This window comes from Triturus cristatus, chromosome 5_1 (assembly GCF_964204655.1).
Source record: "Triturus cristatus chromosome 5_1, aTriCri1.1, whole genome shotgun sequence".
Lineage (NCBI taxonomy): Eukaryota > Metazoa > Chordata > Amphibia > Caudata > Salamandridae > Triturus > Triturus cristatus.
In genome coordinates, this window is record NC_140587.1 from 86,837,943 (window position 1) to 86,910,031 (window position 72,089).

A 72,089-nucleotide genomic window follows, 5' to 3' on the forward strand; every position below is an offset into this window, starting at 1 on the left:
TTCTCGACGTCTGTTTCGGCCTTTCGTTTGAGTGATCTACTATCTTTTGGCAGCAGGAAACGATCCATGTCAAATGTGTGTTTGACCTATGATACTAAATTTCAAAGCCCAACATTAATGATTACCACAGACTTGCTGCTGTATGCTGTATGGTTGTCATTTAAAAAAAAAACTCTTGGCATTTTCACAAGAAGTGTAAAAATCTTCTTATTTTATCTAAAATGCGAATAACACATCAGGTTTCTTCCACGTGCTTAAAACAGAAATAACGCTTTTCGCCCTAAGTGGGATGGGTATTCCCAGACGTGGGACCCGTGCTTACTACGCCACTGGAGTCAAGCTATCCTGGCTGATGACGGCTGATAGCCAGAATCCGGTCCTAGGATGCTTGATTCCGGTCCAGGGAAGACATGGCTTGGCAGTTCGGGCTGGACTGTTCCCATGAGGCACAGGGTCAAGACTGATTTGCATCTGGCCATGTCTAAACTGGGGTGGCGTAGTGGGCAAAAGAACGATGGATTTAACCCAGATCTCTTGACTGGGGGAGAATGTCTGCATTGTCAGCATTCCGTCCATCATTTGTTTGTTGTAACGCTTTTCGCCCTAAGTGGGATGGGTATTCCCAGACGTGGGACCCGTGCTCACTACGCCACTGGAGTCAAGCTATCCTGGCTGATGACGGCTGATAGCCAGAAACCGGTCCTAGGATGCTTGATTCCGGTCCAGGGAAGAAATGGCTTGGCAGTTCGGGCTGGACTGTTCCCATGAGGCACAGGGTCAAGACTGATTTGCATCTGGCCATGTCTAAACTGGGGTGGCGTAGTGGGCAAAAGAACGATGGATTTAACCCAGATCTCTTGACTGGGGGAGAATGTCTTCATTGTCAGCATTCCGTCCATCATTTGTTTGTTGTAACGCTTTTCGCCCTAAGTGGGATGGGTATTCCCAGACGTGGGACCCGTGCTCACTACGCCACTGGAGTCAAGCTATCCTGGCTGATGACGGCTGATAGCCAGAAACCGGTCCTAGGAGGCTTGATTCCGGTCCAGGGAAGACATGGCTTGGCAGTTCGGGCTGGACTGTTCCCATGAGGCACAGGGTCAAGACTGATTTGCATCTGGCCATGTCTAAACTGGGGTGGCGTAGTGGGCAAAAGAACGATGGATTTAACCCAGATCTCTTGACTGGGGTGAATGTCTGCATTGTCAGCATTCCGTCCATCATTTGTTTGTTGTAACGCTTTTCGCCCTAAGTGGGATGGGTATTCCCAGACGTGGGACCCGTGCTCACTACGCCACTGGAGTCAAGCTATCCTGGCTGATGACGGCTGATAGACAGAAACCGGTCCTAGGATGCTTGATTCCGGTCCAGGGAAGACATGGCTTGGCAGTTCGGGCTGGACTGTTCCCATGAGGCACAGGGTCAAGACTGATTTGCATCTGGCCATGTCTAAACTGGGGTGGCGTAGTGGGCAAAAGAACCATGGATTTAACCCAGATCTCTTGACTGGGGGAGAATGTCTGAATTGTCAGCATTCCGTCCATCATTTGTTTGTTGTAACGCTTTTCGCCCTAAGTGGGATGGGTATTCCCAGACGTGGGACCCGTGCTCACTAAGCCACTGGAGTCAAGCTATCCTGGCTGATGACGGCTGATAGCCAGAAACCGGTCCTAGGATGCTTGATTCCGGTCCAGGGAAGACATGGCTTGGCAGTTCGGGCTGGACTGTTCCCATGAGGCACAGGGTCAAGACTGATTTGCATCTGGCCATGTCTAAACTGGGGTGGCGTAGTGGGCAAAAGAATGATGGATTTAACCCAGATCTCTTGACTGGGGTAGAATGTCTGCATTGTCAGCATTCCGTCCATCATTTGTTTGTTGTAACGCTTTTCGCCCTAAGTGGGATGGGTATTCCCAGACGTGGGACCCGTGCTCACTACGCCACTGGAGTCAAGCTATCCTGGCTGATGACGGCTGATAGCCAGAAACCGGTCCTAGGATGCTTGATTCCGGTCCAGGGAAGACATGGCTTGGCAGTTCGGGCTGGACTGTTCCCATGAGGCACAGGGTCAAGACTGATTTGCATCTGGCCATGTCTAAACTGGGGTGGCGTAGTGGGCAAAAGAACTATGGATTTAACCCAGATCTCTTGACTGGGGGAGAATGTCTGCATTGTCAGCATTCCGTCCATCATTTGTTTGTTGTAACGTAAAACAGAAATTGCAGCTGGTCCTGACTTCCATTACGTGAGCTGGTGTTGTGGGCCGTTACCAAGGTTCTCCTTCCCTCGAGTGCACACACATTGATAGCAATAGGTAATATGGGTGGTCAAAATGTGTAAAATCCATCACCTACTTGTTAATGAGATTAAAAATCTGCTATTTGTGCCCAAATTGATTATTGTAGTGCTCTCTGTGTAGGGCAGTCCAACTCATGATCTCCTGACACCTTCTTCAAGAAAAGTAGAAGGACTCCAAGGTTGTTGCCTGTGTCATAATTGATCTCAGAAGGAAGACCACTGCTATCCAGTAAAAGACAGCCTTGCGGTGCTTGCTTGGAAGCCCTGCCAGACAAGTGTAGGCTGTTGTATAAATAAATATTTTAAAAACACTGAACTAAATCTTCTCATGTCTTGTTTCTATACTTTTGAACAATCTGCCAGAGGACACAGTGCTATGGTTCAGGAGAAACCAGAAACCCCAACTATTCAGATTCTATTTCAAAGACTACATTTAACTATGGGACCCTAAAGACCACATGTATACCGTCTTTGTTTTAAGTATCAATATTGTTACTTTGTCTTGCACATATATTCCAATGCATTTTTTGTTCCTTGGAAGCACTCAAATGCACATGTGGTTACGTTAGTGATAAACAAATGCGTTTAATAAAAAATATTGTTGGGAGCCAAAACCCTTTTAATGTTGTTTTACACATTTCACTGCTAGAAATACAGTATCATTGCCATGACAAAAATATATCATAAACGCATTTTAATAAACACATAAAACAGTTAAAAAAGGAAATATCCATTATGCAATAAAAAGAAGCATTAGGGAAAGGACAATAAGAAATAGAAGTCTTGTACAGTTAACCAAACTGCTAGAGGCTCAGTCACAGGGGCCCAAAATACCATCCCTAGACAAAGCATTCAAGAAAGTCCACACAGCATCAAGTGATAAAGCAAGGGCAATTAAAAAATACAGTGGTATTATATTCAAATTGACTATGTTATTCATGTGGGGCTGTGGTTAGCAGCACCTATGTAAAAGTAATTTGGGGTTGACATGGTTTCAGTTTGCAACTCGAGTTATCCACACTCTTAATCTGCCATTCATAATTTGTTGTCCCCTTTTTAGGTTTAGCTTGATACAGCAGTTGTGCATTTTGAGAAATCTTATGTTGAAAAAACCCCCACCATTTACACATTAAACTTGAAATAAAATGAATATTCTTTCTACATGGTCAGTATCTCCACTTTAGGCATGTGTACACACGCACTCACAATGATGGGACTCGACAATTCTCAAGTCAAGACATGCTGATAACATGTCCTTCTCCTCTGCATATGACAATACCATATCCTCGTAACCTTCCTCTGTACAGTGCGCAGATTCTAGCCCTAGGACTTGGGGTCTTTTAAATTTCAAACTCAAAGCCTGTGTAATATAGGTGTCAGCAGAGCTAAGGTTCAAAATCTACAGCTAGGCACTTTGAATAAAATGGTCAATTTTCACTGTGAAAATGTTGCTTTTCCATGTTGCATTTTGGGCCGTGTACTGTCCTGGGCACAAAGCCTACCCACACAATTGAGGTACCATTTTTCTCGGAAGACATTGGGGGAGGGGGGATGAGTGAAGTTTTGTGGATCCAAGCAGATTCCAGAACTTTCCACCACAGAAATGTGAGGAAAATGTGTTTCTTTTCATAAAGTTTGAGATTTAGCAAGGTATTCTGGGTAACAGAATCTGGTGAGAGCCAGACAAGTCACCCCATCCTGGATTTCCCTGGGTGTCTAGTTTTAAAAAATGTATAGGTGTGCTAGGTTTCCCCAGGTGCCAGCAGAGCTAGGGTTTAAAATCTACAGCTAGGCACATTGCAAAAAAAGGGTTAGTTTTCACTGTGAAAGTGTGGTCTGCCCATGTTGTGTTTTGGCCCGTTTCCTGTCATGGGCACTAAGCCCACTCACACAAGTGATTACCATTTTTCTCAGACAACTTTGGGGAAGGTGGGGTGGGTGGAATTTTGTAGATCCACACAGAACCAAGAACTTTTTACCACAGAAATATGAGAAAAATGTGTTATTTTTACAAAATTTGAGGTTTGCAAGGGATTCTGGGTAACAGAACCTGGTGAGAGCCAGACCACTCATCATATACTGTATTCCCCTAGGTGTCTAGTTTTAAAAAATGTACAGGTTTGCTAGGTTTCCCTAGGTGCTGGCAGAGCTAGGGTTCAAAATCTACAGCTAAGCACTTTGCAAATAAAGGGTCTGTATTCATTGTGAAAATGTTGCGTGTCCACGTTCCATTTTGTGCTGTTACCTGTCAAAAAGAGGTACCATTTTTCTAGTAAGACTTTGGGGAGTGCGTGATGTGTGAAATGTTGTGTATGCACACGGATTCCAGAACTTTCCACCACAGAAATGTGAGGAAAATGTGTTTTTTTTTTTAATTGAAGTTTGTTAGGGATTCTGGGTAACAGAACCTGGTGAGAGTCACCCCATCCTAGATTCCTCTGGTTGTCTAGTTTTCAAAATAGATTTGCTAGGTTTCCCTAGGTGCCAGCAGAGCTAGGGTTCAAAGTCTACAGCCAGTTTTCACTGTAAAAATTAAGTGTGTCCACGTTGCGTTTTGAGCCGTTTCCTGTCACGGGCACTAGGCCTACCCACACAAGTTAGGTACCATTTTTTTGGGGAGAGTTAGGGTAACACAGAATTGTAGAGCAACTGTTATTACCTATTGACTTTCGACGCATTTCTGCCTTCCAAATGAAGGACAATGTGTAAAAATGAAGTCACTTTGAAAAATGTCCTATAATTCTCATGCTAGTATAGGTTCTCACAATTTCAGAAACTTGCAAATAGCTACTGTTTCTAAACTCTATAGTTTGTTCCAATTTCAGAAATACATAGGTGACTTTCATCCCAATTTTTCACTGTATATATTTTCCCAAATGAAGTGCTATATACCCAGTACATCATAAAAAAAACCATTGCAAGATGCTGCTCAGTTATTGGCTCTGGGTTTGTCCGGTTATTGGTGAACCTACAAGTCCTATATATCCCCACAACCAGAACGATTTAGTGGATGTAATGATTTTCTGCTTCCAAACATTTGTCATAATTAGAAGTTACAGGTGAAAACTTTGGTTTCTATAAAACCTTGAGGGATCTACACAAATGTCCCCTTGCTGAGTTCAGAATTCTGTGTATAGCTTTCCAGGATCCATTATTGCTTTCATACCCATTCCTACCATTAACTGGAAGAAAGTTAAATGCGCAAAAATAACAAAAATAGGCTATGTCAAAGTAAAATGCAAAAACGGTGTAATAAATGTTGGTTTTCTGACAAACGTCTGTCAGTCCCTGAAAGCTGGGAAAATGGTGATTTCAGCCCCACAAACCTTTTGTTGATACTATTTGCAGGGACAAAAATAGACGCTTACATGTGCAGCACTTTTTTCCCATTTATCAAAAAACAAAAACAACATTTAGCTGTATTTTGGCTAATTTATGGGTCCCCTCAAGGGGAATCTACAAACCCTGGATACCTTTAGAATACCCAGGGTGTTGGAAGAAAAGGACGCAAATTTGACGTTGATACCTTATGTGGTCAAAAAGTTACAGGGGCCTAAACACAAACTACAACAAATAGCCAAAAAAAAGGCTTAGCACAGGAGAGGAAAAGGCCTAGCAGTGAAGGAGTTAATTATTATTATTATTATTATTATTATTACTAAAGACTACAGGTAAGGTGATCATATGGTTAGGATTTGTTGAACCACTTTAATGTATTTTTACAAACCATCGGAAATTCCCTCTAAATAAATACAGTAAAAAATTCGGGTTTACTACAGATTTTACAAACATGTCGTTTGCAGCTCAAGTTGATGGAAATAATGTTTCCAGAGAAGGCCCTGAATAATTTGGAATTTTGCCTCATAATTTAGATCTCTTAGTCACATAATTTGATCCTCGATGCTGCATATTTCTGGTACTGCTGAAAATGGTGAAGCTCTGCAGGAAATCATACATTTCTCATACACCTGTGAAGTATTTTCACATTTCATGGTTCCCTGTGATATGTGGGCCTTTATACCATTGAGTTTTGCATAGTCAAAATGTGAAAGGATGTTCATTAAACAATAGTCTCAAACTTTGATTTATATATATATATATAATATATTACAAATGAGGAAATCCATTGCTTTTGAGCATGTGCCATATTTTAGAAACAGAAGCATAAAGACTGTCAGTAATCTCACAGAAAGTGTGTGCCACTTAGAGGTGGCAAACAGTCAGTGAGCCTCTGAAGGTGCCCCTTCGAGTGGAGTGCAGTCATATTTGAAGTTACAATTTTGAAAAAAGCCACTTTTCGACAGTTTGTATTTTTCTGCCCAAAACCAATTGTGGATTTCTGCCATTGTTCTGGGTCACATTACTGTGAATGGCTCCTCCTGTTGTGGGTTGTGTATTGCTACAAGACATTGAAATATAATAGGTATAGGTGTGAGAGGAGAGGCCTTTCTGACCGAATGGCAGAGAAGGAGTTGTGCCTGCCCTGATTACACTTCAAATGGCCCTACCTGCAGCACACATGAAGGGATCTGCCTGTCCTTGTCTTTGTTTGGAGGCAGGATCAGGAAAAAGGGAGTAGAACCATTTTTGGGGGTAGGTCCGGGAATTCGCCACACACAGAATGGCACCAGGTATAAAAGTGGGATCTTTAGAACCTCTCATTGGAACCTTTCAGGAACTGTAGGAGATTAAGAAGAAGGACTGCCTAGCTGTCTGAAGAAGGAGGATTGGACCTGCTTTGCTTGAACCCATGCTACCTAGACTTGACTCCAAGAGTAAGTTGGAGGACCTCCAGAGGCCTTTTCTGCAACTGCCCAGTTGACCAGCAACAACTAGACCTGATTCGACATGCCTGAGCCCTGCTGCTGGCCTATGCTGGAGTAAGTCCAGATCCTCAAGAGGTACCCCTCAGGTCCACAACTCTTTCCAGGTTCCGTCAGACCTGTGGCAAAGTGACTTGGGGCCTGCAAAGCTGTACAACTCCAAACCCAAGGCTTCACCTGAACCACCACAAAGTGATGCAGGACCATGCTGGGCAGATCCCATCTGAAAGTTATACTTATCCCAACAAAGAGCAACACCTAGCCCAGCAGAGCCTCACAGTTCCTACCCGAAGGCATCAACAGGTTCAATGCCAAGCGATGCAGAACTCTCAGAGCCCCACTGCACATCTGAGAGCATTACTGGCTTCAAATGTGACTGATGAAGAGCCTAGCAGGACCACACTGTGCAGATCTCATATCAAGGACAAAAAGGCACAACCCCTAGTCAGTTGAACCCGGTCCTGTACCAAGCCTGCGCTTCTCCGTGGTCCGCCTCAACGGGTGACCCGGTCGAGCAAGACCTGTTAACTACAGCTCGTGCTTTGTGATTCTTGGTCCTATTTTCACACACACCATTAAAAATTCATATCGCTGGTTCTGTTGATTGGATTATTGTTGTTTTGGGCATTGTTTTATTGAATAAAATGTACTCTAACTTTCTAAATTGCTTTGGGATTTTTTTTGGTGTGTTTTCATTGTATAACTGTTGACTGCTTTTGTGCCTAGCTACCGGGGGGTTAAGCACAGTTTAATTTAGTAACTTTGGTGATTCACTCTGACACAGATTCTGGTTATTATTCAGCCCTCTCAACTAATAAACCAGGGCCAGATTTACTAACATATATGTGCCGATTCCGATCCTGTAAAACCCGGGAGCGAACCGTCGTACGGAGCGTTTTCTCCGTCCTACTCGTACCCGGGAAAACCACCTTACAAACTCGCAAGTACGATTCGTACAGAAATACCATTTCCGTACGAATCGTACAAAACACCGACCGGCTAAAATATACCCACAATTCCGATCCGGGGCACCGCGTATGTGACGTCCGGACGGAGTTAGGCAGCGTTTTACGAACCAGCAAGTACAATTCGTACCCACAGCACTCCGCACGGCTATATTTTTACTGGAGCCAAAAAGTGCCAGAAAAGCTAAGTACGCCGCGATGCATGAGGAAAAGGGGGCCCGGTACGCGCCGTACCCCCACCACCCCCCCCGTAGGTACGCGCCATCCCCCCACCCCCCGTAGGGACGTGCCGTCCCCCCACCCCCATAGCTACGCGCCGTCCCCCCAACCCTGTAGGTACGCGCCGTACCCCCACCCCCGCCGTAGATACGCGCCGTCCCCCCACCCCCGTAGGTACGTGCCGTACCCCCACCCCCGTAGGTATGGCGCGTACCTACGGGGGTGGGGGTACGGCACGTACCTATGGGGGTGGGGGGACGGCGCATACCTACGGGGGTGGGGGGACAGCGCGTACCGACGGGGGGGTACGGCACGTACCTACGGGGGTGGGGGGATGGCACGTACCTACGGGGGTGGGGGGACGGTGCGTACCTACGGGGGTGGGGGGATGGCGCGTACCTACGGGGGGTGGGGGTATGGTGCGTACCTACGGGGGGCTGGGGGGACGGCGCATACAGGTGCGGGGCTGTCCTACGGGGGTACGGTGCTGACATGTGCGGGGTGAGGGGGGCTGTACGACTCGTATCTGGGCACAATTTACCCTTGTACATGTAGGCTACAGCGTTCGCTCCGTACGGGGCATTTTACATGCGGTTGTGTATTCGGATGGGCGGTACGGACCGTACTTCGCAGTTTGTACGGTACTTGTACGATTCGTACGTAAAAAAATACGGATACAAGTCAGACAGTACATTTTTTTAACGAATCGGAATCGGCACCTTTGTGTCCTGTTTAAGCTACTTTCTTGGTGTTAATTCAGATGTGAAAAATCATGCATATCTGTGTTTTGTTTAACTTTATGTGGGATTTTTCACAAACTTAATGCGAGGCAGTGCTAAACTGCATCAGGGAGGAGTTCCATGGGTGGAGCATAGACGTTCTCCTACATCCACCCATGGATTTTGAAGCAATCCTTGATTTATTAAGGTGAGTAAACCCAGGATTGTGCCAAAATGCTACACCTAACTGACCAGGTGCAAGAAGAAGAATAATCTTTGTTTCTCCTGCATAAAAACAATCCTTCCTGTAATGCAGGCAACACACAGTGCATCAGCGGCAGGAGACAACAGAAATGCACCCTTTCTTAGTAGATATAACACATTTCTACTGTCTCCCTTTCACGCAATGTTATGTTATGTTATGTTATGTTATGTTATTTTATTTTATATAGCGCACAGATGCCGCAGCCAAGAGGCGTCCCGGCGCTTTTGGAGATGATAAAACACAACACAACAGAGATAACAAGAAGGGAAAGAGACTAAGCTGTGTAAAATAGGAAGGTTTTTAATGACTTCCTAAAACGGAGCAGGTCTGGGATGGAACGAAGTGAGGCAGGCAAAGAGTTCCAAAGAGTTGCCGCCAGCACCGAAAAAGAACGTCCACCTATTCTTGCTTTTTTGAAGCGTGGGACAATGGCTAGATTAGACCCTGCGGATCGGAGGGCTCTGGAAGGGGCATAGTGAAGGATTGTCTGGGTGAGAAGAGGAGGGGAGGCTAACTTAAGAATTTTAAAAGTTAAGCAAAGAGCTTTAAACTTAATTCTTTGACCTACTGGTAGCCAGTGGAGATCTTGGATGGTACGACGAGCAGAGACAAACTTAGGAAGGCCGACCAGCATCCTGGCCGCCGCATTTTGAACCCGCTGAAGGCGAGCTAGTTCTGCCTGATTCACGCCCAAGAACAGAGAGCTGGCATAGTCCAATCTGGTTTGTTAGCTTCCTGCAGGTGAGAAGATAGAATACGGTTCGCGTGAGCTTCGGCTAATTTGGCCATCCAAGGGAGAAGGGAGATGGGTCGGTAGTGCTCTGGTTTTGTAGGGTCAAGGGAAGGTTTTTTAAGAATTGGTATAATGGTAGCCTGCTTCCAAGCAGTGGGAACACTGCCGGTGCTAAAGGAGAGATCAATGAGACTATGCATAGCCGGGTAGCAACACTCAGCGAGTTCCCGAAATTGAGTGGGTCTCATAGGGTCATCCGGTGACCCGGATTTGACTTTAATCGTCAAAGCTTTGAACTCCTCTTGAGTGGGACTTGGAATGGCCAGTAACAGTTTAGAAGCCAATGGAGCGCTGGTATTCTCACTGATGGAGGGCTGAGAGAATGACCTGTAGATGGCCTCCACCTTTTCAACAAAGAACGAGGCCAAATCCTCACACTGTGCCATGGAAGCTGTAAAAGTAGTAGCGGTCTTTTTACTAGTGAGGTCCTTGCACACCCTAAAGATAACCTTGGTAGGATTCGTACTATTCTTTATCTCCTGAGAGTTAAAGGCTGCCCTGGCTGTGCATATGGCCCGATGGTACGTTCTGGTGCAGGTCCTATAGGCTGATTTAAGGTCAGCATCATAGGTTCTGCGCCATGCACGTTCCGCTTTTTTACAAGAAGATTTAAGCATCTTAAGGGGTTCGTCGTACCAAGGGCTGGAGGGACTTGATCTAGCTCCACCTGGCAGGTATAAGAGTATCTAGTGAGTGGTCTAACCACTTACAGAAGCTATCATAGCCAAGGGAGACTTCCTTGGGGGGTTGAGGGTGGTGCTTCATCAAAAGATGGTGAAAGTGCTCTAAATTCCGGTTTCTCCAGGGACGTTTGAGAATATCAGGAGTGTTGTTTCTAGGGGGAGGGATGATAGTGGTGATATGCGTCTCGATCAGATAATGATCGGTCCAGGCCATAGGCTTGGGCTGGAGCACTGAGATATTGGTGGAGATATTCGTCAAGAAGGGGTCAAGCAAGTGTCCGCCAGTATGAGTCGGTAGTTCTACCAGTTGGATTAATTGGAAAGCTTCAAGATCAGCTAGGAGGCTATAGACCGAGTTGGAGAGTGGGGCATCCATGTGCAGGTTAAGGTCTCCAATGATCGTGAAATTAGCTGTTTTCGTGACTAGGGAGGAGACCACCTCCAGGAGGCTGAGACGGAAAGCGCCCTCGGGACCGGGAGGCCTATAGATTAGTAGTCCCGAAAAAGTGAAGTGGGGATATACTGTGATGTTGAAATGCGCGCTCTCGCATCCTGCTATGATGGTACGATTCCAGGCGCATGGATAGCAAGTTTTTACCGCAACCGCGATGCCTCCGCCTCTAGCATTACGGTGGTGCGAGTGCATGATGTATCCCACTGGGAGGGCTAAGTTTATGACAGCCGTAGATTGGTCATGCAACCAGGTTTCGGTGAAGAAGAAGATATCCGGGTTCTCATCAGTGATCAGAGAGAATACTTCTTGAGAATGAGAAGCCAGTGATCTCACATTCAGGTGGAAAATTTTGAGAGTACGATGGGTAACTAAGCCCAGAGCAGGGTCTGGCATATGGACCATAGGAGCTATTGATTGGAGACTCAAGATAGGCAGCGGTTTCGGAAGTTTGAAGGAACAGGTGGGACACTGGTAAGGCCCACTAAGAGGATCCAGGGCGCCATGATGGCAGCCACTTACCACACGGCGCAGTAGACGCAGGTCTCCAGCAGATATCATCCAATGCTGCTCCACAATGTTGCTGGCTGCCCTACTTTGCATTGGAAATTAGTAAATATAAACCACCAATTTCTTACAGTCCTGAGTATGTGTATGCTGATAGGATTAAAGTATGTGTTAGCCAAATGAAAAACAGTGCTCTTTGGAAGCCATAATTTTTGGCCTTATAGTGATAGGGTTGACGTGGTCTAACGAAAGATAGTGTTCTATGAATTCCACCATTTCTGGCTAACCATGCCCTAATGGCAGTATGGGTAGAAAATGTGTGGATTAATATAGGATACTGTTCTTAGAAGACTATCATTTCTGGCTAACCCATGCCTTATGGTAACATAGGAAGAGTATATGTGGTCAAATGAATGATAGCGTTCTTTGAAGGCCATGATTTATGGCTAACCATGGCCTTACGGTGATGAGGGAAGCATGTGTGTCAAACAAAACATAGTTGTCTTTGGATGCCATCATTTGTAGTGAGAGTCACATTTTGTGTTACTGTTCGCAAAATGTCCTACTATTTTTCTGGATTGTTCCAAGTTGTGAAAAAATTCATACACTGTGCTCTGTTGAGCAGTAATTATGTTGATTGAAAAAGAGGTGCTTGCAGTCACATGCATGGATGAAAGGTTTACTCCATTCTAATGCTGAAGCTTCCACATAGAGATTACTCCTGTTTACATCAAAAATGAAGAAAATAGAAGCTAACTAGGCTGTCTGCTAATTATAGGGGTGGGCGAAATTTGCGAAATTCACTTTTGCAAACTATCGCGAAAATGTTAAAAATCTCCGCAAACACGTGGAAATATCGCGAAGACGCAGAAGTTTTTTTTCCCGCCCGTTCTCGGTATTTCCTGCGTGATCGTGGCTCGCCAACTTACCCATGCGGTTGCTCATGGGCGCGGCCATCTTGTTTTCACTTGTCCCGCCCGCTCTCGTTCGATATGACGTGCCTGCGTCCTCACACTCTCGCACGCAGTGGAGAATGACGTGTTCGAGATCTCAATCATCTCATACTCTCGCGATGTATGATCACGAGAAGAAAGACGTGATCGCGCGACGAATGACATGATCACGCGACAAATGACGTTAATGCGGGCACGAACTGTCGCGAGACTGCGCAAATGGCTACCAACAATCCAACATCTCGTGGAGAACGCGACTGGATCTGGAAAACTTGTCGGCAAACGCGGGGATTCAGGTAAGGCGATCGTGTGCACGCGAGAATGTATTTTTTTACAGCGCAAGCAAGAAAAAAAATTCCGGTAAGATGCGGATTGCGGAAATTTTGACATTTTCGCGCTGTCCACGGAACGCGAAAATGTCAAATTATCGCAATTTCCGCTAGCGGAACGGAATTTGCGCCCAGGCCTAGCTAATTAGGCCTGCTCAGAGCTCAAGGAGTTTTGCTCTGCGAATTGCACGGAGTTGCAAAATACCTCAGCGAGATTCAGCGGAACTCCGTGATTGGGGAAAAATACTCGTCCAGCTCTTATTGCTGTTTTTTTTTTTTACATTGGTAGTGCATTTCATTATGAAAATCAGCACACACTGCCCCATGCAGTGCGCATTGGCACAGAGATTTTGTTTTACCTGCTTACTGTGTTCTATGCATGATGCTGGGTCTATTTCGGGGGAAGCATTTCTCCTTCCTTGCACCTACTTTAAAAGGGCTCAGTTTTCTGATGCTAGACCCTGTCTACTTTGTTTAGTAAATTGGGTTTGGCGTAGAAACCTTGGGTGGTTGTATCGGAATGCCCATGTACCACCCAAGATAAGCCCTCTTGGAGCTAAGTAATGCAAAGCAGCATGATGCGCTGCTTCAAAATTACTTTCAAATTATTTACAAGGCTAAATAAGTTTAACGCTGTAAAGTATATTGGAATAATAGATTTTTCAGCAATTTGCGTCACTTTTGTGATGCAAACATGGCTTAAAATCTTAGTAAATCTCCCCCTTAGTGTTAACTCCATTAGAACAGGAGCCTTTAGGAATAGTAAGAATTGAGTCAACAATGATACCAGGTAGATTTATTCTGTGTAATATAGATCCATCTGATTGGAGTGTATGTGTGTCCTGTGAAACATTTGTGAGAACCCATAACTTGCTTATTTAGGGATAACTGCAGACAAGGCTAAACAAATGGGAATAGTCTGTTTTGTATTCCACATGCATTTTCCCCATAAATAGCAATAGGTAAAGTTTACGCTAAATTAAAAGAAACATTTTAAGGTCATGCCATTCTTTAAAAAATCTTCCAGGGGGCACAAAGAAAGAAAGGGACTGATTTAGGCCACATGATTTCTGCATTTCCAGGAGACTCTGATAGGATAAAAAGACATTGTCAAGAATGGGCAGAACGTACAAAGACTTACCTGGTTCAATGGCCCACAGGTGGCTCTTTTGGTAATACAGAGACAGCCCATGACATATCACATATCTTAGGTGCATATAAAGGAGATAAAGAACGAAAAGATTAACATCATAAGACATGTGGAAGATATTCAGTCAGGATTCCCATGTGGAATTCATAGAACCACCCGGACATATTCTGAGATAATTAAAGGGCCCTTATGCCGTCTGGGTATGTATCCATCATTGTCAGTGGAAGATAAGAAATCCACTACCTCAGTAGACTCAGCAGACACTGATGTTCTGGCTGTAGGTTACAAAGACCCGACATTAATAACTTAGACTGACATACAGAACTCAATTAAGAAACTAAGTAATATTACAGATGACTGTTCAAATATACGTAAATCTATAATATTGTTAGATGTAAAGCCAGTTGTGAGGGATATGGTGTAGGATGTGGAACTCGAGACTGTGACAGGAGAAGATGAGAAAGATGAGGAAGAGATAAACTCAGTGAGGTGCGAAACCAGAAGGGTTCTTAACTGTGAAAGCAAGGAATTGCGGCAAGAGACTGAGAACAGAGATGCCAAAATAAATAGAAGAAGATTAGAGGAACACAGTACCTATTAAGAACAATCAAGAGGAAATCAGATGTTTCCCAGTAGTATAACAAGGTCTGGGTGTCTGTTTCAAGCGGAGGGTATGATAGAGTTAGGATAAAGTTACCCTCTGACTGGAGCAAGATATCTTTATGTACAAAATATGCAGGTATTGACTAGTTTTATACAGAAGTAAGATAGGAGAGGAAATAGTGACCTGACACCCAATTAGATAGTAGTGAAGGGAAACAATAGCTGGTATAATGTTGGCCCATTCAATAATAACCTTACAAAGTAGACAGAAGGTATTGTCCTACAGATGAATGTGTGGCCAAGACCCGGAGTTGATAAATATGGCTGATTGAAATATTTTTCAAGGTTATGGTGGGGACCCAGACTGGAATTATGATTACATGCATCAAAGTCTGTGAGTGTGGAAGATATATGCTATAAGGCCAAAGACACCTTACGAGTGACATGATGGCAGAAATATCGCTATCAAGTAACCCTGGGCATAGTTCCCGAAGTAGCGCTATGCGTAGCTACGCAAAGTGCACTTCGCACTACGCGAGCTACGCATAGCACTTCGCGAACTACGTAGTACCCTGTTCGCACTGTGCAAGATGCCGTTTTCAATGATTGCACAGTGCGGACAAGCATCCCGCACTGTGCAATAATTGAAAACGGCATCTTGCACAGTGCGAGCTGTAGTTTTCTGCCGCTCGAGTAGATTTTTACTCGAGCGTCAGCTTTCTCAATGCGGACTGGTAGTTTCTCATTGTGAGCGGTCGCGAGCATACGTGACCACTCGCAATGAGAAACCTGACCTCCCCGCGTTGAGAATCTCGCCGGGAGGTTTATTTTCCACGCTCGCGATCGGCAACTTGATGTTGCTGATTGCGAACGAGGAAAAAGTCTCGCTGGGAAGTCATTTTGCTTGCTTGCGGTCGCCAACTTGACGTTGAGGACCGCGAGCAAGCAAAAAATGACAGCTGCACTGCGCTACGCTACGGTACGCGAGTTTGCACTGTGCTACTTGCAATTCGCGTAGTGTGAAGTAGCGCAAACTTCGCAAACTACTCGAGCGTAGCGTAGTGCTTTTGCCCAGGGTTACTATCAAGGCAGATGCTACTGGTGAATAAGACACAGGGAGAAGAGCCCAAGCCAAACAGGTGACAAAAAAATACAGAAAATAAGAAGGAAAAGACAGGAAAAGAAATGACTGAGCAGGTTCCTGTTGCAAACAGTGAGCAAGGAAGGGGTCAAAGAGAGGGGAGACAAATGCCTGTAAGGAGTCATTTTAAATGCCATTACTGCGGTAACATTGGACATATTATTGCTTAATGCCACTTTAGGAAGAGTGATAAAGCACAGGGAGTGATAGGAATAGGGAGAGGGAGGGGACGACATAATGCTAATACGTTAGGGCCAGCACCTCAATGTGGTCGGTACCAGTTTGTCCCCTACCCTCAACAACAAATAACTCCCCTACGCAGCAATTTGCTTCAGTGTCAGTCCAAGGGATGCCATCACCTGTAGTATAGACAGGAGGTGCACCTCAAGTGCAGACTACCGCAGTGGTGAGCACAGGGAGTCAAACACAAGGGGGAGTGATCATTCAAGGTGTAAACCCTTTTTATCATACAGCTTGACGGGATGCACCAGTGAATCCCAATTGTTCTGTGGTAGCTAGGTCTCCTTTATTCTCCAACTCACCAACACATTTATTAGGAAGGGCATTATGTCTGAATTAAACATGACAGTAAGGTTTTCCTATGATGTGTCTATGACATGTGAAATACCAGGTCAAGCGAAATACCAGAGAAAAATTATATTGGAAGGGCAGAGTCAGTGTATTATAAACTAGTAGCAGATGCAGTGCTTAAGGTTCTGAAGACTGACGAAATACTTTTAGGGAGATGGATGGAATTGCCACCTTGACTACTTTTTCAGAGGCAAATTAGTGGTGACAACCTGGGACAGGTGAATACCCTTATCCAGGTGGGGGATTGGGAGTGCAGTGGCCAGGGCTGCTGACTCCGGAGCACGGGCCTCGCGGTTTGATTCCCGGCACCTGCGGCAGCTCAGCCTAGTCCCATGTGACTCTGGGCGACAGCTCACTTAATCTCCCTTACTGCCCCCAGTGCCTTGAAACCCTTAGGGGTGATTAGTTTGTGCTTTACAAAATACCGGGTTAAGGTGTTGTTTTTCTTACGCCCCGTCTGGGACCAAAGGACATTTCTGATTCAGAACTCTTTTCAGATAATCACACCAGGACTGAGATACTTTTCACACACAACTGCAGCCTTGTTAGTGCATGTTTGCAGTGCACAGACCATGTTACCAATTTTGTCATCCCCTCCCATAATATTGAAGTGCTTGCAGCGGTCCCGCCTTGTCTCTGGACATCAGCTCCAGATGAGGTAGGACTGATGCTGTCTGCAGACCCATTTAAGATAAAGTGAAAGCCACGCAGGTGCACAATTAACCCATTTAAAACAGTATCCACTGTCCAAAGAAGCAAAAGAAGGTATTAGGGGGACAATACAAAGACTGAAGGATCGGGTAGTCCTGTATTTCTGTCCATCCCCATGTAACCCTGCACGTTATACTGTAACAAAATCTACAGGTACTTCTTTAAAGCTGGTGCCTGGATTTTCACCCTCTTGTTGCCATTGTAATAGCAGAGTACCCCACAGGGCCGGACCCATGTGTGATATTGACTAATATACCAAGTGACAGCAAATAGTTTTCTGTGGTGGAGCTAAAGAATGTTTTTAGCATATATTTACATCCTGACAGTCACTAATTGATTGCGTTGAAGTTTTGATGGTGAACAACTAGTCTACTCTCGCCTTCTACAAGTCAATTGTGAGTCTCCATCTGTGTTCAATAGTGTTGAGAGACGATTTGTTAATTTTCCAATCAAATGGTACAGTCTTGCAATATGTAAATGATTTACTAATATGTAGTAAAACAGAATATAAATGTGTTTTGGACACTGTCAATCTCTTAACGCTCCTTGCTACTAAGGGATACAAAGTGGACAGGAACAAAATATAGTTTGTGCAACAGGAAGTGCTGTATTTGGGCCAAGTGTTGTCTGAAGAAGGCAAAAAGATAGCAGGTTCTAGAATACAAACTATGCCTGATCAACCTCAGCCCAAGACAGTAAAAGACATGCAAAAGTTTCTGTCTTTGTAATTTTATTCATCAGTGGGTATTTGTTTATGCTACCATCATACAACCACTATTACATGAAATGAAGCAAGCTAAAAATGACAACACAGACATACAGTGGACATACAGTGGACTTATGACAGTGTAATTGCCTTTCAGACATTGAAAGAAATAATTGCTTCAGCCCCAGTGCTAGCAAATCCAGACTATACATAGAGATGTTTTCTGTTCTCTGCTGCCACAGAGAATCCTATGATATTTGGCCTCAATCAAAAATACCTGATGGGTCACAAACCGTCTCCTATGTTAGTGGATATGTTAGATCTAGCAATGAAACTTCACTTTCCTTGTGTGTGATCACTTGTGGCAGCAGTCTTTGTTGTAGCTGGATGGTCAGTAATGCTGTAAGTTGAGTTCTCCCCATTTGCTGTGCTGTAGAAAGGTAAAAGTAAACTTACCACTCAAACAGCAACAATTTATAAAATAATATTGTCAGATCCTTCTATCTGCATTGAGTGAGTACACTTAGTCCGTCCAGAAATGTTTTTAGTGCACCCACTAGAGCCCACTGATCATGACTGTAGTGTAACATTGCAGGATGATCACCTGGCACATGAGGACCACTTGTCTGATTACGACAATTGTCCATTGATGGTTCCTCATGTATAGACCAGGAGACAGGCAAAAGGCATAAGAGGTGCAGCTGTTGTTGAGGCTATTGATACATCTACTGATTATACCTCTCACACATTGTACCTCTTACCCTTGTAATACTAAGACTCAGGCCAAGTGGCTGAGTTAAAAGCATTGATAAAGGCCCTATAGGCTTGTCAGGGTCACCCAGTACTGATATGCACTGATTCATTGTATGTTTCCTCCATAGTTCACTCAGAACTGGAGTGTTGAGAGCAGCGAGGATTTCTCAAATCTGATGGGACTCCAGTAGAGCACCAACATTTCTTAGCTGACCTTATTACTGCATTGTGAATACCATGTGAAGTAGCAGTGGTTAAGTGCCAGGCACATACAAAAGGAACAGACTTTGTGTCAAAGGGAAATTAAGCTACTGATACAGGAGCGAAGGAAGCGTGTTTATATGCAATGAAAACATGCAGTATACACATTTTAGATGCAGGATATGAAGTTGAGATCAAACACTATGAGGATATTTCTACAGAGGCATTACTGTACTACCAAAACGCATCACCACAAAATGAGGTAGAACTCTGGAAATCGAGGGGGGGGGGGCTTTGACTGAATTTCTAGATCTCCTTTATAGATCAGCAACTTCAGGTAAAGTTATAATGCACCAGTCCATACTTATAACAGCCCTTCAACAACTTCACTTACCAACACACAAGTCTAAAAGGAGTAACAATGGAAGAATTAAACAAAAGGTGGTTTATCCCTAGCCTAGGACCATTAGTTTACGTATTCCTAGCTTCATCTCATGTGTGTTATCAGTACTCTTATAGATCACCAAAAAGGCCTTCATCCTCCTTTCCAAGACCAATAAGTCAGTTCATAAAGTTACACATAGATTCTGTAGATATGATACAAAAATGTAACGGATATAAGTACTTGTTGGTAGTGGTGTGTCCTTTTTCACGATGGAGTGAAGCAGGACCCTGCTCCAGGTGTGATGCTGACCAGGTAGCCAAATACTTGGTGAGAGAGGTTATATCGAGGTGAGGGCTCCAATGGCAATACTCAGCAATAATGGCAAACACTTCGCTAACACAGTAGTTCAGCAAATTACTAAACTACTAGGGGTGGACCATCAGTTTACCTCAGTTTACCACCCAGAGAGTAACGGAATCGTCGAGAGGATGAATGGCTTAATAAAGAGTAATGTGTAAAAGATTTGTGAGACATTGGGAAAAAAATGACTTTACTGCCTTCCCCTTGCTCTGTGTTTGTTGATAAACACTGCTTCAAAGGATTATCATTTGACACCCTCACCAAGTTGTAACAGGTAGGCAATCACATTTTTCTTTTAAACAAAATCAAACAATTTGTCATGATACTAAGTCTGCATCAGAAAGGGTTTGGCAAGAAATAAATGCATATATGTCTGCCTTAACAAAAGCTGTATAGGTTGATTCTACACAGGTAAACTTCAACAGTACTGCACCATCCCAGCCTTTGTCTTCAACAACAAGCATTGGTTCCTGGGTCTTCGTGCAAACCTTTTTCAGGACATGGAGGGACCACAAGTTTCTATGCCCCTCTCAAGTAACACACAGCATGCCAACAGCAGTTAAAGTGGAGCGGATGCAGAACTGGGTATACGTAATGGACCTTTTCCATTTTCGGAGGAGGCAATGATCCAGGAGTAAATGACACAATAAAGAGATAGGTAAATGATATTTTTTGTATTACAATAATGAGTTCAGTGGTAATTATTATAACGCTGATAATTTTCTATTGTATTATTTATTATGTAGATGCAAATTACCCCAAACATAAGGAAGAAATATTCCGCCTTCACAGAGCTGCTTTTAAGTTAACAGATATACATCCTCTGCATGATTCTTTACTTGATAATATGTGGTATAGAAATATGCATCATATAGATACTAATACACAAAATGATCATTGATATGTATGTTCTCTTATTACCCGTGCCATGGAAATGCCACCTTTAGTATATCCTAAAGAAGTGGCTGTTAATAAAAGAAACTTTTTATTGCATATTTTCTTGTGTAGGATAAAAGCACAGTTACAGGCAACTCATGTTAGTTCTGTGACTACACGAGTTAATACAACTAGATTTGATACAACTGATGAAGTTTTACAAATTCTGCCTGATAAAACAGAGATAATGAAAGAGATAGCCAGATTGAAGGGAGCAAGGCAAACATATATTTAGGTAAATTGTGAGAAAGTGTTATTCAAACGAGGTATTCTAGGGAGATTTAATCCATCATCCACATGTAGTAATTATTCTGCTCCCTGATTGTGCAGCCAGGCCAGTATTAAGTATTGAATCATCAGTATTTGCCAATATTAAATAGTTTACTGGAGCTTAGTTCACATGTAGGGCCATATCTTTGAGGAATAGCACAGAAACAAATTGTCCTTTTGAGATTTTATGTTGTAAAATGATCATATCAACAAGTATGGGATGAAAACATACAGAGATATACATGGACTAGAACTAAATGTCATCCTAACCTAGCTGTGAAACTAACGACATTCTCCCTTTACTTTCAGAGAAATAGGGATGTTAAAGGGGACGGCATTTCAATTGGGGCTCAACTATATACCATGCCAATATGCAGGGCAGTACCTCCAGCCTTATGGATTTATTCTGGCAGTGTGGCGCTTGAATATGCAGTGAACTAACACCACCCTGCCCCCCCCTCCCCGATTGAAGTGGACTCTTCTCTTTGGTGACTCTTCACATTCCATCTTTGGTAAAACTAGCAAAAGCAATACAAATTTAGTGTTTGCATTCTATGAGTAAAGCATCAACTTTGCTGCATCATCACAGAAGAAAAAGGATGGCTGAGTACTTTGGAACTTCATTGTGGCAGGATGTTCCCAAAGAGTATAGGCTGTCCAATGATGACTAAATATTTTTGGGGATTCGGTTTCCCATGGTTCAAGTGAAAGAAACTGATTGCTGGATGCAAATTACTTATTGGGAGTTGATGAAAACATTATATGTGACTGAAGTTGGCTTTAGTGCCATTAAAGAGAAACTGCGTTCAATCAGACTTATGCTAATGCGTCAGTGATATATATTGGACTTGATGATAGCGATCGAAGGAGGGGTGCATAAAAAGATTGGTTCCATATGCTGTACTTTTAAACCAGCAAATGATGAAGATGAATGAAACCGGACTCAGGCCAAATTGACTTTGCATAACTTGCATGCACAAATGGTGAAAGATGGGGGTGTTCCAGATAAGTGGTTCACTGGCTGGTTTGACTGGATGCTGTCCTGGATGTCGGGGTTCTTTAAGGCCTTGTTGCCTATAATAGTTCTGTTGCTATTGATGTGCCTAGTAATTCAGAATATCTTAGCATGTTGCAAGAGGGTTACAGTTAAGTGAGAGGTATGTTTCCTATAATAAGAAATAGAGAGATGCAAAATACAGAAGTGGTAAAAATGTACATGGGTAGTGAAGAAGTAATTGAAGAATCGACTAGAGAGGGGAATGAAATGAATCAAAACTTTAATTAACTTTAAGCCCTAATCATTCTGTTCATTATTGTGTTTTACCTGTCTCACCCGGAAACTGCAAAGCATTATTATCATTTAAAGTAGGAGGCTGTTTAAATGTGTGGTCAAAGTGCATGTATAAGTTGCACAAATATCTGGTAAATAATCTACAGCCTGCTTTGAAAATGCGGTCTGATTTTTCAGTGTTTTTTAACTCCTGCACAATGTGTGTTTCTGGGAACCTTTGTGACTTGGATATTTTGGAGCAGCAGAGTTCCAAACTTAAATTGTTATAGGTAGAGTGACTGCTAGAATTACAAAAACAGGAGCGCTGTGATCTGAGGAAGTGTGTGTAATTATGAAGTGGCAGAATGGGTGGGGAGGGACGGAAAAGCACAAGGTTTTTTCTATTATTACTATTGTGTTGTGAGTTATGGCTGTGTGCGCAAAATAGTATTAAAAGAATGGGCTCGCAGCCTGCCTAATTTGAGACTGACTTGTGCTTCTCTTATGGTGTGGCCAGTTTCCTAGCTGCTTTATTTTGTGAATATACAATACACATGCTGGTCCTCCCTTTGTTACGGATGGGGTGATTCATGATTTGAGCTACATAAAGGATATTTCCTGACAGTACTGTAAGAGTAAGATAACATATTTTTGCTACAGTGAAGATTGCAAGGCCAAGTAAGCTATTATTCAGCACACATGTTAGTTGAGAAGGCTTTCTTGCTTATGGTCAAACAGTCAAAACAAGAGAGTGGTCATGGTAGTGGACCCCACCCCCAATGTTGTGCTATCATTTATTTATACAGTATACCAGCAGTTTCCATGACAGTGCAGCATGGCAGGAAAGTAAAGCATTTTCCAGCTGAGATCATATTTCCATCATTGAACATTCAACCCCTTCATTGCGCTTCAGAGACTCATCATAGCTCTGTCCATCCATTATGAGAAAAAGGTTTTGGTTGGCTTGATTACCTGGCTTTTCTCACATGTCAACCAACAAACCTCCCAAAGTTTAGTTCCAATAGAAGATACTGCTAATAGAAAAGTAGTGAGGTATTGCTGTTGTACTTTGTTCAAAATATTATTAAATACTTAGGAGGCAAATCTGATATCTAAAATGGGTAAAATAAATTCTAGCCATACAGACCATCAGTGCAGGAGACAGCGGCAGTGCCAGAGCGACAGTGGAGGCTCAGGAGGTTGGAGGGGAGGATTCCAAGCAATGGCATGGACGAGTGGTGGTTGCGTATTGACAAAATAAGTAAACTGCATTTGTGAAGCTAGGCAGATATCTGACCCATCATTATCACCTCCCTGCCAATGGCATTTCATCATCTGTGACCTAACTGCAGCATGGTTCAATTCAGCACTGCAGTGTTGGCTGTGCAATGTGCTTCTGTTTCAGGTTAATGTGATATAAAAACATTTGCAATGCATTACAAACTTAAAACAAGATGTGTTTCCCAGTGCCCACTCAGTCACCTCCTACTAGTACTTACCTCCATTATTCTTTCCTATGTTCTGTCCCAGCCTACCAAAAAATTGAAAAATACATTCTTGGCATGTGGCACATTGTTCTGGCCAAGTGATTTATATATATATATTTCATGGCTTCCATGACAGATGTATTTCTGTTCAAATTATTCCCTTTTATCATTCCTCAACTACAGTGAATGTCTAAGCAGAAGCTTAGCACATGATGATCAGTGTCACCCCACTATTCTATAGCAAAACCTCTACCTAGATTCTATAGCAAAACCTCTATCTAGCTTAACCCCCTGCAACTTACCTTGCAGTAGAGTAACTTTCCTCACTGTCAAGTAAAGGTATTTGTGGTAAGGATAAGGAAGGAAGTAAAGTGGGGCCAAGAGCTTGATTTAGAGTTTGACGCATGGGATACTCTGTGAAGAATGTGCCAAATAAAATATATCTGCCATTCCTTTTACTGTACTACAGTTCATCATTTTCCCACTGTCTACTTTTTTTTTTTTTTTTAAGTTTCAAAAACCTTTATTGACAATATAGGAGAAACATAAGGCAGTTGCCCGCCGTACAGTATACAAAGGCCGCAGGCATCCAAGCGGGCGGGTCCCCGTAAGAGCAATAACACAGCCATTCAGCCGACATCCCGGAGGACCGGCGGCGTCGTGAACACCCAACCCATGACAAATGAGCGACCTCGCGCCTGTCAGCGTACCGCCGCTGCGCTACTTCTGGCCCACGCCATAGTCTGCATATGACTCCGGCCGTCGCAGGCCGTCAGCCGGCATCAGTGAAACCAACCACACACTCAATTACTCCAACCAAAACCCCACCTCCCTACTCTCCCTCCCCCCCCTCGCGCGCACATCGTCTTGTCTGGTCAGGCGACCTTGTCTAAGTGTGTCAGCTACCACTGCAGCCCAAGCCAGCCAGGCGCAGCACTCCACCACTATCAGACCGTCCGCCTCACTGCCCCGCACCACTACTTTCCTAGGGCGCCCACTCCCCGGATCTCCCGGGGCAAACCGAAGGCCCCCCCGCCCGCTCCCTGGACAATCGACCCCTCCAATTCACCATACCGCACCACACAACCACACCTTCACCCTGGGAGCGTATCAGAAGCAGCTGCGCGCTCCTCGGGAGCACGCGTATCTATGATCTCCCCCCGCGAGTCCCCTTCATCAGTTGGGCCCGGAACTGCAGAGGTGAGGTACGTTTTGTATAATTCCCAGAAATTCTTAGGGCGACTCCTCAGCGGCAGTAATTCACTGTAAATCTCAGCCTGTGTGCTGCAGTACAGCATGTCCCTCGCCCACCGTTTCATGGTGGGGAGGGGCCCTCTCATCCAACAGAGTGCGACAACTCGTCTAGCAATAAGTAATGCCATGTCAACCAAGCGTCGCTGAGCCACCGGAAGAGGCCTTGAGTACCCCAGCAACGCCAGAGCGGGGTCGGGGGGAACCTCAGTGCCCAAGATCCGGCTTAACTCAGCAAAGACCTCCGTCCAGAACTTCGCCATTCCCGGGCAGAGCCAGGCCATATGCATAAAGTCGGCCACAGGATAGTGGCAGAGCTCACACTCCGCTGACGGCCTGAGCCCATACCTATGCAGCCGTTCCGGGGTATAGTACACCCTCTGTAGGAACTTAAAATGCACCAACCTGTGCCGGCCGTTGAGCGAAATCTTCTTGGTGCTAGCACAGCAATATCTCCACATCTCGTCCGTGAGTTCCAGTTGTAGGTCCTCTTGCCATGCTAGCCGCGCCACATCATACTGACGCGCCAAGTGCCTGTCTCCTATTCTTTTAAGATTCGAAATCAATTTTGGCGGGGCTACCGTTTTGATTACATAGGTAAGTTCCGGAACCACCGGGGGCTCCACCATGCCCGGACTCAGCGCTGCCGATAGAGCCCGACGGACCCTGTGGAACTGAAAACGCTGCAGGAGCGTGGGGGTGGACTGAGCCAGCTCAAGCTGGTCCCAAGTTCTGGCAACCCCATCCAAAAATAAATCTTCCATCCGCACGATGCCCAACGCCCTCAACGCCTGAATCACTCACCTCTCCCGCAGCGGCGGGAGCCAAGTTGCCCATTCCACCGGTAGCAGAGGTGAGTACAGCAATGTACAGCCATGCGCCCTCCTCAACTCCTGCCACGCATGCGTCGTGGCTGTGAGGGAGTCCAGGCTCCCGACCGAGCGGCCCGCAGGCTGGATTTCCCACTGTCTACTTACGGCAGACTGGATATCCACGTTATACGTGAAGTGTGTGGCGTAGTTTCATTATTATGCATCTGCCTCTATGGAGTCAAGTTAGAATTGAAAGGCTTTTGGAAAAGAGCAGGCCATTGGAATTGAAGTAAGTTAATAAATTGGCTGTAAAGGCTGCCCCAAAATATGCAGCAGACTGCAGAGAGTAGCAAACCTGACACTAGCATGCCATTAATGTTGCACAACAAGAATACTAATAATTGTGCTGCATATATGCCTTACTCACTAATGAGGTGTAATTTTTCTTTTTACCCAAAAAGTATCTGTTTACTGGTTATTATGAAATCCTTTAAATGAAAAAAAAAAAAAACTTTTATTCGGGTGGTATTCTGGCTTAATTAGTCAGGGCTATTTTTTATGTGATGCATGTGTGCAGAAACCTTGGCCCTGCGACTAATCACATCTGAAAAACCAATGGCCCTAAGGTATCAGCAATGTTCTGCTACTGTGCCACTAAATGAACAAGTGTTGGCACTGGCTTCACAATTTGTGTTCTTATGTTTTGTTTTTCTTGGCATCATGGCAGGAGATAGTTGCCCAGCTCCGGTGCCACTGGATGCAGGCCAGCCAGGCCGAATATCACTGCCTGGTGATTTTGGAAGAGGAGGTGGAAGCATGTGCCTCTGCACCCACTTTCTCCAGCCAGTACCCTGCACCTCCGTCCCAGCCAAACCACTGCCTGTACCACCGGAAGCCGGGATACATCACTTTTGTCCTCTGCCTTATCTCCCAAAGACCGTCTCTTCCGCTGCATCCTATGCGAGCTGGTGCTGCTTTGCCAAGAGTTGGTACACCTTCATGCCCGGCTAGATGCCTTCAAAAGCCTTTTTTTTAAATGATTTTTTTGTAGGAGGGACTATTGTTGTGAGTGGAGAGGGTGGCAATTGGGAAGAGCATTTGTGGAGAGGGGCGGGTCTGTTGTGGTTGGAGAGGGTGGGTTTTATATAATAAATGAATAGGTAATTTGTGTTTTCATATGACTGCAATCTGTCTTTTGTCTTTGCACTACTTTTAGTGCAGCCTTTCATTTTTTTAATTGTCAAAAAGCTGGCCTCTGAATAAGCCATATACTGTAGTTCTACTCTTCCTCTTAGACGTTCCCTTGCAGATTCTGAAGTTCCTTGCCATATCAATATTTGCTAGGTTACTTACTTTAATTATACCCAAACAATACCCTGCTACCGGAGTGAAAACAGCACCAACTAGGTTTGTCTAATGGCTCAGCACCCAATCACTTATCAAAGTGTATACCATTGTTCTACAACCCTCTGTAACTAAGTTGATCACTGGGGGGTATGCCTATTGCCACTGTAACATACTCTTCAGTAGAACAAACTAAACTAGTTCACTACAGTTCTTAGGTCTCCTACCTTAATAGATGAAGTGATGGCTGTTACCTCTTTTAATCTTCCAAAACCTTACTGCAGGGTTTCCAAGGTGCCTTCTTAATGGAGGTGGTAGTAGTAGCTGGCTAGCTCACCAACAGGGAAGAAATTACAAGCTAGGTCCCACTTCCTCGAAGCTGAGCCCTAACTGCTAGATTATTCAGAATGATTATCCATTAAAGAGAACTACTTTGAAAGAAAACACATAGGGCCATATTTATAAAGCCTTTTTCCCGTTTGCAAATGGGCAGATTCTCAGAATCGTCCCGTTTGCGAATTGGAAAAAGCCTTCTGGGATGTATCATCCTAAAAGGCCATCACAAAATAGAGAATTGCAAAATTTGTGATTCTCTATTTTGCAAATGCAATTAAGGAATTGCAAATTGCGATTCCGTAAATGCAATTCTAGATGCACCAGAAATTTGCTATTTTGTCTTAAGGAATTGCAAATTACCACCAACTTGAAGTTGGTGGTATTTTGCTATTTTCCTTAAAAAAGCACTTTTTTTATTTTCTAAAAGTGCCATATGTCCTACATACATGCCCTTAAGGCATGTATGTGCGAAAAATGTGCACACATGCATATTTCAGGGGTGCAACAGGGTGTCCTTACAACCTTGAAATTGCATTCTCAATTTGCGATTCTCTAATTGGTAATCGCAAATTGAGAATGTCTTCCCATTCATTCCTATGGGCCTCCTAGCCCATAGGAAGGAATGTGAAGGTATTCCTTATTTGCGAATCTCAATTTGCGATTTGCAAATAAGGAATATGTAGGATTTGCAAATTTGAGAATCGCAAAACTCTATTTTGATACATATGGCCATAGTTATTATACCATAATTTATCAATGACTGAGACCAGACCACCACCATGACACCAATGTCTGATATTATTAAAAAAACCTAACAGTAGTAACTTCGGATCAACAGGGAGCTAGTATTAGTTTAATTTATTAAAACAATTAAAACTAAACTTATGAAATCCTTGATTCAGGAGGAGTGAACTCTGGACAGGAGAAAGCTAAATGTTTAAGCAACACAAGGCTTGAATGATGGTGCTGATGATATGCTAACTAGGTATCCCTTTTATGTGTGGGTAGCTAAGTGGGGCTGGTGTGGGCTATTGCTCAAGTAAGAGTAGATCCTACAATGAGTTGGTGTCACTTTGACAGTCTGCCCCACCAAGTGCGTGATTCACTTATAGTGTGGATTCATAAGTCACACCTCAATATATCACACAGCTGGGGGAAGAGGGTTAGGGGTTTGATGTACGAATGGAAACAGATAGTTGGGGAAAGATGTGACAAACACAAATACTGCACAACAACATTATTCATCAGGTCAAGGAGCACAACAACATCATCATCATCACAAGTGTTGTGGAAGTAAATAAAGGAAGGGCAGTTAAATTAAATGCATTGCAAACAGTCCTTCACCCCCAGAGACCCAAGTTATTATATACCTAAATGTTCTGTCATCTAGGTTTGTAAAAGGCAAATTATGGAGGAGTGAACCCATGCTGTTTTAAAAATGATGATTGTTAAAAGAAAAATGTTACTGTATATAAATGCTAAATTAGGCAGTGCATCTGCATTCTTCTCTGAAAATCTGTCCTGGGTGCCTGGCTGAACCAGTCTGGTAAGATTAGCAATAGTGTTATGGAGCTTTTGCCTTTCGTGCAGGAGAAGAGAAGGCCTTTGGGTTGTAAAATACAATCAATATTGTAGAATAAATGAAAAGGATAGAAGGTTATCTTCACAAGGAGTGGACCAAGAGGCAGAGCAAGAGCATAGGCTGGTAGAATCATTTATGATGACCTGTGAGATTAACTGAGAAGTGAGAGCAATGTTGTACTCAATCCCAGACAAGTAGCTGCATGTACCTTCCTGATCAATCTCCATTGTCATAACATTTGCCCAAGTGTGTCCGTCATGTGATAATGTGACATCACATGTCTATCTCCAGTTACAGACCCCCCGACTGCAAGCACATAATAGATGAGTTTGACATTTGAGCCAGCACACTACTCAGCATTTCCCAAATCAAGGCACCTCTCTCTAGTCCACAGGGCTGAGTAGATCTCTTAGAGTCATCATCATGCTGGTTTTTCTTCAAAGTCGATAACCTTGAAGTAGTTTGCCCTGAGTCCTGACTCCAAGTAACAAATCAGTCTCACTACCGACCCAAATAAGATTGAGAGAGCTAGAACTGTAGTGCACTTCTGTTGATGAACAAGAAGAGCAAAAGAATTTGAGCATTTTATGTAGATTTGTATTTTTTAACTAAACTGACTGGTCTGGTTTCTGAAGTACCTGAAACAAGTACAGCAATGAGTGGACCAGGCAATTAAACCTAGCTAAGCCTGAAAGGGGCTATCACCTTCAGGCAAAATCACCCATCAGCCCCTAAACTTTGCAAATCATCAAAAACAACTTTAAAAATTAGATGAGCACCCTCACTGTCTGCCACCACATGTGTCATCTCTCACTCTCACTGAATAATATATCACTCATTGGTGCAATAGTTACCTGTTCCAATGCAAACACGGTGGTACACAATTGCCGTATTTTATCTGCTCTTTTCCCATGGAAGCAAAACATTGTCAGACTTGTAAATTGATTAACTTTACTGGGCAGAACTGCTAGGAAATGAAAAATAAGATAGGCATGGGATGGAGGCAGGCATTGTCTCCAGCATCCTTGACGGGAATGGGGAGGCTTCTTCCCTGCATGCTGATCCAACTCCAATAGAGTAATACGTGTGAATAAATCATGGAGCTGCAGAAGTAAGACATAAAACATAATGTTCCTCTAGCTATATCCATTTTTAGGTTGAGCCTAGGCAAAGCTTGCACCGTCGCTTAGCGACCTCTTGTAATTGCTTTGTGGAGTTCCAACTCCACCCATTGCTTGCCTTTGCTTTTCATTTTTCTATTTCAGTGTCTTTTAAAATTCCTTGCTTGCTAGTGGTCTGTCTTGCCTCTTTGTCACTCCTTTTTCCTTTCCGCTCCTTCCACATTGCAGGGACTAAGTACTGTCTCATTACGCTGCAGTTCTTTATCTGCTCTTTGTGGGACTATTATATTCTTGTTTTTCTGCTCTGTTATTGTTTGCCTGTGTTTAGCTTCAGCACCATAGCTGATTACATTTAATATAGCTTTCCTCCCTCCCACCTCCTCTTAATTTCACAGCTGTAATAGTGATATCTCCTGCGCTGGACCTTCTGCTTCGTTGGTTATATTATTTAGGCTTTTAGCAATTTGTGATCTCTACAATCAGTTGGACTTTTTTTAGTAGAATATTTATTTGGTTTTGGGCTTTGTTTTAAGCAGGATTGGGCTTGTGTTTTTTATGTAGGACAGTAAGTTTTGAAACTGTTATACTGGAATCTGAAAGGTAGCATGTTTACATTTAATGATTTCTACAATCACGCCTCTTTTCTTGTAATGTCATTGCTTTTTTAACAATCAGCATGTATTTACTTTTTTTTTTGGAGGGAACAGTTTTACCAATGTGGGGTTCTCAAACCAAGTTCCCCAGCTCCAAAGTTGGCAGCTCTGGCAGTTATGCCACATTCTCTCTCTTACTCGGCATAGGCGTGAGTCAGTATGTTTGGCTGCTAGTTTTGTAATTTGTTTCTTCTTGCTCAAAGCAAGCTACTGGCGGCAAAAGGATGTCCTCTTTGCGTATCCATTGTGATTCTCTTGCCTTCACTCCTACTCTCCAGTGACGGGCTAAAAAGGGGTACTCCTTAACTGTCTAGTTTAACTTATCCTTACCAACCCGTGTCTGTTTCTTGGAAACCATTTTTATGCAACGGAAGTCCCCAGTGCCATCTCTGGATTATGCAAATCCTTTTCTCCATGAGTCTAATTCCCATTCTTCCCCATTCCTCTTCCCCCCTCCCACCCACCTCTGTTTCTGCAATCTCAAACTTAAAAGCGTTATAAAGTGGCCAGCACTGGCACTTTTTAAACTCTTCCTGTGATCCAGCCCCACCCATCTTGGGAAGATTCTGTACGGTTGATGCTCATAGCTGAGGGCTCCTGTTCCATGCCCTCATCCCCATTGCAGCTTACCCCCTCCTTGCTTCTTTTTGCTATTTTTATAGAACTGCAAATATTGTTTTCGATGCCCCCGCCGCTTTAGCTTTTAAACGCAACATTGAGTGAGGACTTGATTGACTGGCTATGCCCTAGCCCTACTGGTGTATCATATAATCTCAGCATTTCATTTCAGCCGTCGAGCCTCTAGCTATTTGTTTGTCTTGCTCCTTTTAATCGAGTTAGGCAGTCTTTATTGGGGCGGGTTTTTCAGATTTCATCACACTATTTTAAATCCATCTTGCTCATCACTTTGGTACATTTTTCTCTTGCATCACTCACATCTGATCACAAGTCGTTGCTGTGAAGGAGCATTAACACTGCCTTCAAATTCGGCAGTGCAAGTGCGATATGTCTGGTGTTATATTTTGCCCATTCTCCTCTAAGCAGAGTGGTGTCCCCTCCCCCACATTGCAAGGTTCATTAATGCTGATAAATAAACAGACAAGCGATTGAAGCCAGAAAAAAGAACAACCCCCTGCCCCCCTTCAGCACCTCAATACACATATTGGTTTTATTGACTTTCTAGGGATCGACATAGTCAGGTTTTGTACTGCACGTTACCACCGCAAATACCATGCTGTGCACTTTGGCATTGTAGTTAGAAAAGCAAAACTACAGCCCAAAAATCCAGAGTGCTGTTGGTGAAAACAGCTGGCTGGGTGATGGTGAATATCGTCAAAGTAGGACCGCTTGACAGGGATGGCAATCCTGAAGGTCCTGAAGGTTTTGGTTTAGTTTAATTTTGCTTTCTTTTTGGGAGGACTTGGCAGCAGCATGTTGCGACTGGGCTGCCCATTTCACTTAGATACCACTGAAAAATGGATGTATTTTATCTTGGAACAATAAATTAGATTAAAAATAAAAACCATCATGATAAATTCGTGCACATACATAATGACGTCTGCTTGCATCTACTGTAGGTTTTTTTTGTTGATGTTGCTCCACATCAGAAATAAAGCATTTTATATCTTGCTTTTCATGTAATACTAAAAAACTGTTGAACTAAATAAAATAAAAGCAAATAAAAAAAGGCAACCATGTTACGTTAACTTATGCATGCATACTACTCCTCATTGTTATAGTTAGTTCATGCGGTACAGCACTGGTATGCTGTACCGCATTAACGAAAGGCTTTGGCAGAGCCAATAGGTTGCAAAGGTGAGTGCTATTGACTTTTTCACTGCTTGTCTTTTATTTTTAACACCGAAAGGGACAGATCTGGAGCTTAGCTACTACCTATTTTTATTTTCATCACCTAAAAGGCAAAGCTAAGCACACAGTTTCACGCCACACAATTCAACTCCACACATTTCCAAATCACACCACATAATTCAACACCAAACCACATAATTCAACAGAACACCTCATTATTAAACTCCAGTGCATACCACTCTATAACATAAAAATACCATTCCACATAATTACACTCCATAACCAACAATCCAACTCCACATAATGCCAGTATACTCAATACCACATAATTACTATCTACTTATTTCCACTGCACACCATGCCACACAATTTCATGACACAAATACACACCACACAGTTCCATGACACACAATTCCACAACTAAAAATTCTAATCCAACCCAAATAATTACACTACACACCACATACATACACTCCATAACACATGGGTAAAAGACATTATTATTTACAACGCTAATAGTTCTAACTGAAGCAACTGCGAGAACCATTGAATTTTCAATGCTTGTTCTATGGTGGCCTAATCAGTCCGGGAAGTAGAATTCATCCTCAAACTCAGGGGGGGTTCACTCAGAAGTTGGTCAGCTGGCAAATTTGAGTCTTACCAATCACCCTCCTCCTCCTCCTGTGGTGTTTCTGGAACAGTGTTGTTTGTTTGAATCATGAATGTTCTAAAAATGAGTATGCAGTTCTTTTGAAAAAATATGAGGGGAGGGAAAGAAGATACTCAAAAAGGCCAGTCAACATCCAAGTGGACGGACATAGGTTCCGTTCCTTTTGGAACTGAAGCCTTACACACCCAAATGAATGTCATGTTTTAAAATAGGGCACTGCTCCTTGTCGGGCCGGAGCTGCAATGCCCATCGGACACCTTTAAGTTTGAATTGCCATATGTGAAGTGAGTTGTAGGGCCAGTGAGTGTCTTCAATTCCATGTGTGTCACGCATTTTGATTGCGTTTTTGTATTTCACGGTGCTGGCCGCACTACCACCAAAAAGAGATCATGCCTACACATAAGACAATTAGGTTTACTGTGGTTGGAATACCCTGGACAACAACTGGATTCCATCCATTGTGTAGATTAAATTCCTACTGGTCTTGATGAATAGTCAACTGAGCTCTTTAGACTACATTGCCAAATGCATTGTGCCACAGATGTACTCTTTAGGGGACAGAATATCTCTTTGCAGCCTTAGATTAACAGCTAAGCAATTGATCAATCTCATGCACTTCTCTGTTCAGACCAGCGAACCTTTGAGACCACATTTTTAATTGGTCCTACAGCAGAAACAACAATGGGATACATTGGCTCTTCATACTGTCCTCCTTGCTGAATTCCCTTGTGAAAACCTCAAAAGGAAGTAGCATTTGTGTCAGGGATTTGGTTATACTCCATTTGTCTATCTCCATTGTCATGCTTTTCCCAGTTGTATCTCCTTTCTTGGAAGGATATAATCAGTGATCAGTCTCTACTGCTCAAACAGATGTTGCAACATGTAGTAGATAGAGTTCCAACATGTTAGCACCTCCTGTATGAGGGATATAGCTGATACTCTATTAGTACGCTGAATAATCCACAATTGCTTCTGGGCGTTAAAGAATGGCTGAAATGAGTACAGATTCTTCTTCAGGTGGCCAGTGTGTTACTGACAATCAGGTTGATGCAATGAACCAAACACAGGAACCTGAAATGTCCACCATCTTCCATGGCCTTGACTATACTACTGCCATTTCCTGTGGCAACAAATCCAATTCTGAGACCTCTGGTTCAAAGCCATCCAAACACCTTGCTGTTAAAGTCTTCTCATATGTTTACAGCTCTATGGGATTTCTCCATAGGGAAAACCGCTACTGTTGAATGCCACTGAATGCCCTTAAATGTTTCTTTAGCAGTGAGTCCTGCAGAAAGCTATTTCCTATCCCACAGAATAGAGATCCAGGCTGCAGTGATACACATGTAATCAATTGCTTGACATCTGGTCTCCATGTCTGTTGTCAGGTGGATAGTGTGAATAGCACTCTGCTGCAAAGGTTGTCCAAACAATTGCACCACATCATGATGGAGCACTGGAACGGCAACTCTTGCGGAAATAGGTCCAGCTAAGAAGCTTCTATTTCGAGCAGATGGCCACCACAAATTCTACAAATCCCACTCCTTCCACAAAAGAAAAAGTCCAGTTCTAACATTTTAGCCAGCTTTCCATTGTACAAATGTGCTGTTGGATGGTTGTGTTTGTAGGGCTCCTCCTGAGTAAACATGACCATAATAGTAGGTTGGATTTTTTGTTTTTTGGTGGCACTGATTCAGGCGGTTTCTGGAGAAATCTAGGAGGTGGTAGACTCAATGCGCATCTTTGGGCTGTCACTGCATTGCGAAGTGTCTCCATCTGAGTCTTGTGCCATTTTGAGATTGCTGATGTCGGTGATGCTGCTGGTGCACTGCTGGGAACAGGACTTGTATGTGTAAAGCTGTCACTCTCTTCTTCCTCAACACCCGCCAGGGTGATTGACTCTCTCATCACCACCACCTGCGGCAATTTTTATGTTTAAACCTTTTTGTTATTATTATCATTATTGGGAGAGCTATACAATAGCTGTTAGCAAGAAAGTCTAACTTGTTTTACAACCAACGTAATCTTGGAAATTCCCATCTTCAAATTACATTGTTAATACAATGCACATACAATCATTTCTATCACCATTTAAATCTCAACGTTGTATCTCAAGTCTCTCTCTTTGAAATAAACCAAACACTTGAACTCTACCCCTCCCCTTCGGTAGTCCCATTGCTGCTCATGTTACATTTATTGAAAGTTTGGTTGTGCCTCATATCAATCGTTCTTGGGTGGCAGAGTCTCCCATTCCGGGTCCGTCAAGCGCAGCACTCTCAGGTATTTTGGCCGAGTAATTTCTTTAAACTTTGTTGACAATAACGTTAAAAATGGTTTCCACACTTTCTGAAATGAATTCTCAGAGCTGGTTAAGGAGCCCATAATACGTTCCATGCCCAGGATTGGCCTTTCTCAGGACAATTATCATGGCATGGCAAAAATGTAGGCAATGTGCCACAAATGGACAAGTGGGCCTGTTTTGGGCACTCTTGTGTATGCAAAACATTGTGCCATTCTATGTAGCCGGCCTACGTAAGTGGGTGGGGTTGATGTCCCCCAGTGTGGTTGGCTGTTTTGAAGAGCTGCCCCCAGCGCTAACCCCATATGTCGCCTCATACTGCTTTTCAGTGGGTATGTTATCGAAATGGGAAGGCCTAGTACCACATACACTGGCAATCTTGGTATCTGCGTATCAAATAGTTTGTCTATGTCTTCTAAGATTCTGGACCTGTCTTTAAAGTTGGACAGTCCCAAAATAGGTGCACTGATGTTCCCTCCCCTCACAACCCCTCCAGCAAGTAGGGTTCCTGTCAGGGTTACCTGTTTGAAGGTGCACCAATGTAAGATACCAGTACATAGCTATTTTCATAGCCGTTTCAATACTGGCCACATTGCAAGCTGTTTGTTTCGCTCTTCCCATTTCATATGTGATAGTTCTCTACCTAGTTCTTTCACCCATCTTTTCTGACTAGGTGTAGACTGCAGTAGCCCTGAATGTCTGACCATATTGTGGAATTCTGATATCAGCCCCTTGCCGTTCTGTTTTGTGATTAACCATTTCTTGTAACGTGTCAGTTGGCAACTAGCCTGTGATCATATCTCGAGTTAAAGCACCCAGTGTCGCAATTGCATGTATCTTAACCGTTCTGTCTCCGGCACCTCACAGTCCTCCAGGAAGGGGACCTGCTAGAGCTCTGTCCTGAAAGAGCAATCTCTTTTCGGGCCAATTCCATTCCACCATGTAACGCAATTGGGTAATAGGTCGGTATCCCAAGAACCCTGTTTTCAGGTCACATGTATCCTAGGTCTCTTCTCATACGGGGCCGGGCTCCAGCCCACACAAAGCGTTTGATTTCTTGCTGCAGTGAGGCAATTACCCTTTCCTCCGGGAGCGCAGGCAGAGTTTGGAATAAATATAATGTCTTTGGTAAAAGAGTCATTTTGATCGCCGCCACCCTCCCTAGGAGCGAAAGATAATGTGCAATTGTCTCTGAGTCTGATTTCAACACCGTCTCCGATATTCTGCCTCCCCGGACTCATCGCCATCGCTCTCTTTGAGCTTTGTTGTCTTCTCTCTCTGATTCTTCCTGTTGGGACTTCTCGAAACCAATGATGCAACATGCTTCTTGCAAGGACCGAGTTGATGCAATTTACCTTCCCACCTGAAGATAAGTCAAAAGGGGTGTCCCCAGGAGTACATGACACCCTAATTACGGAGATGAGTCATGACGAGTCGGAAATCCAGTCTTTTCTGCAGTGTAATTGCAGCCAGGTCTTGATATAGGGCAACGGCGTGACCTTGGCATGTCAGCGGTTGGGCATCTCTCGCTTCCTTTAAGATATTTTCTTTCTGCTGAAAGTCTGGCAGATCTGCCAAGATATCTCTGGCAGGCACCAGTGCTTTCCTTTGCAGGCCTACTCTGTGAACTCTATCTATTTTTATATCCAAGTCCTGGGATTCTTGTAGGATGTGTCTGAAGAGGCCGTGGAGGTACTGAGAGATGTTCATTCCTTCTTCTTTAGGAGGCATGCCCTTGATTTGTATGTTGTTCTTCGGGAGCGATTCTCAAAATCTTTCGCATGGGCTTGGATGTCTATCTGTTGGGCCCAAAGGCGGAGTACCTCTTGCTGCAATTGTTCGACCTCTTCATCCCAGGCTATTTCATGCTCTTCCATGGTATCTACTCTTTCCCACACTGCGTCGATGTCCTGCCTCATTTCTCTTATCTCTTTGTAAAAGTCCCCTCTGAGGGCCTTCAGATCTTCCTGTATGGTGGAGAACAGCTGCGCCAGGAAAGTGCGTGTGACCGGTTCCTCCGCATTCTCCATTTCTTGCCCCCCTGTCGTGATCGGAGATTCTCTCCCGTCTCCTCCACACAACTCAGTCATCTTGGTTAACATGTCATTCACTTTCATATCCTTCTTCCCATGCCTCGTAGACATTGCTGATCAGATGGCAGTGCAGAAAGTTCAGCACTGGGGAAATAGGGCGCTCTTCTGGTGGATGGGTGGGGGATATGCGCCACTTTACAGCCTGTTCCCGCTATGCGGCCTACCAGCCGCCTCCTCTTTGCTCCATCCTCTGGTGTGATATTGCCTCGGGATCGCCGCCTCTGAACGCAGGGCTCCTCGCAGCCCTAGTGGACGCCTCTGCAGCCTGCTGCCCAAATTCCTCCTACCTCTTCTCCTCTTTTCCAAAATGTCACCTCTTCACCAAGCTAAGGGTAGAGGTGCGCATTTAGTGGACTTTGGCTCAGGGTGATGTAGCCAAGTTTGGGGTGACGTTCCTTGCCAGCGCGTACCTTCCATTCCCCACCGGTGCCACTAACCTGTGTGGCAGCCTTCTCTGATGCCCCTTATTAAATAGCTGCCTGGGACCTGCGACCCCTGCTCTCTCACAGTAGGCGGTGAACATGCAAGTGGCCTGGCTCCTTGGGCCTTGCGTCCTGGGTGCCCTCTGTAGCTTCGTAGCTACCATGGTCCCGGTGCCCCTCCCAGGCCCTGCTTTGGACTGTCCATATACTCAGGGTGCCTCCATTTGTGACTGCGACATATGGGGCCTAAAGAGGGTGCTTCCACCCAGCGATGTGTTCCTTGTGAATGCAGCCCCCATTCAATTAGCTGAGACACCTCCGCCCTTTGCTCTGCGCTTGGCCTCTCATCGATTAGTCCTGTCTGAGGCCTCTCCAGTTCCACCGCCTCCTACCACTATGATCTGCCAGAGCACCAAGTGGTCCTGTCAACAGAGGTTTGGGCACCCGCTCAGGTCTTGCTAGTGCGTCTTCCCCAAAGCCACGTCTGTCTCTTTGCTCCCCGGCGTGCAGACCTTTGGCAGGATGAAGTTGGTAACACAGATCCTCCTATCACGTAGGGTTATCCTATGGCCCTGTAGCGCTGCTCGCTGCGAATGCAGATGGTTTCCAGGACACTCCCCCATCTTCTGGCTGTGATCTGTGTCGCCATTTTGGGTCACTTCTTTCGGCAGCTGGCGAGCTACATTTGGGACAATTCACACTCCAAAGCAAAGATCGATAGCTCGCACCTGGGCTCCCGCTAACTTCCCCGTCACGATTAGGGTATCAGGAGTACTGGGAAGTAAGTTGGTGGGCGGACAGGAGCAAGGAAACAAACAAGACACATCTTACCCGCTTGCCATCTTGGCGATGCCCCCCTCGCCATCTTGGTCACACCCCCCAGCAATTTTTCAAGGTGCTTCTTCCACCTGATTGCATGATGAATTTTTTATTGGGTCATTTGGCATCCATTAGCATAGTGTGAACCAGCCTTATCTTGATGAACACTCGCATGGCAAATAGAACATATTGCAATATTATTCTCCTGCTTCTCAATCATAAAGAAGTTCCAAACTGCGGAGGAGAGTTGTTTAGTGGGCCACGGGTGCCACTGTCCATGCCTGAAGAACTGGAGAGGGTGTGTCAGTGATTGCCTCTCTGCATTGCATACTTCGACTGAGGTAATGGTGGATGCAGGTCTCAGCGGGGGCCTTATAAAGATGTAAGCAGGAGGTGGTGGTACTGTTGGAATCAGTGCCACATCCCTCGAAGCAGGTTGAATAGGAGGGATAATGTTGGTGTCTTCTGAGCCAGCTTCATGACAATGACTGGCTCGTTCTCCTCATTCCCTTCTATATTGCTGAGGCTTTCAGGATTTTTCCATTTCCCATGTCACTCATGGCGGGTCTCAGACTCAGCCGGGGTCTAATCGATATCCAGATCATCAGATGCGGGGTTTGTAGAAGATGGTGGACTACGCTTTCCATTTCTTGCTGGGGATTAGTAAGCCAATGGGTCAAAAAGAGGTCCATCATCCTCAGCAGGAACTCAACCTCCTGTTCTACTCCTACTTCAGGAAGCGCTATTACTGGCTTCGGCTCCTGTTGTCCACTGTACTCAGTTTCTTCTGAAACTAGGTACTAGGTAGCAGCTGAGATGAATTCAATTCAGACTCACGGCTCGTGACCATGATTGAAGAGGCTGCCTCACTGAAAGAGAAGGTCTTGGGCTTAGGCTGGTATGGTACCGTCATTGATGTTGGAGTGCTGCTCCCAGATAGCTGCCCAGAGGACAGTACAGCAGGCACATGAAGTCTACAGAAAAAGAAGGGCAGCAAACCAGTAGTAGCAATCTGCTACTTCTTCTCCTCCTCACTGGCCACTTTCTTCGCAGCACCTTTCTCTGGGGCCATCTTCAAACTCTGTCAGTTGGCACTTAGCTGCACAAGCAGTAGCAGAGGAATCTGTAGTGATGACACCGGACACCAGAAGGTTTAGAAGAGCAGATATTTATTGAATAAATACATTCCTCAGAGCAACGTCGAGCGTGGTACACTCTCACCAGCCAAACACCAACTGATGCCCGCTGGAACAGCGCGGCGCGAACATTCTAAACTGGCAGATTAGAAGGACTGGAAGCAGCCTAGTCCAAAAAAGGTAAAACGCATCAGTACACACACCCCTCCCTTCACTCCTGAAAGGAAGAGAAGAAAAGAGAAGAGAAGAGAAGAGAGAGAGAGAGAGAGAGATAACAAAAAGGAAACAGGGTAAAAAGCACAGGTAAATCACGTGAGTACATAGTCTGGCAAATAACTAGGCGGTCTCCTATCACGGCAGGGTCGTGTGGGGTCAAGCCTTTCAAAAGAAGAAGTACTAGGTCGGGGGTTGTGGGCATCAGCAAAGAAACGCTCCTGCCCTCTTTCACCCCCTACACCCCCTCCATTGCTTTCAATTCCAACATCACTTAAAAGCCAAAACTCATTTTCACATTTTTCAGAACTACTTCCATTAGCACCATCAACTTTGTGTGCTGTTTCCTTTTCTTTGCGAAACAAAGCAACCTTACGCTTGTTTCCATTCTCCACAACAACAGAGTTCTGGAAAACTTGCTTGACCTTGAATGGGCCCCAAAATGTGGACAACCACGGACTGTTCTCCCATGTCTGATTTTAACTAAGTCACCAATACAGATATCAGATGCTCTATTACTGTATACAGTGTCTTTCCCTATGCTTGAAGTGGGTGAAACAAGCCATGCAGGTACTAGTTTAGTGCCAGGTTTTCGCCCGCGCATCTTCTCAAAAGGACGATGCGCCCACACCATTTTGTTTACCATGTTTCACACAATTTTCTTGCTCTGGACTGCCATGGTAATGGTACCTTTAACCAGCCGATTGGCCCTCTCAACCATACCATTTGCCTGTGGGTTGTACAAACTGGTGCGGTGGTGTTTAATGCCGCACTTGTTGGGTTCCGTTATCCGTGACAAGGACAAGAGGAAGACCCTCCTCTTTGAAGACTATTTTAAGTTTCTCTATGGTACTCTTAGTAGTGACCTCTGACATGAAATGCACTATAAGCCACTTAGAATGCACATCCACCGTAACCAAAGCATTCTTAAGATTCTCTTCCACGTTGTGCAAAGATCCAATGAAATCCATGCAGATCCAGGATCTTCAATATGGCCCATGGTGCACTTAGAACCTGTCTTGAGCCTTTTCTCGCTCTGGACACACACCTCGCAATTAACTATCCATTCATTAATTTCTTCGTCCATATTGGTCCACCAGAAGTTTTCTTACACGCTTCTTGGTCAATGTTTGTCTGAGATGCCCCTCATGAGCCAACGCTATTATCTTACGTCTGACCGCACCCGGTGGTACAAATTTGTCGTCCCTCATGAGTATTTTATTCTCAGACATGCTGAGCTCGTTCAAAATCTTTATAAAAGGTCTTACACTGGGCCCCACGGTACTTTCCCTCTGACTCCCACCGATCAACATGCGTTCCACTTCCTTAAGGGTTGAATCTTTCTCCATACCCAACTTCCACGCCTCCGCATTAACTGCTCCTCCTGCACATTCTGCCACATCACCCAAAGAAGCCACTGCTCCTTCTTGCTCCCAATCATTTTTTTCAATCACACCGACATCCTTACGTAAAGACAAACGGGACAGACAGTCCGCCTGAGCGTTTTTCCAACCTGGAATGTGAGTCACCTTATACCTGTATTCCTGCAGGCGCGATGCCAGTCTGGCCAACCTTGCTGAACCTTTACCAGTACCGCCTGGGCTCAACACCTTGACTAATGGCTTGTGGTCCGTACGGATGCAGAATTCAATACCCCACAAGAAAGTTCTGAAATGTTCCACTGACCATGCTGCAGCCAGGGCTTCGTGCTCTATTACAGAATAGTTGCATTCACACTCTGTCAAACTCCTAGATGCAAATGCAACTGCTCTCTCCCACCCCTTAAAGTTTTGGGACAGGACAGCACCCAGTCCACAAGCACTGGCATCAACAGTGAGAAAAGTGGTGATTCTGGTGTTAAATTGTGCTAAGACTCCTGCATCACAAACGGTTATGGATCAAACCCAGATCTGTTGACTGGGTGTGAGTGTTTGATTGGTTCTGATGCTCCGGCAATCACCACCCCCTTTTGTACCGCTTTGTTTGCCATAAGTTGGCAGGCTATGCTCAGACGTGAGTCCCTTGCTCACTTTGCCACTGGATTCAAGCAAGCCTGGCTGAAGACAGCTGAAATGCCAGAAACCGGTCTTAGGAAGCTTGTTTCTGGTCCAGGGAAGGCATGGCTTGGCAGTTCGGGCTGGACTGTTCCCATGAGGCACAGGGTCAGACTGATTTGCATATGGCCATGTCTGAACTGGGGTGGCAGAGTGGGCTAAAGAACGGTGATGGATCAAACCCAGATCTGTTGACTGGGTGTGAGTGTTTGATTGGTTCTGATGCTCCGGCAATCACCACCCCCTTTTGTACCGCTTTGTTCGCCATAAGTTGGCAGGCTATGCTCAGACGTGAGTCCCTTGCTCACTTTGCCACTGGATTCAAGCAAGCCTGGCTGAAGACGGCTGAAATGCCAGAAACCGGCCCTAGGAAGCTTGTTTCCGGTCCAGGGAAGGAATGGCTTGGCAGTTCGGGCTGGACTGGTCCCATGAGGCACAGGGTCAGACTGATTTGCATATAGCCATGTCTGAACTGGGGTGGCAGAGTGGGCTAAAGAACGGTGATGGATCAAACCCAGATCTGTTGACTGGGTGTGAGTGTTTGATTGGTTCTGATGCTCCATCCATCACCACCCCCTTTTGTACCGTCCTGCATCACAAATGTCTTTTTTTATTTGCTCAAAAGCAACCTGCTGCTCCTCCCCCCATGAAAACGTACATCCCTTCTTCAACAAATCTCCTAGGGCCTCTGTTTTAGTAGCAAAGGAGTTTACAAATTTTGTATAATACTCAATTAAGCCCATGAAGGACCTCAACTTGTCATTGTCATTGGGAACTGGTGCGTCACATATTGCTTCAATCAGGTCAACCTTGGGTCTAACCCCCTTTCCAGAGATGGTGTGTCCCAGGTACTCGATCTCTTCCACCAGAAACTTACACTTTTCCTTTCTTAGAGTAAGGCCCACCTCCCTCAGCTTACCCAAAACTTCTCTCACACACATGTTGTGTTCTTCAATTGTCTCCCCAAACACTAGGATGTCATCCTGAAAATATTTTACTTTTTTCACACCCTTCAACACTTCAGTCATGATGTGTTGAAATACGCTAGCTGCAGAAGACAACCCGAAGGGTAGTCTCCTAAACCGAAAGGTTCCCTCCATGGTGATAAATGAAGTGAGATTCTTGCTCTCTTCGTCAATTTGACCTGGTGGTAAGCACTCTTCAAGTCAAGTTTTGAAAAGTACTTTCCACCCTCGAGCAACAGTGGCAATTCATTATTATTGGGGAGGGGAAAAGTGTCAGTTACAATATGCCGGTTAAGACTGCGCAAGTCCACACATAGTCTCAACTTGCCATCACTCTTTTTGCTGATAACCACTGGAGAAAACCATTCAGTGGCTTCCACCGGTTCAATGACACCATCTTGCTGCATTTGGACTAACATTTCTTTTACCTCCTCCCGCACTACAACAGGCACCCTTCTAAGTTTGTACTTGACAGGGGTTGTACCCTTCCTCAAAATAATTTTGTGAGTGTACCCCTTTAGTTCTCCCAACCCCTTAGAGAAAACACCTTCCATTTCTCTCAAGACCTCTTCAGTAGACACCATGGACAAACTAAGTACTAACTCCTCCGAGTGTGGGTCTATGATTATATGCAAATCGAATTGATGTCCCCACCCTAGAAGGGGAGGACCATCCTCCGCAACATAAATTTTGCCCATTGTACATCTTGAGTTAAACAGAATGGTTGCGTTGAAAAAACCCAGAACATCGATCCTCTCTCCTTGGTATCCTCTAGGATCAATGTCCCTTGGTTCCAGGACAGTTTCTGGCCATTCCCTTTTCCACTGCCACTTAGGCACAATTGTGTACAAAGATCCACAGCCCACCATGAGTTCAACTTGTTTGCCTTTAATGTTAAATTCTATTTTGTGGCGTTGTCTTTTCCTCTCAACGCCACTGCCAGGTAGGACCATCAATACACATTCATCTCCATCACCGTCAGAACATGAACCTTCTGCAACTGCCACCCTTGACCGTTCCGTTGTCTTACACATCCTAGCATAGTGCCCCCTTTGTCCGCATTTTATGCAGTCTTGTTTGCTTGCAAAACACCACTTTGAGTCACTTGTGTGTATTAAACTGCCACATCTTGTACAACCTTTCTGTTTCGTTCCTTTTCTTGTAATTGCGTTGCTTTTATTTGTCATAGATTTAGTCGGCTGATCCTTCCGCCCCACAGCTGCGACTTCTTCCATAATGGCATTCTTTTTGCTCATAACCAACATACACTTCTCTGACTCTTCCACTACTTTTGCTATTTGCAGCGCATCTTTTAAAGTTGGGTTTTTTGCTGCCCACAATCTCTCTTGTGCTTTTCTGCTGTGACACTGCACTATGAACTGATCACGAATTAGTTCATCAGTCATTTGCCCAAAGTTACACTTAATAGACAATTCTCTCAATACGAACTCCTCCATAGTCTCATCCTGCTTCTGCGGCCTGGTATAAAACTTGTACCTTGAGAGTACAACATTCTCCTCCTTAGCGAACCGTTTCTCTAGGCATTGTTTTGCTTCCATGAACACATCCTCCACAGGTTGATTATTATTCCCCAACATCTGTGGTAAATATTTGAAGATGCAATGTGATTCTTTTCCTATGGTACCAAGTAGGATTGCTCTTTTCCTCTCTGGGGTGAATTCTGCGCCATCCAAAAGCTATGATATAATTATCAAAAAGATCGATCCATTCCTTCCAAGGCATAGAAGGTTGCCCTGGTTCTGTCATGAATGATGGCGGAATTACTATAGAAGAATTTGCCATGACGTTCCTAGATTACTGTATTTTAAAACACTTGTTTCTCCAATATGCTTAGAATGTAATACAACGAGAATCCACAAGAGGGCTCTCTCCTGCTGAAAATCTTCCTTCAGCTACCACATACAGCAATTAACTTCTTACGCAGAAATCTTTTCAAGATGAGCGCTTAAATCATATACTCTGAAAATGTGCTCCCTGTATGCTGCGCTGACCCTAGACCAGCTACATTCCACACAGCTACGCAGCACGTACATTTCTCCTCATGCTGCTGCTATTTGACACTTCACGCGCTTAGAAAGAAATGCGCGTTTCCTGGAGAAGTTCTCATACAGTGCGCTGTGATTTTCTCTCATAAAATGTCAAAATTTGTGGAGGATTTTTTTTTAAATAACGCCCCAATGCCAGCGCTTCAAATTTCCCGTCGATTTCCTCACACATCTGCTGTTCTGCTGACAGGCGCTAAACTGTCAACGCGCACCCGGTGACACACTTTTAATAAATACTCTTCACTCTTCCGCTAATTAGACAGGCGCTGACGCTGTCACAATATTTAAATAGTAAACGCGAATAGCACTGCTTACTGTGAGTCCACACGAATGCTGCTTTTTTTTAGCTGAAACCTTTTCCCGCACTATTATTCATCGCTTCATCCATCAGTTTTCTTTCTCTCCGTTCTGTGCGCTCAAAGCCGATGGACAGCTCCCCCTTCTGACAGTTAAGGGCGGCCAGGTTCATCCACCTTTCACGCTCTCCGTCGCTTAGGTGTCACTACATATGGCTGGCGCTTGTCGCCAAGAAATGTAGTGATGACACCGGACACCAGAAGGCTTAGAAGAGCAGATATTTATTGAATAAATAAATTCCTCAGAGCAACGTCGAGCATGGTACACTCTCGCCAGCCAAACACGCGCGGCGCGAACATTCTAACGGGCAGATTAGAAGGACTGGAAGCAGCCTAGTCCAAAAAAGGTCAAACGCATCACTACAGAGTCCTCATGTGCTGTGGTCACGTCACTTTGTGCCGACCCTCTGTCTGGTAGTAGCGTGGGTGAAGTCTTTTGCACCTAAGAGCAATCTAGCAAGAAAAACATTTAATGAAATGTGGCATTCATACTATAGACAATATCATTTAGGGAGGTTATCCCAAATAATGGACAGCAATTGTGTATCCACTCCAAACCAAACCATAAGATCATAATTCAATCATGATCACAACATACAGATGTAACTGCTTTATGTGCATCTAAGCGAGACACCTGTGGCATGCCGTTGTTGCAGGGTAAAATTGAATAATCCTCAAAAAAGTAATGCTGAGGTGCGACTATGGCTGGTAGAAGGTGCAAGGGACAATGGAATCATCCTTACAAAATGAATGCTGGTGTGTGCCCATGACAGGCAGGGGTACATGGGAAAATGAGTAATGGCAATTCTTAAAAATGAATGCCGGTTTGTGCGTCAGGCACCTATGGTAGGCAGGGTGTACGGGGGAAATGGATGACATCATCCCTAAACAAATAAATGCTGGTGTGCGGCTTTGCCAGGTGCCTATGGCATTTTTTTAAATACAATGGTTCTGTCGGGAATTTCTAATTTCTTTTAGAAAGTTCAAAAAATATTCATTACATGTAACAGATATCAGATAAATGAGGTAAAAAAGGCACACACCAATGAAGTTTGCAATTTGGTAGTTTAAGGGAATAAAGTATTATGGGCTGTCTTAATACATAAATTCAAAAGAGCAAAATATTGGTGACTTGTGGATATAAAGTGACATGTGATGATAAATAGTATATACAATATATTTCAAATGCGGTAAAAGTGAATAAGTAGAATAGAAAGGTACATTATTTCTTGATATGTCTTTATGGTTTTTCACATATGCTACAAGATCCTATGTGAATTAATCTGTGATCAGAAGCATTGTGTAGACATATAAGTGTGCGTTTGTCGCAACAAATGCGCATGCGCGGGCGCCCGCGCATGCGCATTTGTGGAGAAGAAGTCTGCGATAGAGAAGGAAGAGGGAGCCCCGGGTCGCCGCAGCTCAGGTAAGTTATTTTAATTACTTTGAGCTTGCTTTTAAAATTTTGAACATTAAAGGGGCATTTAAAGAGGGCGGGAGGAAGGCGGGTGGCGGGCAACTCCGCTCCACCGTGGCGTGTGCATAGCCTGCCTGCTCTACGCCTACATCGCGGACCGCGAAGTAGGAAAAACTACGCACACTCCGCAGGCGGATCGGAGCACTACGCCGAGGGTTAGTCAACACTCCATCCATCATCTAGTTGTGTTTGCAAAAAAATAACACCAACAAGCAAGGAGGCAACAAAGGACATGTCCAGGCCTCTGGCAAAAGCAAACTGGCTGGTTGCACACAATTGCCGCTGGCCACATGGTCAAACAACAACTAGCAAGGAGGCATGGAAAACAAAGAACACATGCAGGCCAATGGCAATAGAACACTGGGTGGCTTCACAAAATGGCCACTTGCCACATGGTCAAACAACAACAAGCAAAAGCCATGTAGAACAAAAAATGAATGCAAGCCTATGGCAAAAGCACACTGACTGGCTGCACAAAAAGGTTGCCGGCCACATGGTCAAACAACATTTTGCATATGGCTGGATCCAAACTGGGGTGGCATAGTGAGCAAAATAAGTATGGATTCAACCCAGATCTCTTGGCTGGGGGTAAGTGGTTGAAATGTTTCAGCACTCCATCCATCATCTACTTGTGTTTGCAAACAACAGGCAAGGAGGCATGGACAAGAGAGAATACACATACAGGCCTACAGCAAAGGCATACTGTCTGGCTGCACAATATGGCCACCATGCACATGGTTAAACAACAACAAGCAAGGAAACATGGACTACAAAGAACAAATGCAGGCCAATGGCGAAAGCATACTGACTGGTTACACAAAACGGCTACCGGCCACATGGTCATACAACAACAACAAGCAAGGAGGCATGGACAACAAAGAATACATGAAGGCCTAAGGCAAAAGCACACTGACTGGCTACCCAAAATGCCCACATGGTGAAAACCACAAGCAATGGCCAACAAGGAACACATAAAGGCATGACATAGAGAACAAAGACAAAAGGGTAACCTATCGCAAACACACACACACTGGCCACAAAAAGGAGACTGGGTAAACAATGAAAAAAACACTCCCATTAATTCATTAATGCCAAAAATGAAAATTAATTGAGCTATAAAACCTTTACATCCTCACTCATCCTCCCATGGCATCAAATATTCCCCCACTAAAATTGACTTTTTTTAGTAAAAAATATGCGGAAAAAACATTTTTAATATGATTCAAATCCATCCTAGGCCTAAATGATGTTTTAAAACGATCTATACCATGGAAACAGTTGTTTTGTGTATCTAATGACTAGTACTGGCTGGATGACTCATGGGTAGACTAGGCCACATGGTAAAGTAAGAAAACAGGGCAATTTAACAAACATGGAAAACATTTACTGGACTGTGCAAACTTTTTCCTTTACAAAAGATAAAAAATGAAATGCCGTTAAAAAATGATAGGCCTCAACTGCAACTCCAGACCACACCACCTACCACAACCACATTTAAAAATTGACTTAATGTACAAATAAATATGGCTGCATGCCCTCTATCAAACAAACAACACCTGTATACAAACATTTGGGAACTTGTGATGTCACAAACAAAATCCTTAAAATCCAATAGTTGAAATTGCAGGTAAAGAGAGTGATCATTTCACATTGAAATCCAAATAAAAAGTGACCAGGAGATGGACCAACCCATGGGATGAGCCTTCTGGACAGAAAGAGGGAGTTGGAGTATCCAGGGCACATTTTTCTTGTTGAAAAAAAAGTAATATTAAAAAGAAATGCCTTTCCCGCTTAAAAAAACCCCGACCTGTCCTTTCAATTGGAATATTTACTCAAAAAGGTATTTTCGAGTTGACGTAGCTGCTTCTTGAGTAGATTATCTGCTTGAGAAGCAGCCACGGACGCTCACCAGAATCATAAAAATAGTGCAGGAAGGCTCTGTGATGACAGAAAGCCGAGCTAGTGAGCAGCAAATCACACTCCTGCTAATGGCAGGCAAATCTCACTCACTCTCGCCAGCAAGTGCTCACACAAGCCTCGCACAGGCCAGAGGGATTATTAATTTCACCGCGCACTGAATGGTGGAATTTAGTGGAAACTCTGCGTCACACATATAGTGCAGCGTTGCCCAAATTCAGCCATCTCTATGATCTGATTTATAATTCCATCCAGGCCTACAGCTAATCTTAATGATTGAGCAGACTGCATTTCCAGATTATGTAATCATTGTAAGGTTGATGCTATCAGAGATGAGTCTCAGGTCATAATATGCCCAATTGCAAATGTAGATTGAAGTTTTGATACCATAAGAAAAGTGGCAGAAAACAAAAGGATGACTGCAGTGGGCGAGGATGAGGAGTTGGAGAAGGAATTTGTAATGCATGGGTGGTCAGTGGGTCACACTCTCCAACTGTTCTGTACAATGGCAGAGAGGTTTTCTGTGGAGCATGACTTTATGTGGAGAGGGACAGTCGTAAGTCACTGCCGGGTCTACGTATGAAAGCCATGAGCTTGACCCAAGGAAGCCACCTGAGCATGATATTTGTAAAAAGAGATGTTTATGTGGTCTTAGCCAACGATGAATGGAGATCAACACAAAAGAGCTAACAGAAGGCTCTGGAAAAAGTTTTGTTTAGTCCACTGTAGTTTTTACCATTTCGAATTACAATTGTTAAATTAAATGCCTGATAATTATAGCATTATGTCAGGCAGCATAATTGAGATTTCGTTAAGGTAAAAATCCTATTGCAGGAGCATTAGAAGGACACAAACAATAAGAACAGATGTTATTCACATCACGCATGTTTTTGTGCTATTTTGTTTAGCTTGAGAAGCGTCTAAGCAGGAGCGTAGCTACGGGGGTGTTTGAGGTGTCACAGCCCCCCTAAAAAATGTATTCTGCTGTAAATAGTTGGGTACAGGGACTATCAGTTGGGTATGTTGAGGTTTCTATCAGATTTTACACTGGATTTTCACATGTCCACATGGACAAAAACACACACACACACTCTTTCACTCTTGTCTCCGCTTTACAGCTTGGTTACTTTGAAAACTATTGTTTTCAGTACACCTAACAATCCGCACTGCCTCTTAAGCCCCCCATTATGTCCTACTTCTCATAATGTATTTAAACAAGCAATGCCAATGTGATTGTTGAGAAATCTGAAGCTTACACCCTCCCAATCTTACTGACCAAGCTAAGTCACTGGTCTTTGCATCCAAAGTGGATTTTCCTCCAAGGAAAGTTTGTGAGTTTACCAAGGCTTTGTTAAGAAAGGTCTTATATTTAACTTGTGGTTGTGTCAATTACAGCCTTTGGAATTGACATTTATCCTGGGGGAAAAAATATGTTGAGAGAATCCCATATTTTTGCGAATTTAAAATAAGTATGCTTCGGTGCTTGTTGACTATCGTAGGTAGAGGTATGGTTTTGCCAGAACCTGCTACTTAATATGTGATCTAGTGTATGTTCATGATTTGAATTTTGCTTCCTGATATGGACTAATCGAGTATCTCGCCTTTAAGTTAAGGGACAATATCAAGCTCTGCCAACAAAGCCGAGCTCAGCTGAGCTGAGGTGCCACATGTAGTACAACATGAATATGAAGTGAAAGGATTTGCAAATTCATAAGGAAGGTTGTGGCCTGAGATGTACATTTAGATGTGACAGTCCACAAACCTAAAAAAGGTAGGCCAAAGTACTCCTTTGAAAGATAAAGACATTTTAAATCCCATGAAGCAGTTTTTAAAAACTTAGACTCGTGCTTCTCAGATCATAAGTACACCCAGTTCAACACATCCCTTATGTAATTTGTGTATCTTTTAGTTTTCATTTTTTTTCAGTAATATTTTCTAGTGTCTGTATTTTTAAACACACAGAGCATGATCAGCTAATATAATGAGAAAAATTGAATAATATTTGTGAAAAGTTACTGTTTCATGCAGTGATGACTTGTACCTTGGTGCTTGTAGGAAGGCAGTATCTGACTGAATGGTTACCCCCAATTTTTGCCTAGTGTTTAGCTGGTTTTTGACTAGTCTGACTGGGATCCTGCTAATCAAGACCCCAGTCTATCTTCTTTCTCCCTAAAATGTTATGCGATGTACTTAGGTACACTCCAGATTGGATACAGGGTTACCCTTGTCAGTCCCTGGTATATGGTACCCATATACCAAGGGCATAGGTACCCCAGAGGCCTCCCATGGGCTGAAGCATGTATCATGCCACCCATGAGAGGGGATGTAAAATGGAACTACAGGCCTGCCATTGCAGCCTTTGTAAGATAGTGCAAGCACCACTTACTTTAGCTATAGGTTTACTATATCTATAGGTCACTGCATTTAAAACCTATAAGTCACCCCTATAGCAGGCCTTGACAGTCCTGAAGGCAGGGTGCTGGGTTTTACATGAGAGGGTGCCCCTGAGCAGAGCATATCTGCAGCCTTCGAAGACCGTTCTCCCGGGTTGTCGGTGACGCAGCCAAATATATAGGTAGAGGTGCATTAAATGCTCGTGTAAAATGCTATCTCGAAAACGGCTGCAACAAATCATGTCGTGTTTAGTATCAAACACCTTGGAATATTACCTACACACTGGTGTGGGAGGTATGATTCCACCCTTTAAAAGCAAGCTTCGTTGGTTCCCTGGTCTTTCTGGTACCAGCCTTCTCGACCCGGACAGCACAAAATGGTTGCTGCTGACCAGAGACACATTTCTGCACTACTGCTGCTGAGCCAAGCTTGAGCGGGGGAAGGCAGCGCAATAGGCATCCTGTCACAGGGAGTTGTCACCACCTCCCAGCCAGGATTTAGTTTATTGGAGGTGGGTTGGTGCACTTCCAAAGTGTTTGAAAGTCTGCACGAGCAGCACATTTGGTGTCCCTGTTCATAGTCAAGTTCAAACCCGTCCTGGGAGCCGTTGGCTCCGGCTCTGGCACGAAATTGGACAAAGGACATGAGAGTAACCTCCCCACTGTCCTGACCCTCCCCTGGGAGGGTCCCTGAATCTGTCCAACACTCTCCCATAGGTACATAAGGGCTTACCTGGCTGTAGGACCCTAGATTCAATGTGGACAAGATTCTGAACAAGAAACCACTCACCTTCAACCATCTGGACACTCTGGACTTTGCTGGACTTTGACTGGGCCCGACTTTGTCTCCCACTCCATCCAAAGCATCATCTGTGCCCATGCACCATACAGGCTCCATGCAGGACCTGTGAAGCATCAAGGACAACTGAAGTATCTCCCTTGGGGTGAAGAAGTCACTGCCTTGCATTCGCAGGCACCGTAACGCAACTGACCGTTCTGCTGGTCAGGAGCTCCTTTGGACTCTGAAAGCTTCAGCAACACAGGGGGTAGATTCCTATGTTCCCTGAGGTTGAGTTGCCCTCTCACCGAGTATGAGGCCTGTATCTCTCATGGGTACCGTATAACTCGAACCCCTGTGCACCGTATACTTTTGCAAGTGCATATGCTTGTTGGCGTTCCTAAACTAAGTGCATTGGGCCAACCTCTGCTCATATTTCTTACAAAGGACTTCAGCCTCCTCACACTCTGTGCTCTGCAGATGTTACTTTGTGAAACTGCTAGAGGTTCCCTCGTGACTCCTGTGCCTTCGGCATTCGGGTACTCTTGAGTGACAACACTGGCTCCCCTGGTTGCTCCAGGCCTGCCCTAACTCCCCGTGCTGTGGTGAGTCCCCTTGTTCTTGCTGGGACAGACCGTAACCTTCTTTGACCTTCTTCGTGGGTTGCCGCTGCCAAGGCTGGTTAGTGCTCCCTCCGGACACCGACTCCTCAGCACTCGACATCCTTTATGGGACAGCTCATATGCGGCTTCTGGTCAACCTCGATGTCTCCTGGTCCCAGCAGCTGTAGAGTCAAGATCTCCATCTTCACACTTGAAGCACCCAATATTGGTGGGCATTCGTCTACCGGGCCCATGATCACTGAGTGACCCAGACCCAGACTTTGTCCCATCTGCTTTCATATTCCTTCCATCAAAAATCCACCTGTGGGTTCCACCTGACAATTTTCTTCTTTCCAGCAGTGGCATTACTTTGAAGACTCCCATTGAGAACGACGGTGGTTTCGGACGCCACTTCAGCTCTATGCACCCGGCTTCCCTGGGATAAGTAACTCTGGTACTTCGGTATCTATGGGTGGAGTGGCTCTTCAACCTTCTAGTTCCAAAGTGTTTCCTTGTAATCCACTAGGAAGGGTCCTTAAAGTGTAAAACTACAACTGCGACTCTCCCATTGAATTGTACGTAGCACACGTTTGAATTCACACATTGCACCCGTCCTCCGTGGGGTCCCTACTTACTCACCTTGGGTGGCTCCTTGGAGTCCCAGCAATTCTACATCCTCTGAACACTGTCTTGATGCAAGTCGTGGCTCTTATACCACTATCTTAGTATACGGTTTGAGCCCACTGTATATTAGTGCTACAATTGTTTCTGTGCTACAGTATTGTGTGTAAGGGTGGGCGTAGTTCGCGAAGTAGCACTTCGCGAAGCTACGCAAAGTGCAGTTCGCACTACGCGAGCTTCGCGTAGCACTTCGCGAACTGCGTAGTAACATGTTCGTACTGTGCAAGATGTTGTTTTCAATGATTGCACAGTGCGGACAAGCAACCGGCACTGTGCAATCATTGAAAATGGCATCTTGCACAGTGCGAGCTGTAGTTTTCTGCTGCTCGAGGAGATTTTTACTCGAGCGGCAGCTTTCTCAACGCGAACTGGTAGTTTCTCATCGCGAGCGGTCGCGAGCATACGCGACCCCTCGCAATGAGAAACCTGACCTCCTCGCGTTGGGAATCTCGCCGGGAGGTTTATTTTCCTTGTTCGCGATCGCCAACTTGATGTTGCTGATCGCGAACAAGGAAAAAGTCTCGTCGGGATGTAATTTTGCTTGCTCGCGGTCGCCAACTTGACGTTGAGGACCGCGAGCAAGCAAAAAATGACCGCAGCACTACGCAAGACTACGCTACGCATGTTCGCACTGTGCTACGTGCAATTCGCGTAGTGCGAAGTAGCGCAAACTTCGCAAACTTCGCGAGCGTAGCGTAGTGCTTTGCCCAGGCCTAATTGTGTGCTTTGTGTTTATCTGCATGTAGCAGATACTGTGAGGTATTTAGGGTGTTATAATAAGAAATACATATTTGTATAACTACTGTATGGTTTTCCTTTCATTTAACCAATACAATAATATTGCATTCTGGTAAAACAAGCTGCTTAACATTCCTTTAAGACTAAGCCTGAAGGCTGCTCTCCACAGCTACCACTTGGATGGCTCTCTAAGGTTATCTTTGACCTCTTAAATCACAATAAGGGTTGTTTGGACTGGTGCAAGGTGCCCACTTTAATTTTTGGACATCATTTACCAGGCCAACTTCTCACAGTGCTCAACAGACCCATGCCCTTTTTTACCCAACTAATAATTTTGACTGTTTCCATCTCCAGCTCCTGGCCTTAACTCCATCTTGTTCCTCCTCCACAGATGCAATATGGTAAGAGATAGAAGTGCTGTCTACAGAAAGGAGATCATTGTGTGCTGTGGAGGAAGGCTCGGTAAGGTCATCAAGATTATGGCCCCTGGACTGAAAAGAGACCTATCTCTCTGTGAAGTGCAAGTCTATGGTCTGAAGGAGAAAAGACGACGCCGTCCAGAAGTATAACAAAGGCCCCTGCGGAGCGAGGGGGCCTGAGGTCTAGGGGGCCCCCTCAGCACACTACTCTGGCCAAGGGGCTCCTCAGTGAGTCCGGAGGGCGGCCCCTGCATGTACTTTGCAAGGGGGTTACCTCAAGTTTCGTGACACCACTCACCCCGCCATGCTTCCCATTTACCATAGCAATGGTCCAACATTTTTAGTTTAAATCTGTACTTTAATGTAATGAAGGAGAAGCACTGCCAAAATCCAGACAGCCAACAGCACAGCCCATGCAAGCAGGCAACACGTCAACTGTTACCTTCTAGGGGGCAGATTTACAAGCCCCCTGCATCACCAGTACGTCACTTTTTGTGTCGTACTGGAAGCAAATTTCACTTCTCCATATTTACAAGGAGAGGAAAAGCCACCCTGCTTGACTTTTCCTCTCCTTGTAAATCTGGAAATGCGTAACGATGCTATGCCTCCCCAGGGAAGCGAGGCGTAGTGAGGTGCAACGAGGAGAAATATTTAAATTTCTCCTCGTTTGTTCCTCTTTCAAAGCGTGCTGCATTCTACAGCACACATTGAAAGAGTAAAATGCCTGTAGTGATTGTTTTTGTGCAGGAAGGTGACTTATTATCTATCAGAGCCGTAGAATGTTGTGTAAATTTATGGGGTTCATATATAAGGAGGAAAGTTTCTGATAGTATCAGTATACCTTTCATCAATCATTTTGCATTTGTAATTATGTTTTGTTGTTTAAAAATATTAGTCAATCCCCATACGTTAAATTAATTTCACCTAATCATTGCATATTCTAAAGAAATCTAGTAACATAAAATGCCCTCTGCAGTACTTGCTTTGTTTCTTCAGCCACCTCCACCCTGATTCCCTTGCGTTGCATGAATGTGGTGTTTGCACATTTCTCCAAGGATGGCTGCAACCATTGGTTTACTGATGAATGAACAAACCTTTAGTCTGAATGATTCCTCACATTTGCTACAAGAGATATCATATTTGCACCCACACATTGGATTATGGGGGATCATCATGCTGATCACACTGACCCTTGATTCTATGGATATGTGTGCTAAATCGGTCCACCCAGATGAAGAAGGTTGCTACATGTTAGTACTCATGACAGAAGGGCATTGACATTCATCCTCTGGAACACCATTCATATTCAGTCTGTGCAAGGGGTTCACACAAATATGGGATTCAATGGCTTCAGAGATGTAACAAGTCCTATGTCATGATGGAGAGCAGTGTGGCTATTATTAAATGGTCTATGAGTCATTGTCGTGGTTAAACCTGTACTAATTCCGTGTACCACCAGGTGGGGGAGGGGGGTCAAAGGTGAAGAAGTGTGTATTCTGAATGTTAATGGGCCGTAAAAGAGCCACTCTTGAGTTGCTGGGCAGCCCCTTCTCTGAGTGGTAAAGAACCAATGATCGATTGATGTTTAACGCTTGTCTCCTTTCTCTCCACTATATGCTGTAAGATGCTTATGTTTTTTCAATAAAAAAAGTTTTAAAAGAACATATACTTTTTCTCTAGCGAGATGGATGGCTGTGTGCAGGAATGCCATTTGAATTGTTATTTTTCTTTTAATTTAACATCAAACAATATGTGATTCCACCTTCCATACACACATTCATCCTTGTACATAACATATTCAGCACATATCATAAATCTAGAAAAGCTTAGAGAGTGCAGAAACAATACTCAGCAGCAATCTCAGTAACAAGAGGTATCTATTTGTATAAGATATAGCACAAATCACCATGGAGGAGGAAGAGACACCCCTCAGTTACTATTGTCGAGTAATTAATAGGAGTGATTTTGGAACCTCTAGTTAGAAAACCTTTAACCTGTTAACATTTGTTTTAGATGAATCCTTGTTAAGCAATTACATATGTAAAGGCTTCCATATATCGCTAGGTCTTGTGCAGTGTGACAGAAGACAGAAATAGTAATGTTCTCTGTCAGTATAGTACATCAAATTATGAGTCCAGTGTTGGGGTTTAGGAAGAAAGCTGAATGCACCATGTTAGATCATGAACCACTTTACATAAGGAGTGCAGGAACACCAGAGGAGAGGAGGTTTTAACCTGGTGCCTAAACAGATCAGGTACATTTCTGATACTTGCAGTAAACTTTCCAAGAAAAATATTGATCATTCATCAAATTCTCACTAGATCACACCACCCAATATACCATAATAATTTAAATGCAACTATATCTGCAAAAATAATGGCTGCCGGCTTTGACCCCATGGATGTATGACCTTGCAACTTACAAAAGTTGTTTAATGTAACTGAACCTGCGTTGAGAGCGGAGATAGCTACCTTATGGATTGAGAATTTGATTTGTGGAATGGCTTCTCTACATGTCATCCATTGCTCGCCTACAGTGTAAATATTTAATAGTCTGAAAAGACATACATAACAAATGGCCAATGTGGCCAGGATTTCCACTTTCTCTGTATCAGTGATATGTCACTTTATGTAAATATCTTGTTAGACACACAGAACCCACAGCCAAGTATCACAAAGGCACTAGACATCACCAATCATTTTTGTGATGTCTTGGGCCTCTGCATTAATTTATCTAAGTATGAGCCTTTACCAATAGACTCAAAGAAGCAGCAGGAGATAGCAGGCCTGTCTCTTGTGAAGGCATGACATTTGCCCAGATGTTTGCAGAGCTACACATTTTGAAGGTTATACAGAGGAAAATAGAGATAGGCATTATATTGGGAATACCCATGGAAGGTCAGAAGGATACTTTGTCACTGTCGAGTAATTTCTGAAGTAATTCCAAAATGCGAGAGCTTAGCATTCAGTCTGGAATTCTCCCCTAACAACTGCTTCTCAGGTACGGTCATATATCGCCCCCCCGGGACCCCCTAAACAGTTTCACAATCTTCTTCCGTCGATTGTGGCTGAACGGGTTAGCACGGCCTCTAATTATACTCTGCTAGGGGACCTTAATTTTCATTTTGATACTACTCTGGACTGCACTGCTATGACACTTGTAGATGATCTAGCTGCACTACAATTAGTCCAACGAGTGAAAGCACCTACTCACATTAAGGGCCACTTACTGGACCCTGTGTTCAGTAACTGTACAGACCTTGTGGCCGGGCTGCCTATTTCCCTCCCTTGGACTGACCATCTACTTGTGCCTTTCACCTGGACCACACTCAAGCCACTCCCCTCTAGCCCCACTGGAAGGAATGCCAGATCTTGGGCGCGGCTACATGTCGATGCCTGGGCAAGTAGACTAGCGATTGACCAGCCCTCCTACAATGAGGACCCATGTTTGGCCAATCAGGAATATGAAGACTGGATCGCACAATCCCTTGAAGCCACTCTCCCCTTGGGTAAAATCACGTTGAAACCTTCTAAAAAAACGGCCCCCTGGTATTCAGAGGCGCTTAGGAAAAAGAAACGCCACTGCAGGAAAATAGAAAGACGGTGGCGTTTAGACTATTCTTTGGAGGAAAAAGCCCGATATAGAGAGGCAATTAAAATCTATAAAACCGAGGTTAAATCTGCCCAATCTGTATACTTTTCTGATAAAATCATACAAGCCAAGTCCAAGCCTAAGGAAATTTTTCAAATATTGAAACATCTTACTAAACTTCCCTCTTCTAGCATGCATCAGGACATAACAACAGCCCACTGCAATGACTTGGCAGAATTTTTCCACCAGAAAGTTAATAAAATCTATTCATCTTTCCCCTCTATAGCAATGGTTCCCATAGCTCAGGGCCACACAAATTTGGGGGATACTCCATCTCAATCCTTGATAACATTGAATCACTTTCCCCCACTAGACCCTGAATCTTTGGATTCTATAGCCCGCAAGGTAAAATCTGGGTCTCTGTGTGATCCAGCACCTCCAGAAGTCATGATGTTGGCATCTCAGGTTATCCTACCGACCATCACGGACCTCCTGAATGCCTCCATCATCTCTGGTACTGTTCCTCCTGCCTGGAAGCGGGCCATGGTTCGGGCTCTGCTAAAAAAACCTAATCTGGACCCCAATGATTTCAGTAACTACCGGCCGATTTCTCTACTTCCATGGGTGAGCAAAATTCTCTAGAGATACATCAACCTCCATCTGGTGAATTTTCTCGAGAACAACCAGCTGTTAGACGCCACCTAGACGGGTTTCAGACCCAGACATGGAACAGAGACTGCCCTACTGGCAGTCACTGAGGAAACCAGAAAAATCTTAGATCAAGGGGGATCAGTGGCAGTTATCCTCCTTGATCTAAGTGCGGCATTCGATACGGTCAGCCACGACACCCTGCTGAGCCGCCTCTCGAGTGTCGGAATAGTTGATGGAGCATGGCTATGGCTCAAATCCTTTTTGAGTGATAGATCCTTCCAAGTTTTTGATGGAGATACAGTATCCACGAGCAGACCTTTGAGGTGTGGAGTCCCACAGGGCTCCTCTTTAAGCCCCGCGCTTTTTAACATCTACTTGAGACCACTGGCTGAGGTTGTCCGTCCGTTTGGGGTTAAAATAATTTCTTACGCGGACGACACCCAGCTAGTTGTCTCCTTGGCGCAGGAGGCTGGTCTGTCATCTTCAGGTGGGCTAATAAAATGCTTAGAGGAGGTAAAGGGATGGATGACTTCCTCTTCCCTTAAGCTCAATGGGGACAAAACTGAGCTGATGCTCCTGGGTCCCACACATCCCACCTTTTTTAACTCCTTGTGGCCCCCTTGTTTAGGTGCTCCCCCTATACCCAAGGACAATATTAAGAGCCTTGGGGTTTGGCTTGACAAAACCCTCTCATTTAACACCCAGGCTACTGAAACTCTCGGCTACCTGCTTTGGACTTCTTAGGATGTTGAAGAAAGTCCTCCCTCTTCTACCTGTGGAGGCAAAGCAGGTGGCCATCCAAGGCTTGATTCAGTCCCGTTTAGACTTCAACAATGTCCTTTATCTCGGTGCCCCGGAATACACCTTGCGCAAACTACAGATAGTTCAGAATTGTGCGGCTCGCACACTGCTCCAGCTGCCACGCAGACAGTCAGCCAAATCTGGACTGAGCAGGCTGCATTGGCTACCAGTGCGACAAAGAATCACCTTTAAGGCCATGTGTATTTCTCACCAGGCCTTTTGGGACACAGGACCGATGATTGTCCGGGACCTAGTAAAACAGTACCAACCCAGCAGAAACCTCCGCTCTAGACAGGCATGTATGGCCATAGTCCCCAGAATTAAAAAAGTAAGAGCTGGCGACAGGACGTTCGCCTACAATGCCGCCAAGACATGGAATTCACTTAGGTCCAACTCCAACCTCTCCTCTTTTCGAAAACAGCTGAAGACTTTTTTGTTTAATGCCCCTCATTAACTTCCCGCTATTTTTTCCTCTGGCAAGCAACTCACTCTGGCCTCTAGCGCTTGGACGCCTCTGGGCAGCAACCGCGCTATATAAATTTACTTTTCATTTCATTTCACTTTGTTTAGACTGATCCTGCTTGAATTGCCATTTCTACTTTGTTGGACCTGGCTCTCTCTGCACGGTCACTCCCAAACGATTTGCCTTTTTCCCTCTACTTTTTGCTAAATTAATTTTTGTTGACCTTAGGGCATATTACCATTGCTAACCAGTGCTAACATGCTTGTGCTCTCTCCTCTAAAAATGGTTTGATTGGTTTGCATCTGACTGGCATATTTAATTTGCTTATAAGTCCCTTGTATAGTGGTTTACCATATACCCAGGGCATTAAATTAAATGTTACCAGAGGACATATTGTATTTATTGTGCCACTCACTTAAGTAGGACCTTAAAACTTGACTCAGGACTGCCACTGCAACCTGAATGAAGTTTTAAACGGCTATGTCAAATTGACATTTAAACTCCCATGCCAAGCCTTAAACTCCCCTTTTATTACATATAAGTCGCCCAAAAGGTAGAACCTAGATAGCCCACAGGGCAAGTTGCTGAGTATTTAAAAGACTGGGCATGTACTTCTACCTTTTACATATCCTGGTAGTGAAAAACTCCCAAATTTGTTTTTCAATACTATTGGGCCTATCCCTCCAATAGTAAAACATTGGGGATTAATATGCTGTAATTTTAAATTTGGAGTTGGCAGGAATGTCATTTTTTGTTATCTATAGAATTGTAATGATAAGCCCTCTTTAATGGTAAAGTCGAACTTCTCATTACAATTTTTAAAATGCCACTTCTAGAAAGTTAGCACTTTCTTGCCAGCCTTTTGTGCCTCCAGTCTGCCTTGGGTCGCATGACTGAGTGTAGCTGACAGTTGGACTTTGAGAATTTCTCCCAGACAGTCATGCAACAGTGGGATTAGGTGTGATTAGGTGTGGCTCAGGGGGCCACCTGCTGATAGGATGGGGGGCAGTGCTAACCACAGCCCCACTTGCAACTGAATCTAGTGTGCCCTGCCTTCACACAAAAGACCTAAGGACCTCACATTGTCACTGATGCCAGCTTGGAGACAGGACTGGAGAGGCTGGAATTGCCAAGTAATTCAAAGAACCGTTCTACATGCTTCTCCCACCTTCCAGAGGTAGAGCACCAGGGTATGCATCTAGGGCCTTCATACCCTCTGAAAAGTTCACTCCCGGACCTGCTCTCAGGGAAACTTCCTGGCCACGGTCAGTACTCTCCTCCCACCCAGCTCCACCATTGAGGGACTGCCTTTAAGCCCGAGCTCCATGCCAGGTAGGTGTTTGAGACTCTCCTCCAACCGCAGGCTCCTGTCTTCACCTCACTCTTGGTGGTCTAGTGGAAGAGCATCCCGCTCTTCTGCTATTCCGCTCTGTTCTGTGTCCTCTGTTCTTGTTCGCCTCTTTTCTCTCCTGCCTCTTTTTCTCTTTTGCCTCTTTTTCTCTTTTGCCTCTCTTGCCTCTTTTCTCTTTGCCTCGTTTAACTCCAGTAGGAAAGTAGGATCTACTTCTATGGTTACTCCCATTTTTTGCATGGGTGCTAATCTGTATTTGACTGGACTGACTGCGATCCTGCTAATCAAGACCCCAGTCTATCTTCTTTCTCTCTTACACTGTTGTGTTCTGTATTTAGGTGCATCACAGATTGGATACTGGGGTACCCTTATCAGTCCCTAGTATATGGTACTAAGGTACCCAGAGCATAGGTACCCCAGACGCCTCCCATTGGGCTGAAGCAGGTATTATGACACCCATGAGAAACCATTCAAAATGAAACTACAGGCCTGCCATTGCAGTTTGTGTAAGTTGGTGCTAGCACCACTCACTAAAGATATAGGTTTACTATACCTTAGGGTCACTGCACTTAAAAACTAAGTCAATCCTATAGCAGACCTTTGCAATCCTGAAGGCAGGGTGCTTGGTTCTAAGTGAGAGGGTGCCTCTGCATGAGCAGGTCACCCCTGCAGCCTACAGAGTCCATTCTCCCGGGTTGTTAGTGAAGCAGCCGTTTACTATATAGAGGGGCACCTCATAATTACACGATGACCATCTCGAAAACGGGGCAACGAATCCTATCTTACTATCATACCTCCCACACCGTTACCGGTGTGGGAGGTATGATTCCAAGCACTGGAAGAGCCTTCCGTTAGGCTCTCAGTGTTCCCGGTACCAGCCTTCTTTACCCGGACAGCACAAAATGGTTGCTGCCGACCACAGACACAATTCTGCCCTCCTGCTGCTGAGCCAGGCTCGAGCAGAGGAAGGTAGGACAATATGCATCCTGTCACAGGGAGGTGTGGCCACCACCCAGACAGGATTTAATGTATTGGGAAGGGGGTGGGTGCGCTTGCCAGCGCCAATCAGTCTGCCTGAGGGGCACATTTGTCTGTGTGCATAGTCCAGTTCAAACCAGTTCTGGGAGCCTTTGGCAGGAAACTGTACAAAGGACATGGGAGTAACCTCCCCCTGTCCAGACCCTCCCCTGGGAGGATCCCCTGAATCTTCCCACCCATTTCCATAGGTATTTAAGGGCTTCCCTGGGTGCAGGTCTCTAGATTCATCATGGGATAAGATTCAGATCAGACACTACTGCACTTCGATTGTCTGGCCACTCTGGATTTCGCTGGTCACAATTTGGGCCTGACTTTGTTTCCCTTCCAGTATGCTGCATTGTCTGTGCATGTGCATCATATAGGAACCTTCCAAGGCCTGGAAGCATCAAAGACACCTGAAGAAATCTCCTTTGGAGTGAAGGAGTCACTCCCATGCATTCGCAGGCACCACAACTAAGTCGCCCGGTCTGCTGACCCTGTACTCCTCTGGACTTCGAACAGCTCTGCAACACAGGTGGTAGTTTTCCACAGCTCCCGAGGCCTACTGTACCCTCTCACCGGGTTTGAGGCCAGTATTCCTCATGGGGGTTGCAAGAACAGAACCCCTGTGTACTGCATCAACTTGCAGTTGCAAAGGCTTGTTGACTTCTTTCCAAGCCGATTTTCGGGCTCCAAGTATCCCCAACCTCGAGCATCTCCTGTGATCACACTCTTCAGTCACATCACATCATATGCATTGTGAACTGCATCTTTTAGTGAGCTGATTGAGGTCCTCTCGTGACTCCTTTGCCTCTGGTCTCTGAGTCCATTTGAGGGTCAGCTTTGCTTATCTTGGACTCCCCTATTTTTGCAGGACCTGCTCTGACTCCTCTGCCTTTAGTGAGTACCCTGGACCTTGCTGGTCCCAACGCTGCTCCTTCTTTGAGTCCTGCTTGCCTTGCCTTTGCCAAGGCTTGTTGGTGCTCCCGCCGGACACCGACCCCTCAGCACTCGACATCCTTCTTGGGACCACTCATGCATGCCTCCTGATTTTCCTCAGTATCGCCTGATCCTCATAGCTGCAGAGACAAAGTCACCGTCATCCATCCTGCAACACCCGACATCGGAGGGCATTCGTCTTCCAAGTCTCCTGATCACTCCTGAGTGACATAGACTCTATCCCCTCTACTTTCAAGTACCTCTAATCAAGAATTATTCTTTGGATTCCACCGGACACTTTCTCCTCTTCCAGCAGCAGCACTTTCCTGAAGTCCTCCACTAGAAACGGCAGTGCATTCCCCTGGTGAGAGGTTTATCTTGGAATGGCTATTGTTTGTTGGACTGTGAAAGTCCGCATGACATATTGAACCAATTGTCTTTATATTTTGATTAACTCCTTGAGTTGAGGAAGTAATTCTTCATTTGACATTTCTTCAATGTCCAGATGAGGTGTGTAGCCGGCTAAAATCGGCCATGTTGCTCCTGGTCTACCTAGTGGACCGAGCCTGGTAATGTGATTGTAATGTTTTAGGGCGCCTTTAAACGAGAGATCATGCTCCTGGTATGTGAGTGGAATTTCAATATCCTCGAAAGGAATATATTCCTCAGGTGGTTCATCTTCTTTGTAGAAGTGAAAAATTTTAGTTACTGGATTTGATTCTGGGAATTCTATCCATGAATAGAATACCTCTGTCTGGTGAGATTCATGTGCCTCTATCACAAAAACTGCTCTACCACCTCTTGGTGTTAGGCCATGTTTTATAAGTTTTAGAGTGATGGCCCTCCTTAAATTTGCAGCGATGATTTTCGCATTTTCATCGGTTTCATTAAAACCTGTATAATCAAAAGCTGCTGCGACATCGTCGGGTACAGCTCCACCGGTTCCGGTGTTATTACCATTTAATGAAAATTGCAGAGCAAGTTTCAATGGAAAAAAGATAAGGTACACAATATTTTGGAACACTGTATCCTTCAACGTTGAACAAACCAAACAGCTAATACATAGGATTGTTGTCCTCCTCAGCTATGGCGGATATTATCCCTACCCACTCCAGACGTCTTATGGAGTATTATGAGTAGGGGTCTCTAAGAAAAGCACGACTGAGTTACTTCAGTATCTAGCGTTAAATTAGTGCCTTACCAAACCGTTGGGCACCATGTAGTGTAGTTCCTATATCCCTGATAGGCTCTGCGCATTGGAATAGTATACACTATAGTTTTGACATAGGACTGAGGTCAGTATGTCTCTATCAAGTACATTAAACTTAATTACTTGTGTGTGCCAGCTAACTCAGAGGTCAATAGAAAACTTCTCGAATAAACAAGAAGGGATTAGTTTCTGACAACCGCATAAACATGACAACTTTGCAAGTAGGCAGCCAAATCGTGGTTTGCCATGGTAAGTGACGGTATATTTATACCTTGAAGGTGCTTAGGGATGCCAGTATTGACGTAAAAGACGAGAAATCAATATCCAAGCAAGGGGAAGTCCTAAAGGCTTAAGAGTCTGGTTTTCCAAGAACTCGTTGTAATGTAGATGAACGGATGTTGGTGGCCATGCATTTATTTGGTTAGCATGGATAATGCTTAAATAAGGGTAGGATTTCTATGCCTAAATATGGGCAATGCGAATTGTGCCTATATAAGGACATAAATCGGGAAACCTATATATGGTATCTAAATCGACACACAACAGCATACTCGTTGACCTCTCATGGCACTGCTCCACACTTCGGGGACAACGCTTTCCATTATCTGTGTTTTCTGATGACGTGTCGTGCCGGCCCCATCCAACAGCAGAACCCCTTTAGATCCAAACAGACACTTCCACTCTCTCACCGGAAGTGGAACAAGGCCACGCGGACACTTTCACAATGCAACAGTTGGGGATGCACTTTTCGGTAAAAAAAATACATTCCTTCCTCCTAATTTATCAAATAAACGACTCTCTGAAGAACAGGGGCCAGCTTTGATCGGTAAACAGCCGTTACAATGACTTTTTTACTTCGCGATACCATTACAACGCATGCATTACCACGCATGCGTTGTACATCGCAAAGTCATTACTACGCATTTTTTTAGAATGCATGGTCATTTACCACGCATGCCTTTACAATGAATTTTGTTGTAAAGGTATGTATGGTAAATGAACATGATTTCTAAAAAAATTTAGAAGATCCACGTCATTGTAAGGAAACAGAAGCTGTTCCGTTTCCTCACAACAACGTGCACCGCCCCTCAGAGACGACATGAAGCAGGAACCACGAGGAGAGAGTGACAATGAGGAGTGGGAGGTAAGGGGGATTAGGCATGGGGTGGTGGTTACTTTTCTAGGGTTTAGGCTAGTGCTGAGGTGTTTGGGTAGTGTAGGGGGTCGTGCTGGGGGTAGTGTTTAAGGGTTTAGGGTAGTGCAGTAGTGTTTGCATAGTGTAGGGGGTCATGCTGGGGGTAATGTTTTAGGGTTTAGGGTAGTGCAGTGGTGTTTGTGTAGTGTAGGGGTCATGCTGGGGGTAGTGCTTTAGGGTTTAGGGTTGTGCAGTGGTGTTTGTGTAGTGTAGGGGGTTGTGCTGGGGATAGTGTTTTAGGGCCTACCCACACAAGTGAGGTACCATTTTTATCAGGAGACTTAGGGTAACACAAAATTATAGAGCAACTGTTATTAACTATTGACTTTCAATCAATTTCTTCAATGTATAAAAAAGAAGTCATTTTGAAAAATGACGTATAATTCTCATGCTAGTATGGGTACTCACAATTACGAAAATTTGCAAATATCTACTGTTTCTAAACTCTATATTTCGTTCCAATTTCATAAATACATAGGTGTTTTTCATGCAGATTTTTCCATGTATATATTTACCCAAGTTAATTGCTATATACCCGGTACATAATAAAAAACCATTGCAAGACGCTTCTCAGTTGTTGGCTCTGGGTTCCTCGGGTTCATAGTGAACCTACAAGTCGTATATATCCCCACAACCATAAAGGTTGTGGGGATATATAGCAGTAGCGGTATATTGCTTTCAAACAGCTGTCATAATTAGAAGAAGTTACAGGTGAAAACGTTGACACAAATGTCTGTTTTTTTCAACTAATTTTCTATTTTTCCTATATTCAATGGTTAGTTTCTATAAAGAAACTTTGAAGGATCTACACAAATGACCCCTTGATGAATTCAGAATTTTGTCTAATTTTATAAAATGTATAGCTTTCTAGGATCCATTATTGCTTTCATACTAATTTCTACCATTAACTGGAAAGAGTTTGAAAGCACAAAAAAAGCAAAAATGGGCTACGTCCAAGAAAAATGCCAAAACTGTGTACAAAAAAGTTTGTTTTTCTAACAAAAGTCTGCTTGTCCCTAAAAGCTGATGATTTCAACACCACAACCCCTTTTTGGATACCATTAGCAGGGAATAAACCAGATGCTTTCATTTGTAGCCCTTTTTTCCCCATTTTTCCCCTAAAACACAAAAGTTACCTGTATTTTGGCTAATTTCTGGATCCCCTCCAGGGGAATCCACAAACCCTGGGTACCTTTAGAATCACCATCATGTTGGAAGAAAAGATCGCAAATTTGGCGTGGATACCTTATGTGGTCAAAAAGTTACAGAGGCCTAATTGCGAACTACCTCAAATAGCCAAAAAAGGGCTCAGCACTGGAGGGGGGGGGGGGGGGGGGAGGCCCAGCAGTTAAAGGGTTAAGTGTTCTCACAAAAATAAGGGTCTTCCGCAAAATGATCCAAAGCTTGTGCGTGGTCAAAGTCATGATAAAAAGTAAGCGTGCAGGAAATGGCCCTGAAAGGCAAAACCAAAAGTGACATTACCTCCGACATACTTGAAACGGAATGTCCCACTAAAAGAATGCCACGACGACAATACCTTAAGTACATCCAGGCAAAGAAACACTGCGATGATCAATGTACCTTGACTCCATCAAGTTTTGGTTAAAACTTTATTGAGGCAAGCATAAAGCAAAGTGGTTAGCAGAACAAAGCAGCGTGGTTAGCAAAACGCAGCAGTATGTTTGGCAGAACAAAGGCAGAGCATCATCAGATTATATGTGCCACCACCTAGCCTTAGATGGCTGCACGCTGTAGGCGTTGTGCCGGGTGGCTCCAGGCACGTAGGTGCTTCAAAAACGTCTGACACAGAGTATCCTTCGAAGAGCAGCGCGTCATGCAGGATCCCAAGAAGGCACTGCAGGTAAGGTTGCTCGCACAGTGCCAGATTTGAAAAGTTGCACGTGCATTGTGTAAGGGTTTTAAACAGAGCTTGTGCCTCGATTCAAACGGCGGTAGAGCGGTAGAAAAGACCAAACGAGACTCAGCTGTGCCAAAACAATATTAGACCAAGACTGTCTCACCACTGTTGACTCCACGCGCAGCCAATACAAACTGCCTCTGCAGCGGTTGAACTGCCACCGGTGCTCCTCCTCATAATCTGCTGTGCCCATGTCCAAATTTGATTAAAAAAACTATGTAGTGGATTGCAGAAACAGGACTCGACTCAGTAGAGAGTAGACCTCATATATCCCATGTGTAGGCTGAATGCAGCACCATAATATCTTAAGGTAAAACTGAAATGTCAGTTAGGCACCAATTATTCTCCATCTGTGCAACAACTGCACGCAGTTTGATGTGACTTCTTAAAGACAAAGAGGCAGCACGGATAAAGTATCCATAAAGAAGTTCCTTTTTGTTGAAGTCACTGCGGTCTTCGTAGATCGATGTGGCTGGAACACCAGATGTGGCTGTAGTGTAACTACTCCTCCAACTCACCAGTCCTTTTAGTAGAAAATGATTTGGCTGGAACACCTATATGTGGCCGTAGTGTAACTACACCTCCAACTCACTGAAACCTTTTTGCAGAGAACGCTGTGGTTGGAACACCTACATGTGGCCATAGTGCAACTACACCTCCAACTCACTGAAACCTTTGGTAGATCCTGAGGAGTACTTTCAGGCTGTAGTGTCCATTGGTAAGGACACAGTTGGGTGGGACTGTCCATTGACAAGAACACTGATGGGGCTGGCTTGCCTGGAACTCTATTTTACTTCATGTAGTTTCTTTAGTTTTCTCGTACTTTCGCTGGTTACTGTAGTTTCTTTGTATATTGATCCCTGAAAGACGCATGAGTAAGTCTGCTCGTGCCAAAATAATGGTGTGCCCTACACCAGTAAACACAGGTAGCCATGTTAATTTTCCAAGTCTTCTTTATTAGTTTTATGTCCAAGCAACCAAAATCTTAACTCCAGCCAGCTCTGGTCAAGTACCAGCCCCACCAGGAGCAGCTTACCTAACTGCTGAGGCCATCTCTAACTGCCAACACTCATCTACTCAGGCACCCATGCATTCCACGCAAAACAGTCACACCAACATTCCGTAACCAACTCACACTCTGGCTAAGCAGCTAGGAGGTTTACATGTAAATGCAATATAGAGGATATAACACACATGCATCCCTTCCCACTAAAAATCTGGAACAAAGTCTCCAAAGAACACCTCCGCTCTCACCTGCACTCCAAACCCAACTACGACAGACACGAACACCATGGCAAGCAATCTCCACCAATGGATCACCAAGTGCGCAGACACAATCACCCCCTTCCTGAAGACTACAGGATGACACAGCAAGAAAACAAACTGGTTCACCACAGCACTGTAAGAATCCAACTGCTCCTGCAGACGACTGTAAAAGACGTGGAGAGACAGCAACACTCCGGAAACACGCACCGCCTACAAAACAGCCACCACACCACAAACTCATCAAATCCACAAAGAATAATTTCCTCCTCTCCAATGCCCAAAATTCCATGGAACTCTCCTCCATCATACAGGAATTTGCCAAACCCAACAGCAAGACAACAGACGTCCCTCCCTTCCAAGACCTCTGCAACAGACTCAGCTCCTTCTTTCACCGCAAGATCAAGACACTCTATGTTAACTTCGACGACCAAGACCTCAGTACTGCTTCCAACCCCACCTGCAACGATGCCACTCAGCAGACCATACTCAATTGGACCCCACTCACAACAGAACACACCCTAAAGGCCATGAAGAGCATCCACTCCGGAGCACCTTCAGACCCCTGCCCGCCACGTATCTTAGACAGGGCTGCCACAGCTAACGCACCCGAGCAACGTTGAACCATCCGGATTCCGCAGCAATCACAGCACCGAGACCGCCCTCCTCGCACCACAGATGACATCCATTCCCTCCTCAACCAACGCCATATGGCAGCCCTTATCCTCCTGGAGCTATCAGCAGCCTTTGACACCGTATCCTAACGCACACTAACCACCAGACTCCATGATGCCTGCATCCAAGGAAAGGCCCTAGACTGGATACACTCATTCCTCACAGGAAGAACACAGAGAATAAGCTTCCTGCCCTTCAAATCAGAACCGACAGAGACCAGATGCAGAGTACCCCAAGGATCCTCCCTCATCCCCACAGTCTTCAACATTTACATTGCCCCCTTTGAAACCATTGTCAGATCCCAGGGGCTCAACATCGTCTCCTATGCCTATGACACCTAACTCATCCTCTCCCTCACCAAGGAACCAGACATCACCAGGCACAATTTCCAAGAAGGAATTGAAGCTGTCGCAACCTGGATGAGGAAAGCTGCCAGAAACTCACCTCAGAGAAAACAGAGGGCCTCATCCTAGGCTCCACCCCCTCTGCAATCAGACAACACCTGGTGGCTCCCCACCCTCGGAAACCCATCCATCCAACAGACCATGCACGTAACCTTTGTATCATACTGGACTCATCGCTTACTATGAATCGCCAGATCAACATCATCTCCTCCACATGCTTCAACACCCTCAGCATATTATGTAAAACATTAAAATATGCAAATGGATACCCCCACTCCAGGAAAATGGTCACTCACGCCCTCATCACCAGCAGACTCGACTACAGCTACGCCCTCTATGCCGGAATCAACAAATACTCCTCCTCAAATGCCAAACCTTCCAGACCGCTGCAGCCAGATTAGTCCTCGATATCCAACAGCACAACCACATCACCTAACACCTCTGCGACCTCCACTAGCTTCCCGCCAAAAGAAGAATAACTTTCAAGCTGCTCACGCACACCTACAAAGCATTCCACAATATCAGACCACAATAAATCAACAACCGTCTCGCCTTCCATACCCCAAGAGAAACCTCTGCTCAGCCGACCTCGCCCTAGGCACCTTCCCACGCTTCTACAGGAACAGAGCAGGTAGAAGGTCCTTCTCCCACCTCACAGGCAAGACCTGGATCGATCTCCCCCTTCACCTCCTGTGAAGCCTGACACTGCACCAATTCAGGAAAGACCTGAAAGACCTGGCTCTTCGAATTACCCTAACAGAGTTGTACACCCCCCCCCCCCCCCCCCAGTGCCTTGAGACCCTAAAGGGTAAGTAGTGAGCTTTACAATTCCCTGATTTAATGATTGATTGATTGTGATCTGCTGTGGACTCTGCTAGACTGCTGCTGACCTTGGAAGGGCTGCTTTGCTGTCTGGAGCTCCATTGCGGTCGGTCATATTTTTATACTCTGATGTGATGTCCTCAGTTGGAGCTTTGATCTTATAGGCGTTAGTTTGCCTCCTGGGGTCAGATATTAGTGATGGTTCAGTTGACGGTGTACACATCCAGTGGGATGAAATGGAAGCTGTTATGAGAGAATTGTCTGCATAAAACAGTTTTACGAATCTGAAAATCTTGTGGGAGATGAATATTTAGAAATTACTTGAATGCCCAAAAGGACATGGAACAGGAATGAGTATGCTCTTCTAGGCTATAAGAAGAAAGAGTGTAAAACAACCCCTCATAATAAGTAAAACAACTGAATTTATTAAACTTCAGTGTAACTTAAATGTACTTGACAACAAAATAATAGACAGCATTTTCTTCCACATTAAGCAATCATTCTGGGAGAGTGAAGAAAAAGTTGATAAACCTCTTCCCTAGAAATTACATTGGAAGGAAAGCATTGCTTTTATAAGTAAAATGAAAGATAAAGCAGGCCAAATTCACTCAGCATGACACATGATTTAGTAAATATTTCAAAAATGTTATGTAGGCCGTTATGTTCACGAAAAAAACAAGACACAATGAAAGTGAATATTTTTTAGACCCTTGCCTATTCCATAACTTACTTAAGTGAACACCAGTTGCACCATGATGTGTAATATTGTACAAATTGAATATTGACAAGAACACATTCAGAGGATCTTTTAAAATGTCAACCGTTGTATGGTAAGGTGACAAAGGGTCATGTTAAATGGTATTGATATGTGGCGCTGCCTTCCCTCCTTGTAGACATTAATAAGTGTGAGTGTGAGACGCGGCACAGTATTGGGAGAATCCAAAGCGGCCTTCTTGCCTGCATTGCTAAATTTAAGACTTTAATTACCTCACTATGGGGTCTGTGTGACCTAGTGGTGGTTCTAATTATGGTGTGACATCAGATGCTCTCTTGAGGGGCACCTCCTTGCCTCAGACAGCCCTCCTATTTGAGCATCGTGTATTTTGAACACTTTCGCCTAGATCTTGTGTCATTCCTTGGCTGGTGACTTTGGTTGTCTTCATAGGGGCCGTCCAAGGCCCAGGCACTCACCTGTATTTGGCCTGTCTCCTTGCCTT